Source organism: Ochotona princeps, chromosome 4 (assembly GCF_030435755.1).
Source record: "Ochotona princeps isolate mOchPri1 chromosome 4, mOchPri1.hap1, whole genome shotgun sequence".
In the NCBI taxonomy this organism is placed as follows: domain Eukaryota; kingdom Metazoa; phylum Chordata; class Mammalia; order Lagomorpha; family Ochotonidae; genus Ochotona; species Ochotona princeps.
Genome location: NC_080835.1, coordinates 79277535 through 79349623, shown reverse-complemented (window position 1 = coordinate 79349623; position 72089 = coordinate 79277535). Strand labels below are relative to the sequence as shown.

Here is a 72089-nt window from a genome sequence, read left to right as displayed (position 1 = left end):
GCAGACTGTGTGGCCTAGGAGCCACCCACTTAGCTGCCTGAGTGCCACTCTGACTCAGCATCAGTTCCTTCATTGGTCAGAGGAGCTGTTTGTATTAAGGTCTGAAAAGGAAGACTTCATGCAAAGGCTTTGTATTTCCTAGAAGTGCTCTCCTAGGATTCATCTAATGCAGTTATAGACTGTGTGTCCTTTGCAAATGGTAAGCCTGTTTTGACCAAGTGTGAAGAATAATTAAGATAATTCTAGGCCAAATGAAGTGTTGAAACACATTGAAAGGCGACCTCAAACACTGTAAATGTCTCATTACCTCTGACACTAGGTAATCGGAGTTTTAGCTCTGCTCAGTTCCACCAAAATGCTGATGTGTTTTATGTTCTGCACCACCTCCATATATCTGTATAGAGAACTCTCTCCTCCAGCCTGTGATCCAGGCATCAAAAACATATCCCAAGCTGATGAGAAACAGACTGATGCGATGCTGAAGTGATACTCGGCAACTCGCTAACAACCTTTTGCAACTTGCTAACCCAACAGTGGGATGCTGGCAGCTGTTGAGGGAAGACTCATCTACCATAGCAAGAGGACAAAAGCTACTGTGTTTTCTCCACTCAACTCCTCCTGCAAATGGTAACAGGTGGAATGTAAATGTGGATGAGTTTTCTTCCTGCGTCTCCCTGTTCGGGGTCCATGTTTTGGAGATGTACTCTCATTCTTTCCCATTGTGGACAATGACCTCCAAATAACCTTCAGCTACCGTTTAAGTAAATCATGTGCATTGGCTGGTATCTCTGTCTAAATTAATGTAAAGCTGCATTTCCTCTGTCAGTTCCCAGATCATCCTGATTTGGTCCTCCACAAATTGCATCCAGTTGGTACTCACTTGTTTCTAATCATGCATCACTCCCACATCCTTTTGAGTTCCCAGATGGCTAAATTCAAACTATTATTCTTTAGAAATGCTTTGAATAACTCTTCTTACTACTATGGAGCTTTAATTGGAGTTTTAGGATTACCTTCGGGTTCAGTGATTTGCTAAGGATTTTGCAGAACTCAGGAAAGGTGTTAGATTCAGGTTCACAGTGTGAGTATTATGGTTGAACCCAGCAAATGCAGGTGTGAATGTTGTGGCACAATGACTTAAGCGTACCATACAGGAGTGCCCACCTAGAGTTCAGTTATTCTGCTTCCAGTGTAGTTCTCTGCTAATGAACCTTAGAAGGCAGCAGGTGATGCTCAAATGCTTTGGCCCCTGGCAGGCATTAGTGACACCAGGATGGAGTTCCTGATTCTTGGATTAGACCTGACCTAGCCCCAGTTATTGAGGCATTTGAGGAGTAAGATGCCAGATAGAAGATCTCTCTCTTGTTCTGTCTCTTCCTCTCTCTTTCTGTCCCTCTGCCTTTCAAACACATGAAGTAAATACAAAAGTAACCAGGAAAGGCAAAAGCATGAAGTTTGGGACCTAGAAGAAACTAGGAAAGAGTTTGCAGGTACCTTCTGGAAGCCTCATTATATAGCACTTAATTCTCCCAGAAATGTGGGACAACACAGGAAATACTGCCAATCAGGAAACTTAATCTAAGAATTGACGTTCAGGTTAAGGTTTTTACTTGGTATCTCAGTCACATGGTGTGAAGGTCCCACATGTCTGACCCCAATTACTCAGTCTTCAGAGCCTCAAAGTTTAACTGATTATCTATAGCTCAGAAACCTAGGCAAACAAAAGCAGTCACTCATTATAAATCATATTGTCAGTATACACTATCTTGTGGCCCAAAGTCTCAAGTATATAAAGACAATTTTTTTTTCAGGAAAAATAGACTTAAAGATTATGTTCCAGGAGCGAATCTATTCTTTGCAACGCATAGGGATTGAGAACTCTAAGCACTAAGTTTTGGTCAAATACAAACCTACTTAGGTAACCAATGCTTTAAATATCTCTAGTTGGATTTATGCAGATTATATTAGCTAACTCAAGAATTCAGTGTGCCTAAAGCAGTCCTAAACTTTGTGAACACAACGATTTAAAAAGCAATGTTTCATCTATAATTAAAAAAATACATCCTGAACAGCACTTCTTAATGGGGTGAGGGAGTGGAGTCAGCCAAGAATTATTGTAGAATAGCTACCAACTTATAAGACACATTCGCTATAGATACATGTCATTGTTTTACAACCAAGAATGGATTGGTATGTTTCATGTACACTTTAGAGAACAATGAGGCCCTTTGTATAAGCGATGTGTTCCATGCCATTATGTTTGATTTGATGGGACTCATGTGAAGCAGACAGCAGGATATGGCAGAAAGAACACAGCTTGAGGAGTTCTGAATCTGCCACTTAATAGCTGTGACTTGTTTGATGAAACTCACTTATCTAGATTCGAGTATGCAAATGTGTAAAACAATTATCTTAGCTGTGTGATTCTTACACTCCTGGGCAGCTATGAACACGGTTCACCCAATGATCCTGGCTTCCTGGCTTCCAGGAGCTGGTGGGCTTGCATGTTTAAACTCCTTTTTCTGCCAGTAAGATATGAATAGGCAGACACTTTGAAAATGAGCACATTGTTTGCTGTCTATCGCACCCTCAACTGTGGTCACTACTAAAAGTATCTTTGAAAATGGAGGTGGCATTATTCTGATGTTCCTTGTGTTAGATTTTTGTTAGGGTTTAGGATTTTAGAGTTTAAAAAAGGAGGTGACTCAGAGAAAATTTTATTTTAGGGAGAACAAAATTGGGATGTAAAAACAATGAAAGAGTGAAGGTAGAGCCTGCCTGAGTAGAGGGCCGAGGAATTGACAAGGCCAGATTTCGTCTAAGCAGCAGGCAGAGTTCCTCCTCCAGGGGCTTGTTGGGGTAAGTGCAGAGCAAGTATGGGTATGCGGAAGGCTCCTTGGGGAAATCTACACTTCCATTATCTTAGTAGTTTCAAATGTCCGCAGGTGCAAGGCTTTCCAGAGCAATTAACTTTCCACTAGCCTTTATATTAACTATGTATACCCAGTTTCATCAGACAGACCTAAGGGTCCAGGCCCAGTGTTCCAACAATGACAGTTTATGAGACCACACACAGTAGGTGAAGTTTTGTTTAAATAAGAAAAAGAAGAGCTGATTGGAAGACAAACCAACCCAGGAGCAAAGGGCGGGAGGGTCTCAGTTTAGGGATATTTGTATGTCTTCAGAATGTTCTCTCAAGCGTGGTGGTTGTACACTGGCTACTGTGAAGGGAGGAATAGTCTTCATGGAGCCCTGACTTGCTTTTTTACATGTACCTAGCCTAAATCTTGTTCATTGACCAGTATTTGTTATCAGGGGCATCCATTTTGTTTTGTTTACTTCCCACACGATGGTAAGGGGCCATATGTGTATGTTGCAAGGAGCTGCAGGTTGCAGGCAGTCCAGCCTGCTTCTAGTTGCTGGCTCCATTTGATTTGATCATTTAATTAACTATCATTTAATCAGCATTGTAGAACTGCTGTGACACAGTACCTCAAGCTAGGGGACCTCAAAAATAGCATTTTTTTTTTACCAGAAAGTTCTGGAAATTGCAAATCCAGGCTCAGATGTCAACAGGGTGATTTCCTGCTGAAGACTGGGATATATAATGTTCCAGGTCTCAGTCCTTTCCCTTCAGTAGTTTGCTGGCAATCTTCAGCATTCTTTGACTTGTAGACATATCCTTGTCACCTAAGCCTCTGCCTTCTATTTACATGGTATTCTGCTTGTGTGTGTCCTTGTACCTCAATTTTGATTTATTATAGGATATCAATTATACGTATTTGGATGTCTGTCTATGCCAGGATAACTTTATCTTAATTATACCTGCAATGATTCTAATTCCCAATAAGGTCAAACACCAAGGTACTAGAAGTTAAAGGCTTCAAGATAGGATGTTTGCAAGAGACACAATTCATCTTTAATACCTACTCTTCCCCCAACTTGACTGGGAACACAGTTTTCTGAATGACTCAACTCTGTGTCTGATTATCCTGTCATTTCAGCCCTCTGCTTCTGAAATCATACCCCCAGCCTGCTCCCAGATTTATTGCCTCTTTAGATTTGTATTCTGCTTAAATTAGATTGCTTTATAATGTATTATAAAGTATGACACGCTTATTTATCAAAAAGCATTTATTTTAAGATTTTATCTACTAGAATTTGGATGTACTTCCTGTTCCTTAAGAGCTCACAGCTTGACGGGGAGCAAATCTATCCAAGTAAGGAAAGAAATTCCCCACAGTTCCTATCATGCAGCCCTCCTGTAAGTCTATGAAAGGAACATTGCCAATATTTTACCAATGAGGAAAGGTAGGTTCAGCAAAAACACCCCAATACCATTGTAAACTATTACAGAGAATAGCCACTATGGTTCCTGTCTCATACAAAAGAATTTTCATGCAGACAATTTTAGTGAGCAAAGTAAGATTTATTAGGTCAGAACTCTCCTGACACAGCAACAAGAAGGGACTCCAGGAAAGGAAAGACCCTAAAAGATGGTAGAAGGTGGTGTGTTTTAAAACAAAAGTTTGGAAAAAGAAAAAGTAAATCCATTTAAAGATGGAGACAAAAATACAACAAAAGGCCAGAATCAATAATCCTGTCTAGCTTCTTAAAACAAAAAGTATCAGAAGGGTATGATTGGTACCTTCTTCTTCCATTCTCACGACAAGCTGGAATCTAAAGCAATGTCTCCTTGTTTCCTCCTGATCAAACTGGAAACTCAAAGAAATGGAGCTTGACCCTGGATGTGGTCAAAGATAGTTTGTGGGAAGAAAAACACTTTGCATTCTCTCAGAGACATCCTTGCTTCCCCAATAATTTATGATAAAACTGGAAAACGAGGGAAACGATACTTCCCAATAGGGGCACCATCTAATTGTCTAGTTGCTTTCTTATTGAAAAACACCAGAAGCCAAGAAAGAACATGGTATGTTGCCTTTCCAAAGAGCAAAATAGAAAAGAAGCAATGTTCTAAGCATTTTCAAAGGGACCCCACCTCCTTGAGTCTAGCTAACTAGCCCTTCTTACTCCTTACAACACAAAGATCAGAAAGCACAAAAGAAGAGCTTGGAAAGACAAAGAAGACTAAGAAAAGATGAAATTCAGGTCAACTTTATGTCATATGGAGGAAAAACTCAGCACCAAAAGAACATAACAGGTACAATCCATTTCAGTGCTGTCTTGGTCTGGGGTCGACCCATCTGAAAATAATCTAGTGACATTTTGGTTTCCAGAAGTACAACATAGTCTGTACTGGGAATCATTTCTTCTATCTCTTCTGACAATGAAATGAAAGAGAAATGTCTCCAGAAGAATTATACTTTTATGAGAGGAATAAATCAACTGATGGATAATCTTTATTTTGTGTGCTGCTTGGAGCTGAATTATATTCCCTCAAAAGATGAGTAGATTGGGCTTGGCAGCGTGGCCTAGTGGCTAAGGTCCTCGCCTTGATCCCATATGGCTGCTGGTTCTAATCCCGGCAGCTCCACTTCCTCTCTATCTCTCCTCCTCTCAGTATATCTGACTTTGTAATAAAAAAAAAAATAAATCTTTAAAAAAAAAAAAAAAAAAAAAAAAAAAGATGAGTAGATTGAAATTCTAACACTAAGTATTTCAGAATCTGACCATTTTGGAAACTGGCTCTTTACAGAGAAGCTGTCATTAAAAAGAGGTCATTCTGGTGTAGCTTTGAATATAGACACAGGGAGAAAATGAAGGGAAAACAGTGGAGAAAAGAGAGCCATCTGCAAGCCAACGTGAAGGGCCTGCAACAGAATCTTCCTTCCCAGCCCCTCAAAGAAAGCAATCCTGCTGACATTGTGATCCTGGACTTGTAACCTCCAGGACTGTTGATTAAGCCACTCAGTCTATAGTACTTTTTTTATGCAGCCCTAGTAAAAAAGCACAAGTGACTACTTACTTTGTGTAGGAAAAAAAGTTAAGATGATATCAGGATCAAAAGGCAATGCAAACACGCACTCCCACACTTTTTCAATGTAAGACATTTTCTGCTAGTAGGTTGCCTAGTGCACAAAGTTAACACTTATGGTCATATATTGCTAATTCATGTGCTACCTGCCCTTAAATGTAAAAGAAGGATTCAAAGTGAGAGGCAAAATATGACGCTACTTTTCAGGGGAAGTGATTATTCTGTGTTGGATTACAATAAGAAGGCAAGTTATCTAGGAAAATAGAGAAACAGATGAGAAAATAAAGAACAAAATTTGAGGATCCATGAGGCATGAGAGTACTTATAATTAAAAAAAAATTCTCAAGAACATTAAAATGACATCAATCAGTGTAATAAAAGGCCTTAGTTGTTTAATGACATTCACAAAGGTGATTTTAGAGATTACATTATTCAATATCTACATAACCTGGCATTTTGTCTTCATATTGCCTGTAATTTTAATAAAATATCATGGAGTTGATCATTAATCTTAGACAGTAAACTAGCATGCCAAAACATAAAACAAAAAATACAAATGGACATTTTCATCTCTGTGACATGTTTAAAAACACACAGTTGCCAATTTCCCTGGCTTTGAAGCCAACCTCTGTATCCTTCCATCTGTGTGGCCTTGGATGAATCATGCAGCCACCCTTTGCCTCCGTTGTCTCATCTGTGAATTAGAGAAGTAAAATCTGTATTGTCCTGAAAGTTGTTAGGAGCTCATGGCTTGCTCAACAGCATGCTAGAATAACATGAGAATCATATAAATGTTTGTCACCATCACTGACATGCATTACAAAGGAGTAGTAAGCAGAAGCCTGTTGTCCTGTGTATCATTTTTTGGGGGATGTTACCCTGTGTCTTTTTAATATCCAGATGACTTGAGGAAATAGATTTGGGGGAGGTTAATTTTCTAAGATGAAATTGAAGAAGAAGAAAATCGAAGGAAAGTTCTCTTCCTAACAATTTGAAAAGTTAACAAATGATCCAATGAATTCCCTGGTCGTATATCCCTGACCCATGCTCCAACATTACTCCTTTTCTTAGAAATTACCCTGATTTTTTTCATTTTCCAATTCTTCTTCCATATTTTCAAGTAACTCTCCATCTTTAAAAACTGGGATTTCAGAAAGGAAAAAAATGTGTTCTCTTTATACATACATAAAGCATTTATATATGTATATAATGCATCTATTTATATGCTTTATATATATGCATATATATACATATATATATATATACACACACACGCTTACATTTCTCCATCTAAATGCTTTTCCCTGTCCTTTAGAAGTACATTATAAGCATCCTCATCAAGATTGGGATCATTTCAAGCAACAGGGTATGTGTTTAGCCTTTGTTCATGGAAAGAACTGATTGCTACTCAGATCGCGTTCTCAGCAGGAAATAGGCACTGATGCAATGATGGCCGTTTCTGGGCTGAATTTGTATTCAAGCTCAGGCATCTATCTGCCATGGGCCTGCCAACACACTGAGTAATGTAAAACACAAAAACGAACAAATGTAAAGTGGGGACCCTGCTTCAGAGACCGCAGTGAGAGAGATGCAGAAATGATGGGGAGTTACCAGGGCCTTATTTCTAGCCCCTACAAGTTCCAGAGACCTTTATGTAGGAACTCTATAGGACAAGTCTTCTCTGATGTTTATGAGATGACGGAAGGCTGAAATCTGAGAGTGCCAATACTGGTAGAAGAAAACCTCCCATGGTTGTCCAAGATTGCAATAATATTAAAAATCTCTGCTATATGAGATATTAAAAAAACTCCTTAACACAAGCATTACTGTGTTTACTCCTCACAGTAGTCGAATGAAGTTAAATCTCATCACCATACTCACTTTAAAAAGTAGGTGTAAGAGATTTTGAATACTTTCACAAGTTTATAAAGATAGTAAGGGACAGAGCCAAGCACTGAGGCTGGGTATGACTCCAGACCAATAAGCTCTGAACCCTGCCCTTATTCCCCACCTGCTGTGCCCCATTACTCCCCACGCCTGACCTTCCTGACACTGAAGTTTTCTGTCCAAGGCTCCAATGATGTCATTCGTCTGCAAAACTTGTTTTGACGGCTACCTGTAGCATACCAAACTCCAAAACCTTCAATACGTTTCAATTTGCCTTAAAGATATTCTGTGCTTCAAATCCCATCTGGTACTCTCAGTCATAACACACAATATCCTGACTGTTTTTCCTCTCTGTGTGTTCTCACTTTCCTGTTTACCTAGAATCCCTGCTGTAACTGTACTTAAACAGTCAGCAGTGCCACCAATGGCTACAGCAACCGTGGCTACCATTTGTTCAAGCCTTTATCCATACCAACTCTGAAGCCAGACTTCTAACCTATGAGGTAGATACCACTATCCTTTCGGTTTTATAAGTGGGGGAATTGAGGCTCAGCGCAGTTGGATCCAAAGCCCCACAGGAAGTAAATGGACTGGGTAGGATTTGAAACCAATTGATAAACCAAAGTCTCAATTTCCAGCTACTGTGTTACCCAAGTGAATAGTGTCATGCCCAGCTTTTGAAGTCTCACGCACTGCATTCAGCCTTCCTGATTCCCCAGAAAATATCAGCCATCAACCTCTGCTTCCCACAGGGTCCCACACTTTGTGCCTCTGTTGCAGAAATTACTCTACTCTGTTTCATTTTAGCTGTGTCCCTTGCCCACAAGATCCACTCTGCTTGAGGCCATGCCATTCATCTTTGTGTTCTTCATGGACATAATTCCAAATCTGAAGCTCAGCAGGAGCTTCCTTGATGTGAGCTGAATTCTTTCAATGACTGTTTATTGAACTCCTACAGAAATGATCTCACCCCTGCCTGCAAGCTCACTGGCGAAATTGTTCTTATCCTTTTCTGGTCCACACCCCCCTTTGAGAATCTGATGAGAGCCTTGCACTTTTACAACATAAAAACAATGCAACAACTAATAAAATTTAACATCTTTAGGTGATTCATGGACTCTGACTTCAGAGTCTAATTGATTAGAATTCAATTATTAGTGAATTGAATACTTCTTTTCCTGTTTGGAAAATGTTATGCATTTGAGACAGATACAGAGAAACAAAGCTCCCCTCTGCTAATTTGAGACCCACAGAGGTGTCGAGGCAAAGGACAGGGCCAGGAACAAGGAATGTAATCCAAATCTCTAACATGGGTGGAAAGGACTCAGATTTTTGAAATACCATAGCTGGCTACAAGGGTGTACAGGAATCTGGAGTCAGGATCCAGAACCAGGAGAAAGGCTCAGATAACTCTGACATAGAATGCAAGTGTCCTAACTTGTGGGTTACATGACAGGCTAACCACACATCCTAATCTATTCTCTTTCAAATTGTGGAAAGTCAGCTCTAGCTGTTGTGGATGCAAGTTTGGAGATAAGTTTGATAACAGTTGCTATCCTTCCTATCTTACCATTCTGACCCCCTTCTTCACAGTGCTTTCAAAAATCCTAAGAAGCAATTCTGAGTGGCCAACTTGTGTCAAATCCTGGACAGTTGATTTTTAGATGAAAGCTCCACAGAAAGGTGAAGTACATTTGGAAGTGAGGAACGAAAGGTCACAGATGCTCACCAGCATCTCTGGGACCCGTGCTTCTCACTCAACAGCCTCCTGTCATCTTGTCCAGCCTCACTAGGCAAACTCTTTAAGCTCTTACACTCCTGTGCTCTCTCCATCTTTATTCCAATACCATCCCAACTTCTTTGCCTTGTGTCGCAGCCTTTGGTTTAAAAAAGAATAGCTTAGGTGAGCATGTTTAGGAGGGGTGTGCAGAGAAATCTTCCATACCATAGTGAGGAGTAACTAATCTTTGTGTCCCACCCAATGAGTTATAAGTGCATCCCTGCTGACCGTTTCCTGTCTGTTTCTAAGCTTTCCTTGTTGTTCTCTGTCTATCTATTCTAGTTTTGTTTGTTTGTTTGTTTGTTTGTTTGTTTGTTTTGAGGGGTTTCTGGAATGCTCCTGATGGTTATTATGAGAGGGGGGTGGGGACCCAAAGTTGGAAGCAGGCAAGGACCAGAGAAAGCTCCTCTCCCTAGTCCCGAAGGAAGTTTACTGTTCTTCTGTTTCTGCGTCCGCTCAGGGATCCTGGTTGTTGTTCCAATGACCTTGGATCCTGCAAGGCAGGATTTGGGCTTCTTCCATCCCATGTGGTAGATCCAATTGGGGGTGGGTGACCTCAGAGTTCTTGGTCTCCGAAGGAACTCCATTTCCCCGTGGTCTCCTTGGCAGTAGGGATGTAGTCCTCAGTGCTCATACTGATAGTCCTTGGTGAGGATCTAGGAGTCTTCAGGTTTGGGATAAAAGCCTCCTCCTGTCCGCCTGCTCCACTCTGGGATCCCCTCCCTGCTCTATGCACATGACCTCCTGTTATGACCTCCTGGCCCTGTCCTTTGCCTCGACACCTCTGTGGGTCTGAAATTAGCATTGTGCTGAGTGCTGAATATATACTATGTAACATGTGCACTTGCATAGCCCCCCCCACACTCATTCAGTTAATCCTCTCAACTTGGAGAGGAGTGTTTTACTCCTATTTTATGGTTAGCTGCACATTTTACAATTAAAGAAACTGAAGTCAGGAGAAGAGAAGCAGTTTTCCAAGCTTATGCTACTGCTGTGTGTGGCCAAGATTCGAAGACAAATATTTCTGATTTCAAATCTAGCCCTGTTAGTGTATCTGTTTATGTTCTTCTCACTATGGTTCCTAAGCAAGAATATGGTGATTCACTTTTAATTTTCAACCACAAACAATAAAAATTGCTCCTTGATTGTTATAAAATATTTAAAATAAATATTTTATTTATGTAAGCTGAACAATTTTTTCCTATTTCGCAGTATAGATGTAGGAGTATAGTGTTACTTGCCCCCTACCCTCACATCTGCCCATGGTCTCCACCCACCCTCCTCAACTGTAACAAATTGGACAACTCGATAGAAAGTCTACCGATTCACTTACTGTGAGTCTTTTAGTATTTTTGACGTTCCTTCCACTGCTGTCAGCAAGGATGGTCAATAATTAGTTGAAACTACATAAGCATAGGGATTCTGTTTCATTGTTTTCTGTTTGCTCCACAGAAACAAAAACAATAACTTAGTACTGATACAGAATAAGTGTTATTGAACAAAAAAATAGATGCATATCAACCTTTCCAGCATGAATCTGGGTTTGAAAAAAGAAAAAGGCTGCAAAATAAGTGTTACCTCTGGCTCTTACCAGCTCCATGATCTTGTTAGGCAAGCTGCGATAACTCCTTGCCCTTTGATTTTCTCATTTGGAAACTGAAAGATAGGGTATGACTTGATATACATGGTTGGCAGAATGAAATATGTCTAAAAATTTTATAACAAAAATTCTTACATAGTAGCCATTCAAAAATCCATTTCATTTTTCCTCATTCCTTATTTTTGTCATAAGTCCACTGTTACCTTATGCTTACACTTTCAATCAATAGAATTTCCTTTGCAAAATCCTTTGCCATTTACAAAACATATCCCATTATCATTTTGAGCATCTTGAAAACCCTGAAAGATAAAAAGAACAGAATAAGCTCATTTGATCTCAAGTTACATATGACAAAACCTATTCTGTTCTAGTTTATACAGTGAGTAAATCATAGTGTGAAGATTCAAATCTAGGTTCTCTGAAATAATTTTTAGCTTCTTCAGTACTTCAAATTGCTTTGGAGAGAATGAGAAAACCAAATTTCACCATCTTTCTGACCGACCAGTATATTATATTCTCTATGCAGAATTACAAGGTGTCTAACAGTCAGAAACCATACATACTATTTAGGTTTGACTTATAGTGGTATTTCTCCTTGTACAAGTACATTCAATTGGTTCAGGCAATCATTTGAAGCAATTTTACTTGATTTTTCTGCCTTGCTTTTCTTTGCTATTCTGGCTAAAAGTTTGTTTTGCTTGTCTCTTAAAAAATGGCTCTTTCTTGTTCTAATTTATCGTTTTTTAGTTTCAATTCCACATATTTTTGCTGTGATTTTTCACACTTCTTCCTTTTCATTTTTTAATGTTTTTGAGGTACATTATTTGATTACTTATTTGAGATATTTCTGTAAGCACTTGATGTTATAAATGTCCCTCTCAATACTGTTTTTGCCACATCCCAGGGGTTTTGATATTTTTGTTTTTATTTTAGTTTCTTCAAAATAGTTTTATTTTCTTGTCAATTTCTTCAGTGACACATAGGCCATACAGTAGCTTCATTTTCTTCAAGAAAGTTCTTGATTATTTCTTTCATTTTTTCAGTGACACATTGGTCATTCAGTAGAACATTATTTAACTTCATGTTGTAAAATTTTTATTTTTATTCCTGATGTTGATTTTGTTTGATGACTTTCCATTTCAGGGCATATACAGCAATTGTGTAATAGAGACTATCATATCTGGATATGAAGGTACAATTAAATATTCATCTCTACTTCCAAAGCAGAGATGAGCACCCCATGAAACTGCTCAGTATATCTCGACAATAGGATGATGGACTCTCTGCCATTGTCCATACCTACAGTGTCAGGATACAATTATATACCAGAATATTGGACTTATGGTTGTTTATGAAGAACTATGATATTACAATAATATAGGGGAAATAATAAAATCATAGTGGTAATCACCATAATAAACACATTATAAAAAAAGAAAGAAAAAGAACCTCCAGGTTTGGTTCTGTGACATACACTGAGATATGAATATCTCACACAACTAATTAGGACTATTTCTAATAAAACTCTAGTGAAATACACTGATCAGGACAATTTCACTTCCCTTTCTGACCTTTGAAAGAATAATAAGAAATGGGGAAATCAACATGTAAGATAAATGTATTTTAAATTGAAAGGTTATTCCATTTTCTGTTCTGTTTGAAGTACGAAGTGCTTTTTGTGCAATTATTAAATTGTCCACCACTCCACATCTTTCTAGGGTGCCATTGTGTACTCAAGCAGATGTCTGCACTGAAAGAAACACAAGTCAATTCTGAGTCATTTCAGGGAACACACCTGTTTCAATAACAGCATATATCATTTTTGACATCTATTAAATATCAAGAGGTCTTGAAAATGTCTATTTAGTAAGATTTTCAAAGAACACTGACTATGCAAATACTAGTTCAAAGAATACTCTGGATCTAATCCTAACTGTTGAGGACAGAAACTGGCAAAGCTGAAAGAACACACATGGGCAGAGTGAGGGAAGATGGCAGACAACTTCTTGGCGCCATTGACTAATGTGTTGCTCTCATACAGAATTTCACCTTTGTACTTTCTCTTGAAAGAATAAATCAGGATGAGAAAATTGAGGCACAGGTGACTAAGAATTTGATTTTATTTTGTATGGACTGGGGAAGACCAGTTCAGCAGGAAAATTATCCCTGAAGACAATTTTAACTCTCCTATGTTCAGCTTGCCCTCCAAAAAAGTCATTCATCTAGAAAAAGTCTCATAATCTACATATTCTAAATCATATTTTCTTATTCCCTGGAAAAGCACAATTTATCCTCATGCCTCCTCTACTGTTGTCAACTCAAAACAATTGTAATGTGACTCCAAATATTCAAATACATGGAAAAAGACATGAAGGCTGTTAGATAACTTGTCAGTTTTTACAGAAGTACACAGATTTTATGTATCAGTAAAGTTGTTTTCAAATAAAATGAGTCAGACTTTCCTGACAAGCCTGTGAGCCAGGGAATCCCGCAGCTGGTCAGCTGAGGCTTAGCTCATGTGTTTCAGTGCTGACAGCTTACCTAAAGTGATTAAAATACATTGCAAGATCATCTGCCCATGCTGATGGCCAGGAAAATGAAAACTTAAAGCGGAAGTTCATCAAGTCATAGTTCTAGACCATTCGCTGTGGATCTCAATCATCAGGCTTGAATACCCAGTGTGTATCTTACAGTTAATCATTCACAAATATTCATGACAGCAGCCTCACCAAGCCTCAAACCCAGCTCATCAAAAGAATGGAGTTCCCTGGAAAGTTAGTATGTGTGTAAAGAGCAAGGATGCTAAACTATATGCAGTGTAAGCAGTTACCCAAATAACTACTACAAGCATCTGCCCTTGAGTTTCTCACTAAAAGATAAATAAATAAATAATATTCTTATGCTGGAAATTCCATGAATTTCTAATCCATTCCTGTAGATTAGTCATTGTTTCTACAAACAGCATTCTCCTTTGAAATGAAAGCACTCCTCAAAGTGGAAAGTATAGTGCCAGAAAGATGATGCTGTGAAGAAACACAAGACATTGTTTTCTTTGCTGATAGAGGAATCCCAGCAGCCCTGTGACACTCTTTGCACCCCAGAAATGAGAAAGCACAAAAGAAGTGATTGAGAGGAAAACAGAAGTGCAATGATTTTCACATAAACAGTTCAGACCACATCTGAAGGTACCAGTTATACTAACACATTGGCAGAATTCAACAATAAAATAATGTAGATGCTCATATGTCAGCAAGATGCTAATTTTTGGAAAATGTCAAGAAATATGATTATATTTAAAACCTGTTTCAAACCATTCAAAATATTTTTGCCATAGACATTTGTGATACAAGAAATAAACTACTTTTTTATATAGATGAAGTCAACTGTGTGGCATTTCTTTTCTTTGTAAACAGTTAGAAGCATTGTTGCAAAAATTCTCGCTTGTCCTTTTTTCCCCTTCTGTAAAACAATTGCAATCTCCCTTGTACACAAACCCACTTCAATGCAATGGAGGAAATTCTCTGACAATGCCTCATTTGTCTCTCTGAAATCATCATTTCTGCTTGTTGTGGTTTTGTGGGCTTTGTCAGTGCTTCAGAACGTGCCATCTTTTAGCTGAGTAGAAATCTTGTCGACTCCAGCCTTATCACTCAGGCTAGCCTGCCTCAGCTGCTGAGCTCCATGTCAGCCTCAGAGATAGCTGTGTGAGAGTTCCAAGGCTAAGCCATCGTCAGGGTATCTGTGTCTGCCAGTCAGCTGAGTTTACTACATGGAAAAGATCAAATTGTACATCTGCTTTTTTTGGTATTGAATGCTGAGCATCTGGTGTTTGATTGTGTATTTCCATGTCAGAACACAATAATCCTCAAACATTTTGATCACAAGTAGATCTGTGTGTGTGTGTGTGTGTGTGTGAGAGAGAGAGAGAGAGAGAGAGAGAGAGAGAGAGAGAGAGAGAGAAAATATCTTCCTGTTGGTAAATGTCTCCTTAGCTTTGATCAAAGGTGTGGAAGACATCACACGACACTTCACGTTGCCAAGGAACACGGGGGTTCATAGACGTTGGAGATTTCTGAAGCCTGTGAAATAATCTAATTCCATTTCCAATCTAATTTACTTCTTTCAATTTCCAAGTGGAAAAAGCTGATGGCTGAGAAGAAGAGAGTGCCCCTGCTCACCTCTTTAGTTAGTGGTCGGCCTTTTCAGGACAAGCATCAAAATTCTAGATCTAATTGATGACTGTGAAATCGAGCTGGGTTGTCCTCTGGTGCTCCATTATATAACAGAGTCTCAAACTCACCCGCAGGCCAATATGAAGGTGAGGTACAAGGCAGATTCAAGAGGGGTGAGAGTTGATTTTGTCTGAAGATGCCATCATTTTGTTTGTCATCAGCATTCTGGTGATGCACACAGATGAGCGAGCCCGCATTCCAAGTAGGTAGTGTTATTCTTTGTTGTTTAAATCAACACAGCCAGTCTGCAGTAATAAGGAAAAAAATGATATCGGAAAACTATTCAAGTAGAAGTGACACTAATTAAAACTTTAAAATGAGAAGGCTTATAAAGAATGATTTAGTCATTGTATTGTTATGTGGTTTTCCCCTAACAACTTAGCACCTGTTTCCATTGAGACAGCATCTCATGCTACAGCCTAAAAACAAGAGCTGAAGCGTCTCCTGTTGGAGAATCTAGTCACCACATGCCACCAAGAAAACTCTCATCTCTGGGCACTCAACATTCCTCATCCTGAAAGAACTGTCACAAACGGGTTGTGCCTGAAATGAATGAGTCCCCAGCTTTCACCAGCTGCATTTCTGTGGAATTGAATGGAGGAAAATTAAGATAGGGTAATGACAGTATGGAAGGAGATGAAAGAAAATGAAAATTAAGACATCAGCTGCATATAGTGTGAATCACCGCATGAAGGAATTCACCTATGTTAGCTTACTTGATCCTCACACTAACCCCATGAAATAAGTACTAGACCCACAGAGGTTAAATTGCACAAGGCCACAGGACTAATATACATCAGAGTGATATTATCAAAACCTGTGTTCCTGCAATGTATATAAAGAAGTGTACCTACTACAGAAAACACAATGGTAGTATCTATTAGGAATAATTAGAGGCAGAATTACAATACAGCCCAGAAACTCTTATCCTTGGTATTTATTCCAGAAGGAAGTGAATTGGGGGCCCGGCGGCGTGGCCTAGCAGCTAAAGTCCTCGCCTTGAATGCCCTGGGATCCCATATGGGCGCCGGTTCTAATCCCAGTGGCCCTACTTCCCATCCAGCTCCATGCTTGTGGCCTGGGAAAGCAGTCGAGGACAGCCCAAGGCTTTGGGATCCTGCACCCATGTGGGAGACCTGGAGGAGGTTGCTGACTCCTGGCTCCAGATTGGCACAGCACCGGCCGTTGCGCTCACTTGGGGAATGAATCATCAGACGGAAGATCTTCCTCTCTGTTTCTCCTCCTCTCTGTATATCTGACTTTGTAATAAAAATAAATTTTTAACAAAAAAAGAAAGTGAATTGGAGCAGATATTTCTACAGTCATATTCATAGTAGCCAAAAGGTTGAAGCAAACAAATGTCTATTAAGAAAGGAACAGATAAACTGATTGGATATGTACATTGATTAGAATGCTGTTAAACCTTAACAACAAATGAAATTCTGAAACACATGTCATGAATAAAATCTGAAGATATGCTCAGAAAAAAAAATTAGCCCAATAAACAACAAATATTGCTTTTCATATGCATAGTACTTAGATTAATCAAATCCTGTAGATAGAAATAGAGTGGTACCTTGGGGATCAAGAAGGAGGAAAGCATGTGAGCAGACAAAAAGTTCTAAAAACATTTGGATCTGATAGTTGTACAACATAAATATATTTAATGACACTGAACTATAATCTCACAAGTGGTAGGTTTTGTGTAATGCATATTTTACTGTAGTAGAAAAAGTATGCTCCCTTTCCATAATATAGAGTGATTACTGAGTGTCTTAGACCCTTCAGGGTTCCATAACAAAATATCTTAGATTGGATAACCCATAAACAGAAATGTGTTGGTTCAGCTATGGAGACTGGAAAATTGAAGATCAAGGCAGTGTCAAACTTGGTATCTGGGGAAAGCTCCATCTCTGCCCTACAGATGGTAGGACCTTGATGCTAGGACCATCCAGCAGTGGGGAAGAGTGAATGCTGCCTCTTCTTAGGTCAGAAAGGCGGAAAGCCAGCCCCTTTCAACCTCTTACTGGCATATCTATACAATTCTTAAGGACAGATCCCTCATGGCTTAATCACTTCCCTGAAGCCCCACTCGTAGTACTATGACATTAGATTATATGTCCCATATAGGATTGTTGAGGAAGCATGAGTGCTGACACCACAGCTCTGGGAGTGATTCCCAGACAGTAATGATGTTTCTCAGATGCTCTGTATCTTTGTGGGTCCTGAAAATGGTTTTCACCAATGGATTGTGTGCAAAGTGAGATAGATAGATAGATAGATAGATAGATAGATAGATAGATAGATAGATAGATAGATACTCAGTCTGGACAAAAAGCAACTAAGCCAATGTGCATTCTCCATTGTCTTTTGCATTCTTCTGGGCATAGACAAGGAATTCTGAGACCATAGAATGGCAGAGAGCTGTCGATAGAAGAGCCTGGGTTCCTGAATTACCACATGGCAGAGAATTACTTAGGAAAGAAAGTAAGAAACATAGTTTTATTGTAAGGCACTATCATTTTGGAGTTTATTGCCATAGTATATTTTATCTCCTTAAACAATACAAGTAGAGACTAGCTTCCTGTCTTTTCAACCAAAGAAAACGAAAGGTAGATCCCTCCAAGACTAAGACATGACAAGCAATGCTTGTATAAGAGACCTAGAGTTAGTGTGAACACACTGAAAGTCAACAAACAGCAGAAACGACATGTAGGTTGGAATTTACCCCACTGTGGAATAACCAATCTTGTACAATAAAGACGAGACAAAAATGAAATTAATTTGCAGAATTGTTAGGTCTAGGGAAAAATCTAAAAAGATTTCCTCTAAAAGGAGGTAAATACTGAATTTCACCAAGAAAGAAGTTGATGAACCCACCAATGATATCACCCTCCAAAAATTACTGATAACCAATCATGAGGACTGTACCTACATGATTGTATTTGTCACTTAATGATACAGAGTTAAACTTACTTACAGAAATGCCTGCTTTTTGATAAATTGCCTCAAATTAGGCTGCAGGGAGTTTAGGAACACAGAAGGATGGGTAAGTACTGAATTTTGCACAATTATAAGAAGCTAAAGTATATATTGCAATTCTTCTCACATAGCTTTGTGGCTAACCCTGCAGTTAGGGAGCAAGGGAACTTTATTAACCCTGAAGCTTCTGGCAATTGGAAGCCACATACACTTAAGTCATTTCTTCTGAATGTGCTTACATGATCAGTTTAAAACAATAAGTAGGACATTTAAGTAAGCAGAATCAGAAAGGAGTAGTTAAATTATAAGCAAAAAAGAAAGACTACATGTTATGGTTTCCCTCAGCTGATCTCAATGCCAATGTTTTCTACCATCCAGAGATGAAAATGTTGAAACAGGTGATTTCTTCCAGAACTGCATGCCGCAGAATGCAAGGCACACAGAGATGTGTGGTCGGAGGTGAGACAACCAGCATCAGAGCTGCGTTTCCTTCTGTTTTTCAGGTGTCTTGAAGATTAAGCCAACCTCCAATGTAAAGCTGGATTTTGACACTAGGTCACAGGCAGTGTTTCAGTCAGCTACTCTGCTCAATCATAAGATGGGAAGCTACTCCACAGGAGCCCAGGTGAGTCTCAGTTCTGAGGAGACTCATGCCTTTGTCGTGTTTTCTTGTTCTCTGACCTGTCTGGAATACAGGCAGCCCAATGGTAAAATCAGCTCAGGTTCTGCACAATTAAAGGATTGAGCATACTTAGAGTGGGCCTGGAAATTGTCCTAAGTGAGGGAACCAAGATGGTAGAACTGTACTCAGTAGCAGTAACTTGGAGGAAAAGAAACAGTGATTTTTTTTTATACAACATGAGGCTGTCCTTGAAACCCCTAAATCCTCTCTTCTAGAGAGTAAGAACAGATCCCAGGGTGGAGACACTGAAACCACCACCAAAGAAAGTCTATGTGGGTTGTATCTCTTGATGTTTATTCTCTTAGAAACTAAAACAAAACTGACCATGGAAGCACATTTACTCACTTAAACTGATAATTAAATGTATTTACATGTTGATACTTTGAGAAAAATAGCTATTTTACCACATACAAAAATGTATTGTTTTATAATTTCTGCCAATATCGTTGATAGCAGGTTTAACACGAGGCATTTGTATTCTGATATCTGCTTCTATACTCAATATTGTAGGATTATGGCTTTGGTTTAAGGACATGAAAAAAATAGTTTCTCATAAAGTGGAAAAATGGACAAATATTTTAATATTTTTTAACACAAATGGTGATAGTCTTCATTAATATCACACCCAAATTCAACAAGCAGTGATTTCTCACAGGTAAGTGTCAGGAAATTGAAAACAAATCATATTCTGTTACATTAAAGTCTGGGGTTTGTCTTACCTTGACTGTATATTTTTATTTATGCAAAGCATAATGTGCTGATCATTTAGAAAATATTGATTGATTTAGAGAGCTTCAAATGTTGATAAGATGGCATTATTGGTTTTTCTTTCATCATTTATTAGAAGGTAAGCATTTAGCCTAGTGGTTAAGGTGTCCACACCCCATATCAGAATGCCTGGATTTGAAGCCCGGTTTCAGCCCCGACACCAGCCTCCTTGGACACAGCAAGTCATGGGTTAAGTAGCTGGGATCCTGTTGTTCACATAAGAGACCTTAATGGAGTGCCTAGCCCCTAGCTTTAGTCCTGACTGAGGCCAAGCCATTGTGGACATCTGGGAAGTGAACCAACAGATGAAAATAACCTTATTAGTTTATGATAGACTTTACAGATAAAACAAAGTAGAAAGAAATATACTCATATAATGTTCCTTAACCAGAAAACTAATGTTCCCTTTCAAGATTTGATGAATAATTTTTCAAATGATCACTTCATACTCACACACAAATACCGCTACAACATTTTTATTTATCTAATTTTAAATAAATAGGTTCACTGTTTTAACCTTTTTATTTAATAATTATTTCTGAATATCTTTCCATATGCTAATCATAGGGTTAAACCATCATCCATCATGACCATAAAGCTTGCAGTTATGTGAATTTTCCCACAGATGGCCATTTGGTTCCACCTTCTGGTACAAACACTGCTAAGATAACTTCATACCTATAGTTCTTCATAGGTCTCTAATCATTTCCTTAGAAGTATATTCCTAGTAGAATTATTTGATGGAATTGTTACATTTTCTTCATATCTATTCCCTGTAATACTTGATACAAATGAGGCAAAAAGAAAATGCAAGCCAGAGAGCCTGGGTAAATTAATTCTGGCAGATAAAGTGGATTTCTAACATACAAATACTGAATACCAAGTAGAAATATAGATAAGTTTCTCTGAGAACAATCCACTAAGTCAAAATCCAAACACTCTGTCTTCCCAGAAAAAAAAAAGTCCTTGTTTTTCACATGAAGGAGAGCCTTTAATGTTAATGAGGAAATACAGCAAGCTAACGATTTGTCAGTAGAGGAAAAGAAACTGTCAACCGACTGCTGACAGAAACCTAGGCGGGAAGACAGTGCTTTGTACTCTGATTCAGTACCTGAGTGCAGTTTATTCTACAAGCCCCATGATTGCTTCAAATATCACCTCACAAAAACCTATTTAACCTAAAAGTGATAGTAGTAATATAAACATGAATTCATTGCACTGTTTCAATGGAAAACATCAATCACAACCACCTAAATTAAAAATCAACTGTACAACAATAAAGTCTGCTTTGCCTTCACTGTTCTTAGCACTTGCCACAGAACACCTTTGTGGTCAAATGGGTGGTCATGGGTATGGCTCCCCAGCAAGCAATTCTTCAACCCCCACTGTGTCACATAAATTGAACCAATTCTGACATTCTACCTGGAGTTAGAGTCATATTCTGTAAGCTAAGGGCATTGATACAGCAAGGACTCAAGCTCCAGCCATTCTGTTCCTCAGTCATTACTGGACACAGAGCCAGTCACCTCAGAAACTCTTGCCTAGCTTATTTTGCTCCCCAGCCCACATTCTCCTTTCTTTTCCAACCACCTAGCCCCAGATATTGTGAAAAGCCTGTGAAAAACTACCCCAATTCCAATCTCCATGAGCCTCCTGAGCTTTGAGAAACTTGGCCTACTAAGGGATTGGGCCACTGCCCTGGGTTTGTTCCATCTACATGCCAGCAGTTGGTCACCCTCTGCAAATTTATTTTCTTTAATAAACTTGGGTTTTTTGTGACTTCCTACCACATCTCCTCTGTCTTGTGCTTCTTTCCCCACAGGCACAGCTCCATAAGACTGTCCTCAATCTTCAAACTTCAATTACAAGTCCAAGCCCTTTGTACTTCTGATTGGCTAACTAAATGGGAGGTTACTACGATCCTCTTTCAGCTTCATTCATTCATTACAGTAGCCAACAGAGTTCAGGGAAGTACTTTACCTTGGCTGTCCATTATAAAAAAAATGCAACTCAAAAACAGTCAGCCGGAAGACCTGAATAGTGCAAGGAGTAGGGGAAGCAGTGTTACCTCCAAAAGCTTTCTAATGGACCTTGTAGTAATAAAGTCTTTTCATTCAGTAAGTGCTTAAGAAATGGAGTTCCTGGAAGGAGCTGCTTAGCGAATAATATTTACTCTGTGCTGGGTCCCAATTAGATTCAATGGAAATAGATCTTAAATAACTTAGGAGGAACCCTGTGTAACCTTTGTAGCTAAGAAAATTTATATGCTAATTTCAATTATTAGGAAGGAAAAATAACTTATCTATAATGAAATTGAATTTGAAAAGGCAATGTTTATAAATATTTTCCCAACCAAAATGAAAGTATTATTGATTAATACTGGACTTCTGTTCTTCAGGAGATACCATTATGAGAACAAAAAGGCAAACTAGAAGGAGAGCCATTGGTGATCCATTAATCCAAAAAGTACCCATACACAAATATGCAAGCAGTTTCTGTAAATATGTGAAAACTTGCATGACCAAGTGTTAAAAAATAAGCAGAATAGCTGTAAGAAGTGATCAAAATACACTTTGTAAAAAAGATATTCAAATCATTGACAGGCTAATGAAAAGACACATAAACCAAAATCACACAACATATCCCTACATCAGCAGGCCTTCAGTTAAATAATCTACATGGTGGAATTCTAAATTGGCACAAACGCTGCAATACAGGACCCATTGTCTACCAATACTGTGTATATCTCTATGATCCAGTGCTTCCTCCTCTTGGGATATACCTGGGGAAACGGGTTTACTATCGCCCACAAAAAAAAAAAAAATAGCTAAACAGGGCTATTCTTACCGGTGTTAACCAATATTCCAAACTAGGGACTAGGCAAATAATCTCTGTATTAGAATGACTATATTAAAATATAGTTTCACAATAGAATACTACAGTCAAACAGAAATTTTTAAAAATAACTTCAACATGGAAATGTGTCAAAAGCATTATTATGAGTGAAAACAGCTAGATAAGAGCTAGGTAAGAGTATGTATGATGGTATTCCGTTATATGTGAGTTTAAAAAGTTTCAAACTTATGATAATGGAGTTTAGGATTAGAATAGCAGGCGACATTATACATCCTAGAGCCACACTGAGTGCTAGAAATGTTCTATAGCTTCATCTCCCAGGTATAAATATATGTATAAATGTTATATATATAGTCATGTGCCATATAATAATGTCTTAATTGAAAATAGGCTCTGTAGATGAAGGTAGCCTGTTACAGCTATAACAAGGCTAAAAAATTCTACCAACTGTGTTATCATAATCATGATAATGTCATAGGGAAACCATCATTCATATGCTCTGGTGATGTTAGTATGAACAAATTGACTACATGTCCTGGAGTGCAAAATTATAGCACATACAATTGTGTGCAGGATGTGATAACTGATAATTATATTAAACTGATATATTTACTATATACAAACATATAGGTAAATAGTTTAGTATGAAAACTTTTATTCCTTTTATAAAATTATTTATATTTATTTGAAAAGGAGAATTACAGGAAGAGTGTGGGGAGAGAAGAGGAGATGTCTTCCATCTGCTCATTCACTCCCCAAATGGCTGCAATGACCAGAGGTGGGCCAATCCGAAGCCTGGAGCATGGAGCTAGGAGCCTCCTCTGGGTCTCCCAAGTGGGTGTATAGGTCCCAGCCTTTGCTGCTTTCCCAGGCCATTAGCAGGGGGCTGAATCAGAAGTGGAGTATCTGGGACTTGAAACCGTGCCCATATATGATATCAGTGCCAGAGGTAGCAGCTTTATTTAATAAGCCATTGCACAGATTTTTATACATACTTTTTTGTTTTATTTTTAATTTTTTATTACTTATTATTTTTAATTTCATTAATTACATTGTATTATGTGACACAGTTTCATAGATACTTGGGTTCTCCCACCCCTCCCCAAACCCTCCCACCATGGTGGATTCCTCCACCTTGTTGCATAACCACAGCTCAAGTTCAGTTGAGATTCCCCCATTGCAAGCGTATACCAAACATAGAGTCCAGCATCTTATTGTCCAGTCAAGTTCAACGGCTTCTTAGGTATATCCTCTCTGGTCTGAAGACAGAGCCAGCAGAGTATCATCCCAGTCAATTGAAAGCTCCAACATACCATCAGCAAAAATTTACATCATTATGGAATTAATTGACATAGTAATGAGTAACCAATATGTTAAAAGTAAATGCGAGTTCCTAGCCACCTTCTGTGACCACCTCACTTACATTTCAATTTTAGTTTATACACAACATATAACAATAGCACTCCTAGGAATATATCCAAAACAATTGTTTTATGAGAAACCAACATGCACTCCTATGTTCATAGCAGCACAATCAGTAATTGCAAAAACATGGAAGCAACCAAAATGCCCATCAACAGAGGATTGGATAAGAAAGCTATGGTTCATCTACTCCATGGAATACTACTCAGCTATTAAAAAAAACAAAATGCAGTTCTTTGTGGCCAGATGGGCCAAACTGGAAACCATAATGCTAAGGGAAATGAACCAATCCCAAAAGGTTAAATACCACATGTTTGCCTTAATTTAAGATGATATGATGTTATATATAACATGTTATGTTATGAATGTTATACATACTTTTCATTGCTATGTTAGACTCAATTCATACAGAAGTTTGCTGTAAAACAGTACAATATTTATGCTGACAGCTGCCTCATATAATTTACATACATATAAAATCCCATTAGGCTGCACCCTATTTACAAGTTATACCTCAGGTTTTAAAAGGCAGTATAGATGGCTGTTTGCAAAATTTTTTTGTCGTTACAAGTAACATAACATAGTCCCAGGCTAAGTGAGGGACAATAGATGTGACATTTCAAAAATATAGCTTCAAATTATTTGACACCATCCAAATGGTAATGTCCAATTTCTTTCCTTTGACTATAAGGCAAAATAATAATTTGCTTGTAAAAACACACAAACAAAAATAATGTAATATATGCCCGCATGGTCTATCTAAGTATGTATGTAAGAGAGAGGAAGGGGGCTGGGGGAGAGAGAGGGACAGAGGGTTGGAGAGGGAATGATAGATAAACCTACCAGCATTCCGATTGCAATAGAACTGGAACAGCCTCAGCGATGAGTTGGAAAGAACCCTTTTGCTTATAATATGAAGAATACTTAGAATATTAGTTTCAGTTTTATTGGGAGCAAGAAATGTTTTGTTTTTGCTTCACCACAAGTCACCCAATTAGTGACGTGAGCTGACTTGTGTATTGTCTTAGAGTAGACACAGACATAGCACAGCTGAGTTCTCTGCTCAGGGTCTAAAGGTCTCACATGTCAGAAGCTGTATTCCCATCTGGAGCTCAGGGTCTTCCTCCAGTATTAGGCATAATCTGGTTTCTTTAGAATGTAGGAACTGAGGTCCTCCTTTTCCTGATGATGGTTTAAGTTAGCCTGATTTGCTTTCACCATCTGGTGGCCACCCTCTGTGTCCTGGCCATGCAGGCACCTCATTAGCTGTTCCTAACATAGCTGTTTTCTCTCTTCTGAGGCCTGCAGTACTCTCTGGCTCTTCACTTGATAAAGGGCTTGCCTGATCAAGTCCTATTCTCCCAGGACATCATCCCGTTCCATTAACTCTAGGACAGCTGATAATTAACCCAGTCATGGAAATGACACTTGTTATTTCCAGAAATTCATATTCAAGGGAAGCAACTTATAGAGGTTTGAAATTTTAGGGACCATTTTAGAATTCTGGCTGCTAGGATTGCTGCCAGAATTGTTAGTATAAGTAGTGATGTGTATGGGTTGATAGATATTCTTCATGCCTAATCATCATGGATTCATTTACTTATTCAACATTTTATTCTCAGGGAACTTCAAAGGTAATGTGTATAGCTTATGACCAGATTGGTGTCACAGACTGAAAAAAATAAAAGGCAAATAACAAAACAGAGAAACTAGTATCCGGAAACTTCTATCTTTACACATAAAACTCAGCTCTATACTTCATAGCTTCTAAAACAGATGAAAATAACATGAGCTCTTCTTCATGAATGTATTACTTGCTAGAAAAGGAAACAGAATTTCACAGCGCAGACAACGCTTTTTTGGATTCGAAATCTGAAAGATTTTTTTCCCTTGTCATTCTTTAGAAAGGGGAAATTTGAGTAACAATGTCTGGAATGACAATCTCTATTTGACAAAAACCCAGATTTTTCAAATACATCTTTTAAAAATCTGTATGAAGCCCAGGACGGAGAATAAGTAGTTCCGCAAAAGTAATCGATGAGAGCATTCAAGCAATTTTTGTGGATCTGTGCATTTCTCCACAATAACCATACATGGAAAAAACTTTATCCTCATTTAAAAAAAAAAGATGAAACTGAGCCTTAGAGAGGGTAGGTTACTTGACTGCAGACAGAATGGGTAGAGATTAATTTGAGGAAATAGTGAAGAATCGATAATAGTTAATCACTCTCTTGGACATGATCAACTAGTGGTTGCCTTCACCAAGCTTTTGACAAATGTCAGGCAATTGCTAACTGAAATCAATGGCCGTTCAGTAAGGGCTGATTATCTCTGATGTTGACTGAATGAAAATCCATGTGCTTCATAATCTAGAGACAAAGATGCAAAGTGTGTAAACAAGTGAAGATGTTCTTGCAGTGAAACCTTGGAGAGCTGAACTTACACTCTCACCTCTGTCTGGAAGGGAACCCCATCTCCAAAGGGAGGTGAGTCAATGGAAAAAACTAGTGAAGGAAAGCAGATGAACAAGAAAAGCAAATGGATACAGCCCAAGAGTAAGTCAGGGCACTTTTCAGAGAATTCCTAGAAAAGGAAGAGAGAGGGAAGACTGCTGAAGGGAATGAAGGAAAAAGGTACAAAAATAATGTGGTAGTGCTGCTTACTTTCACTGGATTAGGAAATGAACTTGCAGAAACCAAGTGGTTATTCAAAATGGGTGTTCTATGTTAGCCCAACCTACCAGTGAGTCTCGATTTCCTCTTTGTTGAAATGGAGTTTCTAATAATTCTTGGCTATTACTTTACAGCATTTTATTAAGATCATTCTCTCATAAAGCCTTTTCTTGACACGTTTTATTTGTTTCAAGCCATTTTAAGTAGTAGGAATACACAGTTAAAGGACTCAATATTTGCCTTCATAGACTAAAATCCCTCATAGAAGGAAGCAGGGATGGATAGAAAGCAAAGGAAAATTGCATATATGATATATGTGGGTATATATGTGTGTATGTATATATATTCATAAACATATATGTGTGTATATATATAATTTTATGGTATCCATAGTATTAGAAAGTAGTAAGATTATATAATGAGTATCTGAAAGATGTGTGTACACTACATCAGGACATGTTGATTGTGTTACTAAAAACACTGTCTTGGAGAAGTTGACTGCTAATTCCAATTATTGAAGGTGCATCATAATTGATGATAGATAAGAAAAGAAATAGGAGGTAGATATGGGAGATTGCCCCTGGATCTCTGCTTGTTTAGCCTATGTGGGACTCATAGGCACATGGCACACCGTGTCCCCGGAGGAAATCCTGACGATGGTTTGGGCTAATCAAGACTTCAGCCTGGTCTGAGCACTGGCTATACAGGCAAGAGCTGTGGGCTGCACCCCGGTCTCTCTTCTATGTCCTCGGAATGAATTCTGCCACCAAGACCTCCACCAGAAGGGTGACCTTTTCTTCTGAGACCCACATTGGAACAGACATTGGAGGACAAAATTCAACACAAGAACATCACCTGGTATTGCATCATCCTGCAGGCAGAATGCCTATCCATGATGTGATGATAATTGTTCTTAATGTAAGTCCAGTTTCTGTTGGAGAGCTAGGATAGCGAGTCTATAAGTAAATTGGGCTAGTTTTGAATTCTAAGGACAGAGAAGAGAGGCCAGGGTTGCAACCCACCACTCTTGCATAACGCCAGTGGTAAGGCAGGTTGAGTTTTCCGTTAGCCCAAACCATCTTCATGGGGTTCCCCCAGAGACATGGTGTGCTGTGTGCCTATGATCTCCACATAGGCTAAGCAGGTAGAGATCCAGGGGTGATCTCCCACAGGCAGAGAGAATGAATGTGTGAGTGTAGAGACAGCAAGAAGAATGGTTAAAGGAACTTTGACTCAAAAAGCCCTGGGGCCCAGTACAGTAGCCTAGCAGTTAAAGTCCTCAACTTGCACAAGATGGATATGGGCACCGGTTTGTGTCACAGCAGCCCCACTTCTCATCTAGCTCTCTGCTTGTGACCTGGGAAAGCAGGTGAGGACCGTCCAAAGCCCTGTGACGCTGCACTTGCGTGAGAGACCCAGAAAAGCTCCTGGTTCCTGGCTTTGGATTGGCTCAGCTCCGGCCATTATGGCCATTGAGGAGTGAATCATAGGACGGAAGATTTTCCTCTCTGTCTTTTCTCCTCTCTGTCTATCTGACTTTGCAATAAAAAAAAGCCCTGGATCCTAATGTGAGCTATGTTATTTACAATGAGTGATAGAGGTAACTTGCAGGATTACAATGACAATTATAGATAATTTTTGAAAAATATGGAGTAAGTGGTAGCTGATATAATGATGCTTATTTTATTAAAAAAAAGATTCATTTTATTTATTTGAAAGAATCACAGAGACAGAAAGAGAGGCAGAGGGAGATCTTCCTCCATTGGTTCACTCCCCAAAGAACCACAACCCCCAGGACTAACCCAGGTAGAAGCCATGAGCTAGAAGCTTGCTTGAGGGGCCCAAGTACTTGGGCCATCTCCTGCTGCTTTCCTAGGTATATTATTAAGGAACTGTATAGGAAATGGAGCATCTGATATTTGAACTAGCATCCAGCTTTGATGCTGGCATTACAGGTGGTAGCTTAACCCACTGTGTACAATCTCAATGATGCTTATTTTAGTGAGGATATGTGCAAAGGCATTAGGTCATAAGAAAGTATAGTATGAATGGGAGTATTGGAACTAGACATGATATTACCAGTGTTTCATGAAAGGAATGATGAGGGATTACCTTTAGTACTGACACAATGAATGATGACATGAGAAAGGAAAAAAAGGATGAAGTCTCCAGGACTTGATGAGTGCATCATCTGTTTGGGTATGGCCTTGTAGTTATATGATGGTCTTTTCTCAGAGGGATGGAATAAAACAGAGAACTAGATATGCTCAGGAGATATGGAGTTGGGGCACAGAAGACGAAGAGGGAAATGGGGAGTTTGTGTTTGTACCTGTTCATCGGAAGCTATCTCTGGGGCATCCAAAGGAGGTGCATGTTCAGAATTGAGCACTGAATTTGAGATTCAGTTCTGAGGGTCATCAACCAGAACAAAGGGAGAACACAGGTGTGAAAGCGATCGCTTTGGATGAGCATTTGAGAGAGGAAAGGGAGGCGAAAGGAGAGAACTCTGAATAACACCAATCAGCAGGTGGGTTGAGGAAGAGAAGCTTCCCCAAAAAGAAAAGACAATGTTTGTACCGCCTACTTCCAAAGAACATGTCATTTCTCAGCCATCTCTCCTTGCTCCCTTCTCCTGCTCAACACTCCCATTTCCTCCAAGCACATATTTTAGCATATCTGATAAGTTAAGCTGTAAGCAAATTCAAAGGAACACTAACCAGTGGTGTAATAGAGTCACCCACAGCAAACAGGCTGGTGGCAATCTGTGCTTACCAGACTGTCCTCAGACCACCTAAAATCATATCGTTTAGCTTTCCCATGTGCAGCTCTAGGCTTTGATAAAGGCATATGCAAAAGCAGAGATGACAAGAACAGAAGGCAAAAAAACATGGGCTGTAAAATATGACTATAGCTCCCACTCCACCGCCTCTTCCAGAAGAAGGAATGAACCTGTAGGGGGGCTGAGGAGGTGGTAAGACACTTCAGGGCAGAAAATGACTCTCTAGATATAGGGAACCTGGTATTCCATTGTTCCCACCTGCTAGATTTTTAAGGCCAAGGAAATTTAAAAAAAAAAAAGTTATCACCAGCAGAACCTACCAAACCATCTGTATGTGTGGAACACACAAGATTCTCAAACAGAACACTGATACGCAAAAAGTCTGAATATCCAAAAAATCCAAGGATGTGAAAAGTAGAATCCATCTTGCACCAAGTATTCAAGCTATTGTATCAGAAAGTGTGTTCAGTGTCCTTTGTTGAAAATTCAGGCATAAAACCTCACTGCTAGAATGCCCAAGGGACAACTTGCTCTTTTACTCAAACCGGAGTACATAATCTTTCTTGTAACTCAGCATTTACATTGTAAGACTCTACTGTGTAAAAGAGAGAAGTCTGAATTAACACTAGCATCGTGCACACGTAACCCTCAGATTGTTGGATCAATGACTCTTTAATCTATAGTATCTTCTAACCCACTGGTCCTTCCTATGAATATGACTGAGATCCACTACCTAGGAGAGAAGAAATTCCACCCTTGATTTGCATGGGTTATTCTTCTTCTAGTTCTTTCCCTATGACTTTAATACACACTTTAAGCATCAAAGTGTATTCTAAGAAGCTGGTTCTGTGCCACATGGAGATATACGCTTGATATAAGGTGGATGATACCATGTGCATTATTTCATTTCCCCTTTCCTGTTTCAGGAGCCATATATACACTTTCCTTCCTTTTATATTTCCACCTTTCTCCATCCCTTTTCCATTCCTTCCTTCCAATCTTCTACTTTTCCATTCTTCTTTGCCTCTCTCCTTTTTTCCCCTCCCTCCCTTCCTTCCTACCTACCTACCTACCTGCCTACAGTATCCCTATTGCAGGTACTGGGGATATGAGTTCATTCCACAAGCTAGATCCCAGGTGTTTAAGAGTTTACTAGAGTAGATGAGAAAAATGAATATGGCAGTATTAAATTAATTTCAGATGGCATTATGTACTATAAAAACAGTAAAGTAACCTGATAGAGGGTGACTAGAATAGCTGGTAGGGTATGGAGAACGTTCTCATTGCACTGAGAACTGAATAACAAGCAATTCACTTAGATATTTGAGGAGATGAGCTGTAGGCAAAGCTTTGTATGGCAAAGGCCATAAGGTGAGTTCAGAGAGTAGAAATAGTGGATGATGTGTGTTGAAGGGCAGAGCAGTAGGAAATGAAGTTTATGTGATGTGGAAAAGCATTATTACTGTGTGGGACACAAAAGGCCGAGGCTGTGATACCAATTTTGGTTTCATTCTAACGGGGTGTCATTGAGGGGTCTTAAAGAAAAAAGTGACATAATCCAACATACATTTTTTAAGATAATTCAGAAGATGGATAGAAAATGGAGTGAAACAAACCAATCTCATCATATTATAATCATTCTCATTATTGGATTTAAAAATAACTCAGTAGAACCTCCAACTCAGCAATCTTCAATTTCAAAGCACAAATCTTGGTCCCCACAGAAACGCTTACTATGAAGCAGACTTTAAGAACACAATTCCCAGGAAGAAATATTGATTTGAATGTGCACATTCTGGCATACGGTTTTTTGTAAAGTTTTCCTATTTCACCTCCCCTACATTTTAACTCCCACCATACAGACGGTCTCAACCTTGTGCCTCCCTGTGAGGCTCAACCTTGGCTGTATATTAGAATCACTCCGGGAGATGTCAAAGATCGATGGCCAGGCTGTGCTGCTCGTACACTAAATTGGATTCTCAGGGGTGAGTCCCAGGCCTTGCTGTGTTGTAAGATTTCCCTCTGTGACCCCCCTGGGCTGCTAAGGCAGCCACTGACTCACAAAATCGGGCATTTCAGAGCTTCCAGTGGTGATGATGACAGGCAGGCTGCAACTGCAGGAAATGAGCACTCCTGCAGCTCTGTCCCTGGAGGGCCAGGGAAACTGGCAATGGCAAGCTCCTGAAAGACTGAAAGAGGGGTGCATTGGGAAGTTCCTACGGGAGACCGCTCTACAGTCAGCAGGCAGCAGCACAGAGCTTTGCAATGGGGGGGGGGGGGGCCCAATTTGCAAATGAAACTGGAGGACATATTGCCTCTTTAGGAGGAACTTTGGAGACCTTGGCAAACGCTATTTTAGAAAAATGAAACAAAGGATGATTTCATCCAAATAGGATGCCTGTGCATCTAGCACCATAAAGATAGATGCCACCCCTGCTCTCAAGTGCCTGACATCCTACAGAGCTCAAAATGTAAAAGCTAACACATCATGTCAAGCTCTAAAATAAGGGAGGCAGCTTTCCTACTTTCCTATTTAGTTTTTCTACATTTTTTTATGCTTAGCTTCTAAGTTATTTCAAAAAAAAGAAGAAAAGGAAAAGAGAGGCGATAATAAGCTCTAGCATGGTGAGGGATGGCATTTTAGTAAAATGACATAAGCCAATCAAGGACATTTGCATTGTTTTCTGGGGGTGGTATTTGGTTTTGAATTCCTTTCTGATGACAGAACGTGGTCACTGAGAAAGTAATGCTATAAAACCCTGAAACGCTTCTTTAAAAATCTTTTACACACACTTTTGCACTTAATTACATTCCACTTTGTGTGATTTGATGCTATTTTAGATGTGTTAATCTTGTCTAAGCTGGTAAATTTCTTAACCACACACTTTCCTAATTCTATCATCACATGTTCATAGATACCAGTTGCCTGCTAATTGTAGATTTCATACTGAGTTTCCCAGGTAACACTTGCATTCTATCTTTATGTTACCTGTTTCTTCCTTGATCCTGACACTCCCTTCATCTGTCTGTGTGTGTGTGAGTATGTGTGTGTGTGTGTGTGTCCATCTTTCCAAAAGAAGTAACGCGGTCCTCTACATTCATGCTAATAGTGTCCAACAGGGCAGGTTGCCAGGAACTTTAGTAAAAAAAAGGCACTGGGTCTTGAGAATGTGACTACAAGACACACTAAATTAGCTTAGATTCAGGTTCCTGGAGCTAAATCCCAAGCACCTGCAAGAAGAGGAATTGCACCTTTATTCAGGGAAGCTTAGTGCATCTATACCCTAACCCAAGTGAACCACAAAATTGCTGAACAAAAAGTTACAAGAGTCAAGGATAAATTCTACCCAGCTGGATCTAGACCCATGGAAAAAAAAAATGCAACTTTCAGGTGAACAAGACAACCTTTAGAAGGCAAAACAAGTTGCAATGTTTAGTAACCTTGGGGTGAGAAGTTGAGAGCAGCAAGCATTATTAACTACACTGCTAAAAAGATTCTTCAAAGCTCTCCTGAGACTGGACTTGGGTTGATAGTGGCAGTGTTGTTGCTAGGAATGGCCTGATATAGAACCCCCCCACACCCAAACACATACCAACATCGCCTAAGAAGGAATGAGACTGTAGAGCTCTGCCATTCCTGATTACACACAAATTTATGGTAGGCAGAAATCAAAATGCCTTGTTGACTTTGAGACTCACTGGACCTAAAGCCTTGAATCCTGCTGGGGCTTGGAGCTTGTGCTCCTATAAACTCCATTTTCTGCTACCACTATGGTCTAAGAAATACGAATCATAGTTACTATTCTGACTAGAAATGAAAGAGAATTGAAGAAGTAAAAAGCCCATGCCTGAGAGTTTTAAGAAGTGAGAATTTTATGTCTGAAGAGTGACAGTGTTCCCAAGAAATATTCTCAAAAGTGGTTATTTCTGGGACCAGTGCCATGGTGCAGTGAGCTAAGCAGCCACCTGTGGCACCAACATCTCATATGGGTGCCAGTTGGTGTCCTAGCTGCTCTACTTCTGATGCAGCTCCCTGATTATGGCTTGGGAAGGCAGCAGAGGATGGCCCAAGCTCTTGGGACTCTGTACCCACATTGGAGACCTAAAAACTCCTGACTCCTGATTTCAGACTGGCTCAGTTCTGGTCTTGTGGCCTTTTGGAGAATGAACCAAAAGATGGAGGATCTCTTTTTCTTTGTCCTTCTCTTTGTAATTCTGCCTTTCAAATAAGAACAAATTTTTTTGAGTTGTTATTCTCTGTGGTGTAAACATCTAAATTTCTGTCTTCTAATTTGTTTATATATATATATATATAGGAATATATATATATATATATATAGGAATATATAGTACATAAATACTGCCTATAATAACCCCTTAATAGAATCCCAGAATTTCTTACTTCCTTCTTGTTACAACTCAAGATCATAAAGAAATGCTTAATGTTTGAAGAAATCAATATATTGAACCTGGTTGGATGTTATGCGATGTACACATTCACCAAAACACATGGTATCCAAAAACATGTACAATTTTTAATACATCTTTCAAAGTTTTAAGATTGTCAATATTCTATGATTAAGCTTATCATCAAAATTATTACAAGGGTTTCACAACAGCACAGTTTTTCTGTATCTATTCTGTGACCAATGAGACCCTCCAAACTTGTGGGGAATGAGACTTTAATGATCTTCATTTGTTAAAAAAAAAAAAAAAAGGAAAAAAATCCTCCAGGTGATCTTGTTTTCATGTAACAGGTTTAGAAACCACTATTCTACATTTATTACAAAAGAATTTCACCCAACCAGTTAGTAGACACTAGCTCCTGACAGATGCAAAACTAGTAGTAGTCATTACTTGTTTTCCTCCCTTGGAAGGCTTTGTATCATTGCCAGGAGAAAGAGAGGCCAATATGAGTCATCTGTAATTAGGCTGAAGGGAAGCATTCCTTGGTGAAGGAGGGGAGCTGATGGGTGGCTTTCATCTCGGCTGAATTTGGCATCAAGAAACTTATAACTCACCACACCTGAGATCCTAATTGACACAAAGCAAATGTACTCTCGTCTTGGTCAGGTAAAAAGCAGCTCTTTAACCTACTTAGATAGGACTTTTCTTTCAAATCATCTCTGTATGGGGTAAAATGTCATTGAACTTCTCCAGAAGATCTGCAGACACTGGAGAGGGCCTCTCCAAATCAAGCTTGTGACTGGAGTTCCAGGAAAGGCTTGGCAAAAAGATACACAGGCTATTCAAAACAAAAAACAAACTTCAAAAGGTATGGTCTGTAAGGTGTCATGTGATTTGGTAGTGTGGAATACAGGACACTGGGCGGAGGCCTAGGCTGGCTTCATTCCTCGCGCCATAGGTAGTGCCTGGCCCAATCCATTGAACCGAAAGTGGGTGTTGTGTATCTCTTCCTGTACTAGGCTGTGAACATGTTGAACGCAGGGAATGTGTATGATGGTCTTTAGCTTCCTAGACTTCAACAGCTATTCCTGGAACACAGTCAGCCAATCTACGTGGAATGAGCAAATAAAGCAGTTAAGGTCTCGAGAGCATTCCTTGTTGGATGATTCTGCAGATATTCTACAAGTTAATCAAATGTGGAAATTACCAAACGTGGCTCCCCCAAAATATCTTGAGCAGTCCCTAGGATGAAAATGTTTGAAATCTATCTGTAAGACCACATTGCTGTGAGTGACTCTCATGATGCTTTGTTTCAGTTTTTTACACAAGTTGCAGTTTTGATGGAGCGTTTATGACATTGTGCCACAGGTTTTCCCATGCAGTCATGTTTCCTATGTTTATATTCTGCTGATGATCTCTCTGAGCTGCATGTACAAGGTTAAGGAGAAAGGATGTACCCTAGGATTGTCTGTGACTGTTCTGTTAATAATTGCTTTTCTTTTCTCATTATACTTTGACATTTTAGAAGTCAAATGCTGTCCCACACTCTATTAGCCTCTTACACTGGACTGAGACCAAGGTCTAGAACTGAGAGAATGTAAAAATGAAAAAAACATGTAAGACTGAAATGGCACAACTAAAATCGTAACTTCAACTCTTTCATCTGCTGATACCTGGAAATTGAAAGGTGTTCAGCTACCCAGTGAGATGCAAAAAAAAAAAAAATGGTGCCAAGATCCAAAATAGGGCATCCTGCCCCAGGCATATCCACAACTGGTCAGTTTCCTTTTCTCACAGCTTCTGTCACTTTACAGTGTATCAGCCAGATATTGTTGAATAATAAGCACCCACTGAGTTTCAGTGGCATGCTGCTTCAAGGTGCTGATCTCACTCACAGCTGACAAAGGCTTGGGTTGGCTGGGCATCTCCAAGCGGCCAATTAGACCTATTTCTGTCCCACCAATCTCATCCTTCTTGAACTTGCGTCACTACAAGGGGACATTTTATTGATGGCAGTGTCAGAGGAACAAGAGAACCCACACATCCAGGCAAGTCTTGGCCACCTGACCAAATCCTAATTGAAAGTATGGTCAAGTTTATTTTTCTCTTAGAAGTGGCAGAGGAGGAAATAAACGTTTTTTGAATGATAAATGCCCACAGGCAGAGCCCCAGCCAGATGTCTTTTAAGAATAACAGAAACAATTTTTAATAAAACCACCCATCTAACTTTAAGCTAGTGAAATACTAAAAGGAACTGTAGGAAATTGACCAAATAACTGAGCATCCAGATGATGAAATAATTTGTCACATTGCCATGTGATTGTGGCAAGATGTTTAGTAACATGTAACAGTTTTATCAGTATAATTAGTTATAGTAAGAATGTGTGTTATAAAATGGGAGATAAACCTGATTTTTTGACTCATGTGGACATATGTGGTGCCATTAAAATAATGTAAGGAAATGAAGGTTAAATGATATAAAAGCTATTTGTGGATGGAGATTATGTGCCTCTAAAATGCATTCAACTTGCTGTGGTCTAGATGACAGTATCCCTGCACAATTCATGTGTTGAAACCAAATACCCAATATGATAGGATGAAGAGTTAAGGCCTTTTGGTAAGTGGTTGACATCCAGGCCCTTGGAAAAGAGGTTAGAGGAAGCCTCCTTGAATTCCACCGTATGAGGATATAGCAAGGTGGTGCCACCTTGAGGATGGTGGGCATGCTTCCAGCGAACACTGGACCTGCTGACACAAAATTTCTCATTTCCCAAACTTCAAAACTTTAATTTTTTGTGTACATATAATGCTGTTATTTATAAATTACCCACTGTGAGGCATTTTGTTATAGCAGACCCAGTAGATGAAGACACTATACATTCTCCTTAGCACTAGAAAAAAAGAGGTATCCTTGGTTTTGTTTTTCAATTTCATTTTATCTGTGATTGTTTTCTGTGTTTAGGTTGAGCCACCTGATTTAGTTCCTGAAAAAAGAAATAAAAAAGAGATTTTCCCATAATCCACTATACAAGATTTCTCTCCTCTGTCCTTGCTTACTAGAATGGCAAGTCACATGGAAAATGACAAATACCTGCCTCCTTAAAATGTTGACAGAACTCAGTTCAAGGGAAATATTTTATAATCTTTAATTCACTCAACTTGGGAATGATTTTTTATATTAACTGGTATATACTCTAAGACAATGGGCTTACTAACAATCTTTTTATTCCATGTTTCTGAATATTTTGCAAAGTTTCTATTTAGGCTAACTAGCATTGTATTATCAACATGAGAAATAAAAAAAAAAAGTAGTTTGCCATACCTGAACCGCTTACTCCAAGGTTTAATCAAAGCAGTGAATTGCTTTAAGCAGATACCTTTATGGTTGCATCTTTTTAGCTTGCATCCTGATTGAATGTCTGGGGAGGAAAAAGCAATAATGATTTATAAGCCCTCCCAATTCTGATGCTTTTTGTTTGAGATCAGAAGTAAAAAGTTCAGAAGTAGAAAGCAAATTTGAGGCTCAGGCCAGAGTTTCTACTTCCTTGTAAGGCTTAAACTCTTCAAACTGAGTTTCAGGTTTTCTCACCTGAAAACCTGGCAAAATTATTGTGAGGCTTAAGTGAATGTGTGGGAAATCAAAAACTATCTCGGAGGGTGGCATGTCATTATGAACGTTCTCATGAGATGCATGTTTCCTTGATTTCCTTTCCTGCAACAATCTGATTACTGAGACCCAACACTTGATACCGAGAAATGTGTAAAACATACAATCATTTTTAATCTTGAATTTTGATCACTCATCCAAATATTTCACACTTTTTTGCACAGAGAATCGCAGTGGTATAGGACCAAAATAAGCAAATATGTCACTCAATTCCTTTTCCCAGCTCTTTTTCCCATTTGGCACCTGGCCAGCTGGATTAGGGAGGGTTGAGCTAGCAGGCCTTTGTGATGACAGGTCCCTCTACCCCCTCACTAGGTTATATTTTGCAAAACATAGCTGAGCCTGAGAATTGTGTTGCTCTAGGCAGAAATTAGAGCCTACTTCATGTAAATACAGCTATAAAGTAGGAAGGAAGGGACAGTCAAAAATAATAAAAGTCAGTCTACAACAACATTGTATGGGAATTTCATTGCATATGTTTTCTGGAAAGGCTAGAGAGAACAGCACACATGCATAATCATGAGGCTCATTTCAAAACTCAGTAACTCCTACAGCCACCCAGAACCTTGCCTTTATTCTGTACCTTTTCTTGTCATTAAATTGGAATATTCAGTCTACTTATACTTAACATTCTTGGGCCCACACACAATGCTTTCCCATGGTGAATAATTAATGAAGTTTTTAGACCTCAGTTACACTCGCTTCCACCCACCCCTCCTATAATCCATCCTTTCTACAGACCTCGTTCCCCTCCCAACTGCTTAAGATCTACAGTAATGTCTTCTAAATATTTTCACATCCTGTATACCCCACATTTCTAAGTGTTATTTAGATACACATCATGAGTTTAGCAGAAAGATATATTCATTTACTGTTTTCTTAAACTGCCACTTTTTTTTTAAGAGTTATTCATTTTATTACAGCCAGATATACACAGAGGAGGAGAGACAGAGAGGAAGATCTTCCATCCGATGATTCACTCCCCAAGTGAGCCGCAACGGGCCGATGCGCGCCGATCTGATGCTGGGACCAGGAACCTCTTCCAGGTCTCCCACGCGGGTGCAGTGTCCCAATGCATTGGGCCGTCCTCGACTGCTTTCCCAGACCACAAGCAGGGAGCTGGATGGGAAGTGGAGCTGCCGGGATTAGAACCGGTGCCCATATGGGATCCCGGGGCTTTCAAGGCGAGGACTTTAGCCACTAGGCCACGCCGCCGGGCCCTGTTTTTTTGTTTGTTTGTTTTTTTTTTTTTTTTGGTAAGAGCTGCTTATATGAACATGGGGTTTTAAGTAAACTCTGCAGGAATAACTCAGTGAAGAAAAAAAATAAGCATTTAAAAAACAGACAGTCATTATGCCTATGCATTCGCTCATAGCTGGTTGAGACCAGTAATTATAATTGTTCATGAGATGTTTGCTCTCAGGGAGTATTTGTATGCTTGTATAAGATATGACTGAAATCACCATAATGAATTTCTACAGCCATGCCCTCTGTTTCATTGTTTAGGGCCCCATCTGACTCCTGGCATTATTTTCAAAGCTGTATTTCCTCAGAACGTTCAGCTCTGGAAACTGGATGCCAGGTCAGATATTTCCGTAGGATCAAAGTAAGGAACAGCAAAGGCATCACACAAAACACGTTCTAGCCAGTCATGGGAGAGATGAGCAGGCAGCAGTGGAAGAGAGGCAGCTCACATGAATGTCGAGTCCTCCTGACCCCCAGGGCCATCTGACTGGGTTACAAGGTGCAGTAAGGGAAACAGTGAGAGAATTTAAAAAAGCTGTGTGAACATTGTCATTTGTACAGGCAAAGCATGGGAAAAACACTTTTCTTTAAAGACATGAAATGTTGCAAAGTTCATGGAAGTGATTATTAATAATGTATCTACCATTTACTGATAACTTAGGTTAAGCTATGCATTAACCTCAATGTGCATTATCTCATTTAAAAACAGAAAAGATGACCTCTTCATTAGAGCAAAGCAAGAATAATCAAAAAGTAACATTCTGGAGAATCCTGGGGGAAAATTAGCACCAAGGAACTTAGCCATAAATTAGGGCATTTTTTGCAACAAAAAGTACACCACTAGATAAATGGATGCTTATTTTGGGACCAATTCTTCTTTCATAAATATGCATGCATATGCAAGCTACGAAATGTGAAATACTTCCTGTATCACTGGGCTAATTGGTATAAATGAATTATCTTCTTTTCCAATCACAAGAAGTCCATACTAAAGCATCATACCAGGAAACTGAGGTTTTGAGAATTTTAGTAACTTCACTAATTTTTCCCTACTCTTAAACCTTTGAAGCTAACCAAAAAGACTGCCTTCTTTTCCTTTCCCGTCTTGTCCTTTCTTTCCCCACCAGGATCCTCACTGTTGAAGATTATTTTCCTTTCATCAATAAGTTTGATTTCATGTCTAGCGGCAGCCATTAACAGAAACTATGAAATTATTGTTCAGTTCTATTCATCAAGATAGAACTCACTGAACACTTCTCTGAAGGCACACTTTAACACCATCCTAAGCTCAGAATAAGCACACAACACTCTTTGATCAAACTCTTCCACACTTCAGATCAGACCACACTCTCTTCACACCAACTGCTTATGCAAAATCATATAGCTCAGCTTTTTGTCATAGTATCAGTTTACATTTCTTTAGCACCTGTCATCCCCATGGATACCAAAGCAAATTACAAGCATGGACCTATGTGCATCTATATATAAGTATCTCTTCATCCCTTTAAGGAGATAATTTCTCAGGAATTATCTTACAGTTCTCAAGAATAAAGAGAAAAATTCCATCTAAAATGGAATACATTTGAAGTTAGAGAATATTATAACTATACAAAATTTCTTAATGCCATAGAGGCTAAATGTACTACTTGTCATTATAGTCTGGAGACAAGAAAAGATTTTTCTGTGAAAAGTAGCGCTAGGGTAACAGCCTCTCTACTACCATTTTCAGTGTTTTTTTAAGATTTATTTATTTTTATTGGAAAGGCAGATGTACAGAGAAGAGGAGAGACAGAGAGGAAGATCTGCTGTCTGATGATTCACTCCCCAAGTGAGCGCAACGGCCGGTGCTGCGCCAATCCAAAGCCAGGAAAAAGGAGCCTCTTCCAGGTCTCCCATGTGAGTACAGTGCCCCAAAGCTTTGGGCTGTCCTCGACTGCTTTCCCAGGCCACAAGCAGGGAGCTGGATGGGAAATGGAGCTGCCGGGATTAGAACCGGCGCCCACGTGAGATCCCAGCACATTCAAGGTGAGGACCTTAACCACTGCGCTATCGTGCCAGGCCCCTTTTTTTTAGTATTTTTTAAAAATCAAATTTTATATGCTTATTCAGTGTCACATCACTTGCTGTCCTGTATGTTCCTTTCAAACAATGACGTTCACCACAATCTCATGAGACAAAAGCCTTTTCAGCCACAGAGATCTCCAATTTTTCAGTTACGCATGAGACAACACATATCAAGCACAAAGTGTTTTAGACACTTGTGAAGGTAGTGTAATGTTAGGGGAAGGGGCAAGAGTGCAAAAGCTGAAGTTACAGTGCCTGATCGCAAGAATCTCACAGCAAGAGAAAGAGAGACCTAAGCCAGCGTTACTATGACCTAAACCAGACATACTAGATGTGTAATACACACTAACTCTTGTGAGACTCAGAGGAGGAATAATAAAACCTGCCTTGCAGAGCCCCAAATGCTCCCCCATTGTAGAGGAGACAGCCTTGATTCAGGTACTAGTATTACCAGTATCTCTATATTAGGAGTGAGAAAGCTGGGGCACTTGGAGATTATGCAATCAGTGAAGATACAGTAATGTGCCGGTCAGGTCCAGCATCTGCATGCCTCACTTTGTTACTTGCATGGCTTAGAGTTAAATACACTCCTGTATCAGGACCTGCGCTGTTACTCCCATAGAAACATATTATGGATATCGTAAGGAACTTGAAAAGACTGTGTGGATACAAGTAGAAACTGGCACATAAACTGTTTACATAGCTCTGCAAATAGGAAAGGATTCTGTATGGGGAGTGTTCAGATGGGAGGAAAAGCTGATGAGGCCAACAAGATATAGCCTATAAAAATGGGGAGATCAGAAGAGTGTGGTTCTGGAGAAGCCAAACAGAAAAAATGTTTTTCAAGGTGCAGTTGTTCACTGGCCTCGCAGTTCTGTGCATTTGGCAACATGAAGGTTGCTGTAAAGTTTATGATGATAGTTATGGTGGAATCCAAATACAGCAACTTCAAGGAAAGAGGGAAGAAGAAAGTCGTTACCTGAACAATTTTTTTCTACAAGTTGGGTTTGCAAGAATGTTAACTAACAGGATATGAGGACATGGTGTGGTTTTATTTTAGCTGTTTCAATTAAGATAGGAAATTCCAGAATGTATAGAAATGACCCCCATGGAGAAGACCTATTAATTTTAAGAGAAAATTAAGGCAAAGGAAAAATTCTTGAAAAAGTAAAAAAAAAAAAAGGATTTGATGAAAAGGTAGTGGTATAAAGAGAAAGAAATTAGCAAATATAATCAGCTAATTTTTAGCGTAAAAGGATTAGGACTCAGCCCAATACTCATTTACCCAATCATAGCCTTTTGGGCATGCTGTTTGATAAGAGCTTTCTGATCTCAACATTCCCCAACACTGGGACAAAGCGAAAGAACCAGTAGTGGTTTCTTAACTGTATTTCTCAAATTAGATCTCATTAGTAAAACAAGCACCTTTTCAAAGTATATGCTTTGAAACTGTAAGTCTAATTAAGGGAAGGGACGAAATAATGAATTTAGCAGTGGTGTTTTTATTCCTGTATCTGCAAGATTGAATGATGAAGATGAGGTTGGTCAAGTTTTACAATACAAGAATACTTAGGCCCCTTCCTTGCTGTAATTTCCCAACACCTCAATCCTCCAGGAATCTGGAAGCCTAAACTGTTTTGAGTTGTTTTTCCTAGTCAAGTCTTTGCATTTATCGCACTTTCATTAGTTTTGTGAGTTCTTTACCCAGCTTCTCCAACTTCTGCTTGTAAGTAGAGACCTCTGCCAGGAAATGGAATACGTGGATGGCAGTAATTCTTCTCGTTGAGAGCATAGATGAAGCATCAAGCACATGGGAGTTTTTGTTTTCTTATATCAAGTATGTTTTCATTTATCACTTATGTAGTATAAATTGTGGCCACAAACTCAGCTAAGGAGGATTCACTCTTGAATTTTAAGGAAGTGCATAAAACAAAGAAAACAATTTTAAAGGCTCTCCCATGAGGAGAACTGAGTTTTATTTGTTTATTCTAGCAAGTATCATGGGGTTTTCATTTCAAAAATGCCTAACAGTACACACATAAAGTTACTGTTGGATGTCAAATAAAACTAATGAAATAATCCTAATGAATGCTCAGGATGTGACAGCTGGCAGCTCAGTCCTTGTCAGTTTTACAAGAAGGAAGGTATTTGTCTAAGCTGTTAAGATACCACTTGGAATGCCAGCATCCTATATTCATTCGCCTGAATTCAAGTTCTAGCTCCACTCCAATCCCAGCCTCCTGCTAATGCCACAAGGGGAGGCGACATGGGGTGGCTTGTGTGATTGTTCCATGCTACGTGCAAAGGATGGCTGGATTGCTTTCCCAGCTCCCAGCTTCAGCCTGGCCCACTCTGGCTGGTGCAGTTACTTGAAGAGTAAGCTAGTGAATGAGAGTGCTCTGTTTCTCAGTCCTACACTCACTTGCTGCCTTTCAAATAATATCCAAAAATTAAGGAAAACAGATCTCATTGCGTGTGTGTGTGTGCACATGTGCTTAATAAAGTCTATCAAGTACTACATAACGGTTTTGTGAGTTTAAAAAAATATTACTAATTTTCTTAATTAGGTATATATACATATTTGAATTTTCAGTTTTTATTGTGGATGCTTGATGTTGCTGGTAGCAAAATTTTATTCACATTGTGTCCTACAGCAGTAATAGCTGGATGGCAAGAAACCTGGCTTTATGCCTGCTGTCCACTTCCCGTAACCATCTCTTGGAGAGTGTTCTCATACACATTCACTGTGGCTCGGCAACAGCTGCTGCTGAGGGCGTTGAAGCCAAGGTCTGGGATACGGAAACAGCAGAGATAACAAAAGGCAGTGCAATCAATGTTGCATGTTGCCAAGGAGCATTAACATGTGGAGCGTTTTGCCTAGGTAATAAGAAAGGACTAAGGGAGCTCAGACATGATGTCATAAGGACAGAAAGATCAAAGGATTAAAGGATTATGGCCTAGCATTTACACACCGTCCAAGAAAAAAAAGAAAGAAATCCCACCCTAAACATGACTTTTTAGCATTTTCTGCTATCAGTGTGTATTGAACTATTTGAAAGGAACAATAAACTGAAATACAGTTTTAACTAGTTATTGAATTAAATGTGCTCTTTAAGGTCGTTAACATTTACTCTCTGCAGCTTCTCCCAGAGAAAAAACAAATTGGGATTATTAGGTCACAAGAACCGGCCTAACCTTGCCCAGTTACATTTCTCCCAGAAAGGAAGCAAAATCTCACCCTAACTCATTTCAGTGCTTAGGTTTGTCCAGAGTTAAATGAAAATCTGTTAAGGCTGTGTTGATCCTAGGATTTGTCTCCAGATCTAAATTACTGTGCTCATTGTGAATGTGCCTAATCTGGACTCAGAGTTAAGGGCTTCAATTCTTTCCTGTCTACAGTTCTAGGGTAGCATCTGCTCAGACTCAGATGCAAAAATAATGCATTGCTGTAGTCATAATTCAGAGTAAAATCCCACATGTTCAATGATCAAATGTTCAAAATGAAGGGAAAACGAAATGTGATAATATTAAATCATGCTGTTTTAATGGAATCGGCTGTGATTACATTATTTGACAAGAAAATCTGCATCTCATGGAAGATGATAACACTGTCTGCGTCTGGTTCACACATACTACTGTGTCCAGTGATTATTTTTATTAGTTCATTGATTCTAGTGAGAAACAATTATCAAACATCAATCACTTGAGTGTAAAAATTAATACTGCCCTATTCTCTGCAGGTTATTTCTCTGAGCAGCAATGAGTCTACCTGGTGTTGGCCACTGATTTTACAAGTATATTATGTTAAAGTTTATGCAAAAATAAATCAGATGTAATTAAACATAGCTTCCTGACAACACATTGCTTTCTAGGTCACCTCAGAGAAAGTCGTCCATAATCCTAGATGTCCTGGAATGATTTTGATGCAATAGTCATGTCTAGTCTTCAAAAAGGGAAAGAAAAGCACCTCGAACTAATCACTTTAATTTTTTTTACGCTTAAGTCAATGCTTAAAAGTTACTAAACTGTCAACAAACTAATGTCAGTTCACAAATCTCTTTGACTTGCTCTAATTGATTTGAATGCCTTCCCCTTCTCCCTTACCACAACAAATAAACACTGCATTGAAATTCTGCAAGAAGGTCATTCATAAAATTAAAAAAAATAGAAGTGTCTAGGAATTGATCATAATGCATCCGACGAGGTGCAATTTGCAAGATCGTACTTCCTCTTGCACTGCATAAGTGGATAACGTGTAGGCTGCCATCTGCTCACAATTATATCATAAATAAATATTCAAGGAACTTGAGCTTATATAAAAATGCAAGAACATGCTGTGCTTTGCCAGAGAGGACAAGTCAGTTTCTCCTAGGAATAAACGCCAATCAATTGGCAGTGACAGATTGATTCGTTGTGCCTGAGGTCATATCTGGGATCTATAGAAAAAAGAATCCTTTGATTGAATAGTACTATTCACAATGAACAGGAAAAGTCTGGTATCTAGAATGTGCTATCCAGGGGGTTAAAACCCAGGACAGTGATGTGTGTTAAACAACCAGAACTGAATCAGACACTATTCGTAGTTATCCTAATATTCCATCAGGTATAGATTTATTATTAATACGAACTGTTAAACTAAATTGAAATATAACCACAAATATACAAACCTCCAATTTGCTGAGTAACATGATAGAAAAAACCCATCAAGTTTGTAATCATTTGTCCTTGAAATTTATGTGACTTTTTTTTAGTCTATTTGTTGTATTTGGCCTAAAAAGTAAATAAATCTTGCCTTCAAAACTTTGCTCTAAGATCTACAAAGCAGGATTATAGTGCTGTGAATATGTATTTGTACAAAAAAAGGAAAAAAAAAGAGTTGTGAAGAAAGAAATCACATCATCCTTGTGTGATCCAAGTAAGATGCCAAAGAAATTCTCCCCAAAGTTATGAAATCAGTATCATCTCCCTCTGGTTGTTTTGTTTTCAGAAAAACCCAGAGTAAGACAGATGTTAGTGGACAGCCTCAAATTGTGTAATACTATGACCCACAAGTGAAATACAGTTCTTTTTAAAAATGTAATATTGGTTTTCACTGAAGCGTATTCAGTTCTTTCTCATGACTCAGGAAAAATATATCATAATTTTTTAGTTTCTACCATTTTCCCAGACAGTATTATAGTTTCTACCACAACAGGCCTGTTGAGAGATTCCAGGCAGAATTATCTTACCACTCTTGTTGGGCTTAGACTTTTGTTATGTAATTTTGTTGCTTCACAAGCATGATTTCTCATCTGTGGGTGAAGATGTCTATATAAACTTATTTGGTTGCTAGAGAGCATGCACTTTTGATGGAGCACTTCAAAAGTACATAGAGCACTTCAAAAGTGCATGCTGTCTTTGTCTAAATGAATTAGGAGTTTCTGATCTCTTCATATTGTATCCTTTATCTAGCACCTGCAATATTGCCCTACTTTTTCATTACACTTACCAAATGACTAAGGATAACAAGGATTTGGGGACATTAACAATCTGTTGTCATAATTTAGTTCTAGGAACTCTGCCAGAATCAAAGGATGTAGTCAGGAGCTCTTAATTTATCACATACCAATTCCAGTTCTTAGCAATCAGAGCCGTGACTTAAGTCTACGCTTCTTAGTTTCATTGTAATGTATGAAATCATGGCATGGGGCACAGATGATGATGAAAATAATGTCAGTCATTTCTTGCTGAAGAGCCTATGAGATACTATTTTCAACAGAGTTTTGTGAAGGTGAATTTTGTTGGCATAACATATCTGTCAACCAGCCATATCTCTGTGTGTATGTATCATTTTGAGATGTTTCTTTAATTAAGCTAAAATGTAATTTATGAAGTTATGACTTACCAAATAATAGCCACAGACTCTCCACCTGTGCAGAAGATTTCTCCTTTGGATTGTGATATATTTTAATTATCAAAAAATTTCGTATTAATATATTTCAAGTATCTAACTATGTGTTTCTTGGATACACTAAATGCATACTATTTTGCCTCAGCAAAGAAGAGGAAAAACATCCTTCTAGAACATATGTTTCATCCTCCCAAAGCTACTCCTATTAAAATGAAAATAACCAACAAGATGAGTATTTTCTTTCAGGCAGCCAAATGGAATCCCAGGGTACCTGCCCCTGCCAGACACTTTTACCTTGAGTTGACTGCTATCCAGCTACTGTCAAAAGGCTTGACTGACAGATATTATGCCCTAGAACTTGTTTGTGCTGAAGTACTCTGTGCTCCTTCACTGAGCAGCCTGTTGCCCCATAGAAAAAAAATTCCATTGGCTCTAATGAGGAACCCAAGACTATTGGTTCAGCTAAGAAATTAAATTAAAGAAAAAAATGATCAGACCTGGGAATTTATGACAATAGACAAGAGAAGGAAATTTTGAGTCCATTTCTAATCCACACAATGCTTTCCCTACTGGGTCCATGTGAATCTTAGAGGTGTAAGTGGGATTGCCAAAAATAAATGAATAATAAATATACATATGGTCCAGTTCCATATTTTCAGTATCCACTTGGAAATAAGTGTGTGGCCCAGAGATGTGTGATTTGTCTAATATACAAAAAGATGAAAGAAAAAGAACTGAAAGTAGTTGACCACAGTTCATGCCTTGAGTGTCTCTTTAAAGCCGGGCAATTGTGCCACAGATTCACAAATACCCAAGTGATTATTCAAACAAGTGCTTGGGGTCAGAGTCCATGAGAAGCATCTCAAGGGATCATACAAAGTATAAAACACCTAATATTTCTGCATGGAACTCACTGAGTGTTAATCAAGGGATTTTTAGATTTAAAAAAAATCATCAAATGAAACTCCCTCCAGGATCCATAGTTTCACTGAGGCACCAGGTGCTTGCCCCATGTGTACCCAGATTTCAGCTGAGGAAACAATGTCTCCAACACTCTCTCTCCTCCTTTCCTGGGGTGTCCTTGAAGTACTGCTTGATTTCCGTTCTTTGTGGATTAAATGTCAACTGTTTATTTTAGAGCCAGTAACCTATTTGAACCTCACAAGGAACCTATGTAATAGGCAATACTCTATTGTTCCCATGTGAAAATGGAAGTCTTTGGTTATAAAGTTTAATTAAATTGCCATGGTCACACAGCTGGTAAATAGCAAAGCCGAGATTCAATTTCACATCTTTCTGACTCTAAAGCTGCTTGTACCATGCACACTGTTCCACACCAGGCTCTCACTTGATCCTCCCAAACACACTGCTTGCCCTGGAAGGAAGAGCAAGCATTCCTAACAACATGATAGAAAATAAACTTCCACCAAATCCAGCTTTTTGTTCTTTTCCATATGCTGTTGACATAATGATACCAGCACAGTCCACTTAGATTGTTCAAGGGTTTTTACATGCTTAGGTCGTTCATGCAAAGCCCCAGTGGTGAAATGCTTTGTCATTAGCGTCAGCACCTGAGAAGCTAGCTGCTATAGTTTTCTTACATCCTGAGTGTGAAAGTAGTTGACTTCAGCAGCATGGCCCTGCAGAATTCTGAGACCTGATTAGGGCCTAATGTTTTTTGTGCAGTCAAAATGAAGATTACTGTGAAATGCATGAAGGCAGCCTTGCTCGTGCTTGCGAATATGGTCGGGGGTGGGGTGGTTGCATGTGTGTATGTGTGTGTGTATTACGCAAATGGCACTCAGAGGCTTTGGCATTATCATGGTCTAATGGAAAGTTAGCATTTAATATCTTTGTAATCTTGGACAAAATCACTTAACCTTTCTTAGCCTCAGATACCCTGTGGCAGATTGAGAGTAAATATAGCTCTTTGGATTATGAGAATCAAGTGAGCCAATTTACATAAACATCTCTCAAAATGTTTCTTTCAATATGCATTCACTAAGCATATGTTTCTTCATATTCTAGAAATATTAAGAACCTATGCCTACAGGATTTGAGACTCAGGGATTTAAAGATACGAACAAAGCAAACAAATGAGTTGAGTGAATGGCCAGTGACTTAGGATTGGCATTTGATTGTGAAAGAAGTTCATGCTTAGGAGGCCTTTTTAAAGACTCATAAGCACAGAATGTTTTCAACCATGATTTTACTCTCTATTGTAGATAATATACCATTGCACATTTACATTTGTTTGGAAATTTTGATTTCCAATTTATTCTGTGTATTTCCCTTTTTAGGAACTTGCCTTTCAGAAGCCTTAATTCTTATTTTATGTTGTAACTTGTATTTGTATATGTATATGGTTTTTATTTTACTTTAATCTTTTTCCTATGCTTTCAAATTCTGGTAGAAATTAACTTTTAAATAGTTTCCTTATTTCTAGAATATTGGTCTTTCTAGATTTTATATCTTTGGTTAATTTTTAGATTTATGTGGCAGGAGTCAGACATAAAGCCAGAAAGAGCTCACATCAGAGGTTCACTCCAAAAATGTCTATGACATCCAGGGCTGGGCTATGCCACAACCTGGGGATTCTGTACAGGTCTTCCACATGGGAACAAAAACCCAATTGCATAGATTATCTCTGCTGCCATGTTGGGGCTACATTTGCAGGAGTCTAGAGAAAGAAATCAGAATTGGAACCAAACTTAAATCTTCTGGTGTGGGATATATGTGTCTTAACTTAAGAAAGCTGCCCATTTAAACCCTATTTAGTTTGTTTTTAATGTGTTTCTTATAGTCTCACTTCTTGTTCTTCTTATATTTTTATTTTTCCCATTCGATGTTTTTATCTTAAAATGAGAAGTACATTGTCCTTGCTTTGCTTTCCTAATGGTAAGAGTCATAGCAGTAATGAGGGAAATCTAGGATATGAGTAAGACTGATTAAACAATATGTCTACCAAGAAAAAAGTCTCTATTAAAAAAATTAAAACCTTCTAGCTCCCCTTGAACAGAAGTCTTGGAAGGCTGTTAAACTTGCCTGAAACAGCAGGATAGAGCAATTTTCTAACACCACACAGAGCTGATGGGGAAAAAGTGTTGTGATTCATTCAGGTCTCTCTGATCCCCAAATTGTCCCCACTGTATGTTTGACTCACCCACTGCTGCATACTCATCAGCTTCCTGGGTACCTAGTCCCCTTCACTACCTGATCATTAGACATATTCTATCATAAGTCTGTCATTTTTATCCAAAAGCAAACTTTACAGTTGCTGTTACCTGAAATGTTTCTGTGGAGGAATGCCTGCCTTGTGATATTTCTCAGCTTTCATTGTTATGATGTGAAACTACAGCCATCATAATGTGCTTGTCCATACTTTGAGGCAGCCCACTACATTGTTTATTAAAACACCCTTCATGGGTTTGGCATTAGTGGCAGCATTCTGTATCAGAGTGCAGGTTCAAGCCTGGCTGCTCCACTTCCAGCCCAGCTCCCTGATAGTTTATGCAGAAATCGATGGATGATAACCTAACTACTCCCACCCAGGCCACTCACATTGGACACTCAGATGGGGAGTTCCAGTCTCCTCATTTTGGCTTGGCCCAGCATGAGCCATTGCAGTAATTTTGGAGAGTGAATCAGCAGATAGAATCCTCTCCTCTCCTCTCCTCTCCTCTCCTCTCCTCTCCTCTCCTCTCCTCTCCTCTCCTCCCCTCCCCTCCCCTCCCCTCCCCCCCTCCCTCCTTCCCCTCCCCTGCCTTCCCCTCCCCTTCCCTTCCCCCTTCCCCTCCCCTTCCCTTCCCCCTTCCCCTCCCCTCCCCTCCCCTCCCCCCCTCCCCTCCCCTTCCTGCTGGATCATTGCAGTGGCTGGCAATAGAAGGAAGAGACAGGAACAAGGTTATGTCATGGGAAATGATTATTCCTGAAGAATTACGTGATAGAAGAGAAAGAGGGAAGTTCCCAAGAAGGCACAGGCTGAGTGAGCCCAACACTTTCTAAAGATAGAAGCATAAAAGTGTCAAAATCTTCACTGAGCATGAATTGTCAAACTTCTAACAAGGGCTTTCTCTTAAGAAAACCTATTCATAGAAAATTGTGTGAAGTTTGTAAAGACAGCTTATCTCTGCACATCAGGTGAAAGGGGGAAATTTGTGCACCTCACCCCAAACTTAGGATTTCAGACCTTACTGGGTCACAGAGCTACATTAGAAAGTAAATGTGTCTATTTTCATACAATTTGACTTTAGAAAAAAAGTGTGGTTTTAAGCAGAAAAAACCAGATCATTATTTTCTCTTTCCCAAGTTTTTCTTGAATACCTTACACAATCAAATCTTGCAATAACTGTGTGATCACAGTATCTTAAGAATAATACTCTCCTACTCACTCTGGGTAACAACTAATGCCCTGAGTGCAGAAAAGAAGGAAGGATTCATTTAGTTTTGCTTTCCTTTTCAAGGAGATCCTGGAAATCTAGCTTTTAGAACATAACAAATTTTATTGTGGTTCTTACTTGCACAAATAAATTACTGCTTGTGGGGGGTTTTCAGAGGATATCACTGCTACTGTAGCAGTTACTTAATAACATATAACCTGTCTTTGAAAATCTGCTCTTACTACCTTATTGGTATATTTCTTTTTTATTGTTGTTTCTAACAGTGGCCCAAGGGTCCCAAAAATGGCAAATGTCTGTCCCTCCCCTTTCCCTGATGTGGTCCCCACCCCAGGCACGCCAAAAGTACAGAAATCCACTAAAGATTACTTTGGTGGTTACCCACTTGCCTTGGACCCACAAACATACCTCCTTCAGATAAAAAAAATCATATTCATACTATTTTGCACACTCCAGCCAGTCCTGAGTCTCCTCCTATCTCCTTCTGCTTCCTGCTTTTGTCTGCTTTGCTGTTTCTCAGACCTTCCAACAGAATCCTAGCTTGGGACTTTTGCACCTGCTTTTTCTGCTGTTGGGACATATTCCCCAGAGAATTCCAAGACTGACTGTGCCCATTCAGATTTTAACTAGAAAGACGCCTCATCGAAGGGGTATACACTCTCCTCTAGCCCTCCTGTTACCTTCTTTCTTGCTCTCTTCATTGTACTTCACAATCCCCCCTCTATCCCAGCACCTGGCACATGGAAGGGATTCATTAACTCGTTCTTGAGTGAATGATGAATGAATGAATGAGTTAATGAAGCAACAGCTGTTTTGCATTGTTATACAAAATTCAGATTTTTTTTTTTAAGTTTTCTGAAGCATCTAGTATGCTTTAGGGAAGGCAAAGCAGTCTCCCTCCAGATCAGAGGTTGATGTTACTGAGTTCTGTTTTGAAGATTCTTAAAATTTGGGGCAAATGTAACATGTGAGGGTTTTTTTTTAATAATATTTCTACAAATCAAATGTTAAACCTTTATTTTACTATAAAGTATGGTGTGCTTCCTCAAGAAAGAACTGAATTACAGATTTTGGGCTTTGAACTTGTAATCACTGCATATCTGAAATATAATAAAGACATTCACCTTTGAAATGGAAAGATTCAGGTGAATTATGTACCACAGCTCTTCCAAGACTGTGTCACTCACATGTGGGATTCTGTCTGGCCATTAAGTCAGACTTTACCTTTCTAAGATTTCCAACATGCTCATAGTCTGTGTTAATAATGCATCTGCCGTTAGTGCCTGTGATGGTTGCAGTGGAAGACTGCAGATCTTCCTAAAAGAATCTGGAATTTTTAATCTCAGGAAAGTATGTTTAACTTAATAGTTACTGCCAAAAATTAGTTACTGGCTTTTCAAGGGCAGAGTAGGTCCACTTCGTTATACCTGGTCCCAGTGGATGCCGAAACAGGGTCTTTCCATCTGCATTCCTTGAGTGTTTTCTGTTACGGTAGAAATTAAATTAGGCAATAACAAAGACAGGTGGTATTAATAATAACTTGTACAGCAAACATTGTTCAAAGGCTATCCCTAATTAAAGCCAAAGATTTTTACAAATGAGCACCAATGTGGGTGATCAGTCACAGAATTGCTATGTGGGAAAACAAAGACTAAAATACAGAGTGTGTAGTATAATTTTTATTTTTGGAAATTCCAAGTGCACACTAATATGATGTGGCCAAAAGTCTATCTGACTTAGCTGACGAGTGGGGCCAGGAGGAGGGATGTGGGAGATAATCTTATGTGCTAACTTAACTGGGCCATAAGGTGCCCAGACATTTGTCTAAACCTTATTCTGTGTTTTCATGTGAGATTATTTCAGTATGTGATGTCCATTTGAGTTAGTGTACTCAATAAAGCATATTGCCCTTCCTACTTCATGGATAGAACAAAAAGGGAAAGAAGGAAGGAACAGCTCTTCCTTAACTTCTTAATGTGAAATGCTGTATTTTTCCAACTTGGACTCAAACTGGAAAACTGGTTCTTCCTAGGTCTGCAGCCTGCCAGCCTTCAGACTGAGATGTGTTCCATGGATTCCTCTGCTTCTCAGACACCATCAAATTCCTCGTGTCCAACTGACTACCTGCAGGATCACGTGAGATGTTTTCTATTTTGTATACATAGACATAGATGCGTAGATATGAATATGTATCTGCATTGGTTTTATTTTTTGAAAGAACTGTTTAAGGGGATATAAAAGGATTATGTTCGCTGTCTTGATTGTAGTTATGATTCCAGAGGTATTCATACATGTCAACTGTACATTTTAAACATGGGAAATTCATTTGACATACATTATACTTCATCATGCTTCTACTTTTTATAATCTTTTTATACTTTTTGTTAATATAAAGAGAACAGATTTTATGTATTCCATATGTACAGTTCCAGAAGTTACTCCCATTGCCCTCCTGCTTCCCCCACAATACCCTTCTCACTTCCAACTCTTCAACAGTGTTTACAGAGTCATAATTGTAACTCACTCTGTAGTCACAGGTTTAACTTGCCACTGATCATAATATTCAACAAGCAAAATGTGAAAGACCACTAGGCCACATTTCCACTGGTGTATAAACACAAAAATAGCAAAGTGACCATTTTATTCTTTTACTTTAAATGTTTTGCACTGGCTGCCATATATCAGAGAAAGGATATCATGTTTCTGGTTTTGAGGCTGGTTTATTTTACTAATTATAATGGTTTCTAGTTGCATCTATTTTGTTGCAAAAGAAGACAGGATTTCTTTTTTTAATGGCTGAGTGGTATTCCATAGTGACTACATACCACATTTTATGTATCAGTCATCCATTGTTGGGCATCTGGCTTGATGCCATAATTTAGCTATTGTGAACTGAACTGTAATAAGCATGGATATATAAAATAACTCTCTCGTATGCTGCATCATTTCATTTGGGTAAATTCTCAGGAATGGAATGGCTAGATTATATAGTAGATCTGTTTTCCAATTTCTGATTGCCTTTGCTCCTGTTGTTTTTTCTAAAACGCTGTTGCCAACCTACGTCTTGCAGAGATTCTCCAATGTTTTCATCTAGTATTTGATATCAGGTCATAGATTTAGACTCTTGATCTATTTGAGTTGGCTTTTGTGTAAAGTTTAATGTAGGAGTCTTGTTTCAACTTCTACGATGTAGATCCAGTGTTCTCAACACCATTTGTCAGAGACTGTCCTTTCTTCCTGGATTGATTTCTGTTCAATTGTCAAATATTAGTCTGCTAGAGAAGTGTGGGTTAATTTCTCAGATTTATATTCAGTTTCATTCAGCTACAAGTCTGTTGTGTCAATTTGAGGCTATTTTGATTACCATTGTACTGTAGTGCACCTCGAAGTTTTAGATGATGTTTCCTGCTGCTTTTGTTGTTTAAGATTGCTGAAGTTATTTGGGTTCTCTTTTGTTTTAGTATAAATTTTAGCAACCTTTTTCTAGATCTGAGAAAAATGTCACAGTATTTTCATTGAGATTACTTTCTTTTCTTATTATTATTAATTACATTGCATTATGTGACACAGTTTTATAGGCACTGGGATTCCCCCACCCCTCCCCAAACCCTCCCCCCATGGTGGATTCCTCCACCTTGTTGCATTACCACAGTTCAAGTTCAGTTGAGATTCTTTCATTACAAGCATATACCAAGCACAGAGTCCAGCATCTTATTGTCCAGATAAGTTCAATGGCTTCTTGGGGGGGCCATCTCTGGTCTGAAGGTAGAGCCGGCAGAGTATCATCCCGATCAATTAAAAGCTCCAACATAACATTAGCAACAATTTATAACGTTATAGAGTTAATTGGCATAGTATTGAGTAACCAATATATTAAAAAAATGCAAGTTCTTAACCACATCCTGTGACTTCTTCATTGACATTTCAATTTTAGTTTATATATAACGGGTTCTTTACACCTTTAAATGGCTATAGATTACTATTCAGCTATCTCGTGTCTATTTTCATTATAATATTTAGCTTTTTATAGTGTTGAAGCATAATTTTGCTGAACCTGGCTTTTTTTTTTTCAGGAAGTCTAGACTGGCTTATAACTCTAACAAGACATATGTCAACAGCTTAGGTGCATAACAATTTTAGGAGGGGTTTGCAGAGAAATCTTCAATGCCCTAGTGAAGAGTAACTAATCTTTGTGTCCCACCTAGTAAGCAATAAGTGAATCCATGCTGACCGTTTCCTGTCTGATTCTGGGCTTTCCTTGTTGTTCTCTGTCTATCTATTCTAGATTTTTTGTTTATTTGTTTGGTTATTTGTTTGTTTTGAGGGTTTTCTGGAGCGATCCTGATGGTCATTGCCAGAGAGGGTGTGGACCCAAAGTTGGAACCAAGCGAGGACCAGAGAGAGCTCCCCTCCATAGTCCTGAAGAAAGTTTACTGTTCTTCTGTTTCTGCGAACTGCTCAGGGCTCTTAGCTGTTGTTCTGTTGCTCTTGGATCCTGCAAGGGAGAATTTGGGCTTCTTCTATCCCTTGTGGTAGATTTAAGCGGGAGTGGATGACCTGAGTTCTTGGCCTCTGAGGGCTCTCCAATTCCCTGTGGTCTCCTTGGCAGTTGGAATGTAGTCCTTGGTGCTGATACTGATAGTCCTTGGTGAGGATCCGGGAGTCTTCAGGGTTAGGATACAAGCCCCTTCCTGTCCCGCTGCTCCACTCTGGGGTCCCCCCCTGCTGTTTGCATATGACCTCCTATTAAGAGGTTGTCAGGTTCGCTCTTGATTCCCCCATATGTCTTTGTAGTTTAATTATTATCTAATGCTGACGTGAGTCCGTTGTCTGTGAGTTACCAGTTATGATCCTGGTAGGTTGTATTTCACATCTACCTCACACATTCTAGGGAGATGGAAGATTTCTCTGCTCTCCCACTCCATTATGGAATAACATAGGGTATTAAAAGTATATTAGGTTTTACAATTCTTTGATGTAGATCATAAGTAGTCTGACTCACATTGATCGTTGGTTCATTGGTTATTTCACAATATCTTATTGCATGTAGGATAGGCTGAGGTTGAGATAATATTACGTTTTACTGGTACTGTTTTTCATATTGACATCATTTCATCTTAAATTAAGGCAAACATGTGGCATCTAACCTTTTGGGATTGGCTCATTTCCCTTAGCGTTATGGTTTCCAGTTGGGCCCATTTGTCCACAAAGAACTGCATTTGAGATTACTTTCAATCTGTAAATTTCTTTTGGTAGTATAGACATTTTGATTATATTAATTCTACCAATCCATAGAAGATGGAATATTTTTCCATTTTTTTGGTGTCTTCCTGTATTTCTTTAACGTTCTCTGATTTTTATCATAGAGACTCCTCAAATTCTTGGTTAAATTTATTCCAAGACATTTAGATGTTTTCATAGCTATTGTGAAAGGAACTGATCTTACATGTTCTTTTTCAGCAATGCCATTATTTGTGTACACAAAGAAGTGCTTATTTTTGTGTGCTGATTTTATAGCCTGCAACTTTACCAAGATCTCTTACGTGTTCCAATAGTTTTTTTATTTGTTTGTTTCCCCAGAAGAATCATGTCACTTCTAAACAGGAATAACTTGACATCTTCCTTTCCAAATTGTATTTTTTGATTCTTTTTTCTTGCAACATGTCCCTGGCTAAAACTTCCCGGACTGCACTGAATGACAGTGGTTCAAGTGAGCATCCTTATCTGATTTCAGATCATAATGGAAATGCTTGCGACTCTTCTCCACTCATTATGATGCTCACTGTGGGCTTTTCATATATGTTTCTTCTATAGCTAGTTTGCTGAAGTTTTAATCATGAAAGATTACTGCATTTTTCAAATGTTTCCTCTGTGTCTATTTTTATAATTATTTTTTATACTTCGATTTGTTAATGTGATTTGCATATGTTGAACCATCTCTGCATACTGGGGATAAATCCTACCTAGTCTAAGAGAATGATCATCCTAACATGTTGTTGGATTCTATTCGTTAGTATTTTGTTGAGAGTTTTTACATCTGTGTCTATCAAAGATAATGATCTGTTGTTCTCTTTGTTGTACCCTGGTCTGGGTTGGGGATTAAAGTGACTCTGGCTTCATAGAAGGCATTTGGGAGGATGTTCTCCATTTCAACTGCTTGAATAGTTTGAGAAGCATTGAAATTAGTTTTTCTATAAAAGTTTGGTCAAAATTCAACAGTAGAACCATGCAGTCTTGGGCTTTTCTTTGTTGGGGAGGTCTTTGTTACTGTTTCAATCTCCATCTCAGTTAATTGTCTATTTAGGTTTTCTATGTCATCATCATTCAATTGAGGTAGATTGTATGTTTCCAGGAATCTATCCATTTGTTCTAAATTTTACAATCTGCTGGTTTCTAGCTGTTGCAATAATTCTTTATAATTCCTTTTATATCTTTATGGTCTTTTATATCTTTGGTTATATCTCCTTTTGCATCTCTAATTTTGATTTGTGTCTTTACTCCATTTTTTTCTGATTACTTGCCAGAGGAGTATTGATTTTGTATATGTTTTCAAAAAAACCTAATTCTGTAATTCGTTGATCTTTTGTGTAGTTTTTGATGTGTATTTTGATTCTCAATTATTTCTTTCCACCTTCGTTCAACTTTGGGCTTGATTTATTGTTATTTTCCTAGGTCTTTGAGATGTACTGGCAAATCATTTATTTGATACATTTCCAATTTCTTAAGGTAATAATTCTATTTTGCATATTAAATCCTTCAATTATAATACTTCATTTTGAATTGTCTTCAAAATATCAATGTTTGCAGATTTTTTTTTAATCCGTATCATGTATGGATTTCTTTATCTCAAAAAATTGTGCTTTGGAGTAATCTTGTGTTCATTTTTTTTCCATTCAATTCCAGGCACTTAAATCTATCTCTTCATCTTCACACTGTAATATTGGGTGAGAGTCCAGGGTGCCACCCATTTTGGGTGAGCTGAACCTCCTCTTTTGTCAGCACTGGGGAAGCAATGCTTATAACTATTAGCAAATCACATCCTCCCCACAGCTCTTTCCAGGTCGTCAACACCCCAGGATTCATCCACAATTACTATGACCTCCACCCATGATAACAGTTGTATCACAAAAAGGTTGGTGCAGTCCTCTGCCTGACTGCAGAGGACTGCAGAATCCTGTAGAGATCCCTGGTGAGAAAACAGGGATCTCTAAGCCCTGCTGTCAGTCACACTGCCCAGAGCCTCAGCTGCACGCCACCTACTGACACGCAGCCACAGAGTTCCCACAGTCTTTGTACACAAGGCCTCCACAGTCACAGTGTCCCACCATGCAACCCCAGGAGACTGTATCACCACCATGGGGAGAGCAGAGAAGTACCCAGTGCCAGGGACCTAGGAGTTTGTCACCCAGGCAGCTTGTACCCTGCAGTTTGTGGTTACATGGATTGCGTGTATGTGCCTCAGAGTCCTAGAGAAGCACACAGAACCCCACTAGGTCACCAGCCACGACTCAAAGTCAGTGGGAAATGCAGATTTATTCTTTTTAAAGAAAGTTTCATTAATTCTTATGAGAAAAGCAGCTTTAACACAGAAGGAGAGGCAGGAGATAGGTCTTCCATCTACTGGTTCACTTCCCCAAAGGACTGCAGTGGTAGGTGCCGAGCTGATCCAAAGCCAGCAGCCAGGAGCTTCTTCTGAATCACCACACAGGTGCAGGATCCCAAGGCATTCAGCCATCCTCCAGTGCTTTCCCAGGTCATAAGCAGGGAGCTAAATGGGAAGCAGAGCTTCCAGGATATGAACCGGTGCCCACTGTGGGATGCTGGCCCTTGAAGTTGGAGGAATAGCCAGTTGAGTCATCACACCAGCCCCTATCCTTTTTAAATAGAATCAGTTAGTCACATGTCTGCACAGAACCAGGTATACACCGCAGCTGCCACAACCCCCACTGATCTCACTATGGCAGTCTATCCTGGCTGCCCTAGGCACCCACCCCCAAAGTAGTGCTATCCCCTTGGGGTGATCCTCCTGCCTGAAGATCTGAGAAAGTCCTGTTCCAGTCCCGGCCCCAGCCAGAACCTGGAGTCTGTGTGGTCTGTGAGAATCTATATTAGAAAATATTTCCAGTAGCTCTGGCTGCTTATGATCCTGAAATGCTTAGTTGGAAAAAAAAAGTACATCTTCAAAAAGTTTATGAGGAAAAAAAACATGTAGATGGATTTTAAAAGTGTTTGCACCAAAAAATTCTATTTTCCAGAAACCTTTACAAGTATTTTTATATGATGAAGACCAGAGCAGCCTGTGTGAGTGATCTAAGAGGGTAAGAGAGGGCTCTGGAGCCCCGGGGTAGATGAGGCTGATTCTCACAGTAGGTGTTGAGATGGTTCAGTGAGATGATCGGATGCAAAGGGCTGCACACAATCCTGGAGCTTGGCATGAGCTCCATCATGGTCCTTCATTGCTTCCAGCTCCAGCTTCTCTCTAGTCAGCTGCCCAGACCAGCACTTTTGGTTTAAAAAGATGGCTCTTTCATTCAGGATTTATTTTCTTCATTTAGGTTTTACTCTTTTTTTCCCCCTTCAGCGATCTCCAATGCCTTCACCTGTAAATCCTATGCCTTTCCCTCAACACTTTTAGTAAAACTGGTGCAAACCACCCAAATTATTCAGTATTTGACAAACAGAATGTGGAATCCTAATTTGGCATTAAGATAAAAATTGCCTGTGAATAATTTAGTGTTAAACCCAACACTAGCCAGAACTTAGATAGATAAATGCAAAATTACTCCTGGTGATTCTTAGAAAGACATATGTAAATAGATGGCTGGACCTAGCACAACTATTGAATATTTAAGGCTATTTTGCCCATTCCTAATGAATGACTGGCCAGAATCAATTCCATACTGAAAATCAACACGTTAAGAATATTTCACTCTGAATTCTGAATTAGATAAGGGATTTATTTGTTCACATTTTATGGTATGCCATCAGGAAATCATGAAAGGTTTTTGCAGCATTGAAGCTGAAAGCTGACTTACCAATAGGAAGAGAGCAGTGCTTTGTGGGAAGCTTGCCCTCGGGCCCCCACTTCTCTGCGGAGATCAGAACTCATCAGAACTGAAGGGTCCCAAGCCTTTTTGTGATACATTCTCCTGTGTCTGCATTCCTCTTAGAGTCCTTTGCTTGACAGTCTCAGGAAAATACCTGGTAGATATTAGCCACTTAATCGCTCCTGAGTGAATTTGCATTTTAACAAGAGCAAAGTTTAATGTGAAATTTCAGAAGAAGGCTCCATGACAGGAGGCTCTCTGGGGAACAGAGCAGGGACTGTTTCTTTCTCCACATCTTATTATTCATTCTGTCACGGATGCCTGTAAGAGTGTCACTGTTTCTGAGTTTTAAGCTGATTTCTAAAATTGCCTGTTTCTTCAGGTTTGTTTTCCTGGAAAATCATAGTTTCTTCTCATGTGATGGGAGAATGGGTAAAAATGTCTCATGAAGTTTCTTGGAAAACAGTGTAGATAAATGGTAGGGAAAACATGAAGCACTAATGTTAAATAAGTGAACTTTGGTTTTCCTAATTTGAACATCAGAAGTTCACTGCCAAATGGAGTTGAAAATCAAATAAAATGTGCAACAGAGATTAACTGCAAATATTTAGTGCCACAAAGCCCCAGTGAATTTTACATTGTCCAGGTGGGATGGGTTGACCTCAGCCATTTTAAATAGAGTAGAATTCCATTTAGATTGTAAAATATGCCATGACTTTTCTTTTTTTAAAGATTTATTTATTTTTATTGGAAAGTCAGATATACAGAGAGGAGGAGAGACAGAGAAGACCGATGGTTCACTCCCCAAGTGACGACAACAGCTGGAGCTGAGCCAATCCGAAGCCAGGAGCCAGGAACTCTTCCGGATCTTCCACGCAGGTGCAGGGTCCCAAGGTTTTGGGCCATCCTCGACTGCTTTCCCAGGCCACAAGCTGGGAGCTGGATGGGAAGCAGGGCCACCAGGATTAGAACCGGTGACCATGTGGGATCCCAGCACATGCAAGGCGAGGACTTTAACCATTATGCTACCACGCCGGGCCCTGCCGTGACTTTTCATAAGTAAAAATACAGCCACATGAAATCAGACTTAATCATGTAATTAGGAAAACAATATATTAAAATATATTTCAGCATGACCCATCCAAATGATAGAAAGTTAAAAATATGAATCAGAAACCACTTTAAAAATTCTTATCCACTTACCTCAAGGGCCTAGCATGTGTCAGGTATGTATTAGGTACCTCAATCTAGGATGAAACTATCAACTGGAGACTTTATCCTGGCCTGGAGGTGATAATAACCATGTTAACAACAAGATATCATTGTAAGTTCTAGAAGAAAGAAAGGCTCAAAGTTCTACAGGGACGCAGGGTAAAAGATCCAGATTCCAATCAGAGGAGCAAGAACAGGCAGAGGTTACTATAAAATAAAAGCTTAAAGGAAGTTGTCTTAAAAGAGAACCGAAGCCAGAAATTTCATTCATACAACCAAGCAAAAGAGAGTTTAAAAATGCTTGTGGGGGCCTGGCCGGGTTTGGTTGCGATAAAAAAAAAAAAAAAAAACAGTATAAAACACAAAATGCCAAGGTGAAGTGGCCTGTGCTAGCAGGGAATGCAACACCCGACCAGCACTCCTCCCACTGGTTTAGGTGAGGGACGAGAGTGTGATGGGCAGAGCCGGGGAGAGATGCGATACTCATTGGTTCCAATAGAGGTCGGGGCTCAGAAGAGAACCAACCCAGGGGTTAAAACCATCAGCTGATCGGAGTGATGGATGGTGGCGGGCACTGTGCTTACTAGTAGTACATGTAGGAGCCTGGACTGGGAATGCCTCAAAGTTTTTTTTAGGGGGATTCCCCTGAACAAAACGGAGGAATCAAAGCATTAATCAAAAAAAGATGGAAAATGGAGTAGATGAATCAACCACCTCAGCTTTATGCTTGTAGCGGAAAACTGGACAAGGGGAAACCCTAAGACGGACTATGTCAATCAGTGGACTCTGCACCAGCCTCATCATACCTGGACTGTTGCTGATGATATGTTGGAGCTTCTAATTGATCGAGGTGACGCTCTGCTGGCTCTGCCTACAAACCTGAGAGGGCCTCCCTAAGAGGCCGTTGAACTTGAACTGGACAAGTGGGATGCTGGACTCTGTATGGTGTAAACTTTTAATTAGGGAATCTCAACGGAACTTGAGCTGTGGTTATGCATCAAGGTGAAGGAATTCATGATGGGGGAAGGGTTTGGGGTGAAGGTGGGGGAATCCCAGTCATGTAATGCAATGTAATTAATGAATAAATGAATATTAAAGGAAAAAAAATGCTTGTTAATAAAATACCAAATCAAGTATAACATTTAAGACACCCATAGAAAATGAGGTAGGGCAGACACCTTGTTGAAGGCCATGTGGAAAATAGATGTAAGGGGATCATGCCATAGTGATGAGAGATTATTTGTCTATGAAAGGGAAATTGGCATATGGGAGGCTGAAACTTCCTAGTAGTTGCTTTGCCTAGAGACTTCCTCCCTGAGAATTCAGGAATACTGACTGCTCCCTGTTGGACAAATACAGAGCAGCACACTGCATGTCAGGTGCAACACACCTTACTTCAATTCTTGGCAGAAATTTTTGATCAGTCACTGAAATCATCTCACTGATTTACTGATAGTTTATTTTCTGATTCTCCTTCCACTGGATTTTGAGTGTTGAAAGACCAGTTTCATGCAAGGCGGCTAACAAGGCAGCTGCAGAATGGCTGATGAAAGCTAGAACCAAGGGTCAGGGCAGTGAACCGGGTGCCAGTGAACCGGGTGACTCGGCAGTTTGGTTGTGGGACAGAGCTGACTCAAGGGTGTTGAAAATTGAATCCTGGGCTCCAAAGGCCATTTTTAAGATACAGATCTTTCTTGTTAAAAAATTTTATTTATTGGGCCCCACGGCGTGGCCTAGTGGCTAAAGTCCTCACCTTGAACACACCGGGATCCCATATGGGCGCCGGTTCTAATCCCGGCAGCTCCACTTCCCATCCAGCTCCCTGCTTGTGACCTGGGAAGGCAGTCGAGGATGGCCCAAAGCTTTGGGACCCTGTACCCGTGTGGGAGACCTGGAAGAGGTTCCTGGTTCCCGGTTTCGGATTGGCTCAGCTCCAGCCGTTGTGGTCACTTGGGGAGTGAATCATCGGATGGAAGATCTTCTTCTCTGTCTCTCCTCCTCTCTGTACATCTGACTTTGTAATTTTAAAAAAAGAATTTATTCATGACTTCAGAAGTTAAATTAAAAAAAAATCTTTATCTTAGTTGGCCTTTAATCTTTGACCTGGCTGATTTCACTAACGATGAACCAATTCTCAAATACCGTCTCATTAATACAAACTCAGTGAGAAACAAGAGTCATCCTTACTATAGGTCGGTGTATCAGTCTGTTACTGCTCTGTGCATCGCTTCCAATGAGTCTATCTCTCCAGCGTGGATGTTTTACAAGACTGGAGCTGCTCTTTGATTCCATCAGCATCTCAGCAAAGCACAAAAGCCTTGTGGCGTTGGCTGTCCTATCTGATAATATCAAGAAATAGCTGTGTTCTCATGATGTCTGCCCTAATTTCTCAGTCTACGGAGTGACAGACTAGATTGAATTAGCTTCGGTTCTTTCATCACTAATTAGGTGGCAAAGCAGACCTGCCTCGGGACCAACAGACAGGGACTCTGTTCCCACTAATTAGACCTTGAAGCAATTGCAGCCCTGGCAGGAGATGTCCCTGTGTGATCCAGAAGTCCTATGGGACAGAGGGCTGCTGGAGAACAGGAAGGTGGACCCATTGTCTCTATATTCCAGTGGCATTACATGGGTACTTTCCAACTCAAGGCTGATTCCCAGTAAGCATTTGTACTTCTGTAAAGAAAAAGTCTTGAACGATCCAACTACATCCTGCCTTTTGCCTTGCAGTGATTTCTGATTTTACCCATCGAAAACAGAGCCACACACATCCAATTATGCAAGGACAGAAGCTAAGAGAGATAATTAATGCCTTAGCTGACAATTGATGAGATAAAGCTTATAAATTACCCCAGTTGGTGGATTAACATTTGATAATGATATGTGTATATTCCCATATTTAGGTGTAAAATACCAATTGTGCAAATGTGAGAAAAATCTAGCCGAGGAACAACAGTTCATATGAAAAAGACGTGTGCATAGACTTCGCAGGTGTTAACCAGGTAAAACACCTGCTGAAAAAAATACAGAAAGAAAAATGAAGCAATGAGAAGAGACTGTAACACAAATAAAATTATAAAAGATACAGAGCTGGGTTAATATTGTTAACTGTAATAGTTAATAGTTAACTGTAGTCTTGTGGTCCTAGGACCACATTCAAAGGATTATGTAAGCCTCATTCCTATATTACAATCATCTAGACCGGCACTTCTCCAACTTTACTGTTTATTTAACCGTCTTGTTAGTGAGCCTGGCCTGGGGCCTAAGAATATTCATTCATCACAAGTTCCAGGGTGGTGCTGGTACTGCTGGAGCACAGAGTACTGTTTGAAACACTCAGGGGCCTGTGTTTTATCCTTTGGAATGTTCTCATCTGAAGTCTCAGGGCCTGAAAATGAAACAGAAGCATTCACATTGTTTAAAGTACTGGATTGTTAGCATGGCGAGGAGTTGCGTGGAGGGGACTGTGTCTGCTCCTCCCTTGCTAGCTAACCGTCACACAAATGAAGAATGCACTTGTGCACTGGGAGAACAGAAGGGAGGCGTACAGGAGGCCAGCCTGAGCTAAATGCAGCAATGTGTGCTCCAGCAGATGGTGCCACTAGGGGCTGACACACTGTCTTGACCTTGGGACACATCTTTGCGTTAGACACAGTTAAGCAGAGACTAGGTAATTACTGATGAGGCGTGCAAAGAGGATTCCACGAGGGAGAGGGGATGGACTTGGTAGCATTTAAAGTATCTTTCTTCTCTGAGATGCTGTGAGCCTGTACCTTGCCTCTCTTTAATGCCTCTTCTTTTTACGCTTTTCCCTCCACCTTCTGTTCCAGGCCCATGAACTTCACTGCAGAGTCCCTTTTCTGAGAAATTGAATATGAAAATGCATGGCCAAATATATAGCACTCTATAAAATGCAAGTTTATATTGAGAATTTTATGGTACGCCATCAATTTTCTTTCATTCTACGTATCTGATTGCCAACTTAATATGGAAGCTTCATGGATCAAGGCAATATTCAGCAAATGGATGATATTCAATTATGAAGAAGTCATATTTCATAGTAATGAGGGCAGTGAAAACTGCTAGATAGTTGGATGTGTGACAAAACAATTGTGGTACTTCCAGAATTTAGAATTTACGAATAGACTCTGACTCTTGGGATAGTTCCATCACAAGCCACTGTAGAATCTGAGAACAAATTATTTGATATATCAAGGTCACTTTCAAATCCAGGACTTGAGACAACCTAAGTACATCCTTGAAAATCATATTTTTTTTCTTGTATTCCATTGTGTCTGTGAATTGATCGTGTAGGTTCTGATACTTCTTAGTTTTACATCTCAGGGCCATCTAGGGGAATTGGCATCCTGAAGCATGGTGAAGACACTTCATTAGGCTTGTTACAGGCACTGAATCGATGCCTTGGGCCTTGAGGCAGGCCTGCTGCGCCATCTAATTAGTTATGGAAGAACCAAAGCTGATTCAATCTGGGGTGTCACTCCTGGGACTGAAAGTTTGCTCTGGACATTCTGGGAGCTCATGGCCTCTCAGAATCCTAACATCAATACCAGCCTACGCAGGGCACTGACGATAACCCAGGAAAGCTGGCCCAGTGCTTCTCTAAAAGTAGTTTCAAACACACTGGATTGAATAGGAACAGTTGTCACATGCAGTGGATTCCAGAAGAGAAAAGTGGTAGTGATGTATTCAAAATAACCTGTTATGACAGTTACCTGCAGATGAAGGATCAGCCAGGCATTCACACCTGAGATTCAAAAAGTGATCCAGGAGACCCCGTGCCACCTCTAGGCACCAAGGGAGGTGTGCTGTGTATGGTAGGATGGATATAATAAAGCAGTGCAGAAGGAAGGCAAAAACTTTCACATTCATAAACCAATTTGTATTCATAGCCACCTAGATGCAATGTATCACGGATAGATGATCCCATTTCAAAGATAGTATTGGATTTCTAGGAACGTAGGCGACTTCTACGCTGACACAAGGATGTTAGATAATAAGGCTAGAACTCCTATTGATTCGTAAATTAATTTTCTTTTCATTAAGGAAGGAACAATGAAATGCCAAGTTTTCTTTGAGAACTAAAATGTGCCATTGGATTCAACATATATATTGCTACAATACAGATGTGTTTAAATAGCTCTGCCATTCACATTTCTAAGGATCTTCCCATTTTAACACAAAATTTTCTCAGACAATTCAGAAAATATTTTATAAATATATTTTTGCTGAATTCCAACTTCATAAAGTCCTTCACATACATAATATTTAACCCTCACTAAATCCTCAAGAGATAGACATCACTAGGTCCATTTTTTTTTTAAATAAACAACGATTAGGGAAGATTAACCTCCCAACAGTCTTGGAGCTAGCAAGTGGAAAATATGCCTGCCACTCCCCATTACAGCATGCCTGCTGTTCTGTAGATTCATTAACTCAGTTACCTGACCAAGAAATATATTGAAGAAAGTATTTTAGAATTAGAATGGGGATTCAGAAACAGAGTTGATGACCATTTTGAAATGATAACTTACAGCACCTTGAAACTTATTTTCACACTTTGCTTGGAATTTATGTCACCAATTTTGTCGTTACAAAGTTCCTACTGAAACTATAGAAAATATTGAGTTAATACAAAATATATTTTTCTTTTTTAAAGATTTATTTATTTTTATTGGAAAGGCAGATCAGATTTATGGAGAGGAGAGACACAACTTCCATGCACTGGTTCACTCCCTAAGTGGCTGCAATGGCTGGAACTGAGCCAGGAGCCAAAAGTTTCTTCTGGGTTTCCCCTTAACATGCAGGGCCCAAGGCATTGGGCCGTCCTCCACTGCTTTCTCATGCCACAAGCAGGGAGCTGGATAGGAAGTGGAGCTGATGGGACATGAAATGGCACACATATGGGATCCAGGCACTTGCACTGAGCCATCGTGCTGGGCCCACAAACTTTGTCTTTGTAATGAACATCTTCCAGGTTCTGGGTTCTGGAATGAGCAAGACCCCAGGGGTAAAAATTTACTTTTAATTCACTTTGTATTCGTCTGTACTTTATGTCCACCACAGCAACACCATAATCAGGAGTGGAGGAGAATTAGAAAGGACAGTAATGTGACAAATACCTCACATTTGGGACCTGAAAAAGTCACACACCCAAAGAAATTCAACAGTCTTAGGCAAGAAACAGTCATTCTCAACTCACTCTCCTGAACTGTGAAAAGAGAATCACTACAAACTCATAACTTGGATTCACTTTGCAGAACGAGCAACGAAAATAAGGTGTACAGAGCATGTGTCAGCTGGTGAATATTGCAAATGGAAGAGACTGTATAGCAAAGTATAGCATACACTTCTTCAGTTTTGTTAAGCATTAGTACTGACTTAACTGTGCTTTCTTGCTTTACTGCCCTTGTTAGTGTGGATGCTAGTCCCATGGGTCATTTCCACTAAAGACGAAGTGTGGACGAAGTGTGTGTGTGTGTGTGTGTGTGTGTGTGTGTGATGGTTCATTTTACTGATGAACCTACTAGCCCATATTGCTTTGAAAACATTTCGTCTGGGTGTATCTGTGAGTCTATTTCTGGATGAGATCAACATTTGAATTGGCAATTGAGTGGAGAAGGTTTTCCTCACTGATACTGGTGGGTGACATCTGTTCTCTCGAGGGCTCCGGTAGCATGAAAGGCAAAGGAGAGGAGGATTTTCTCCATTCCTCTTCCTCTGCCCCTGAACTTCGGAGTTCTTGGTTGCAGGCCTTAGGACTCAGAGATGGACCCAGGGGCTCAGCTGGTTCTCAGGCCTTCAGGCTCTGATGGAACTAGATAGCGGCTTTCCTGCTGTTTGAGGAGGAGAAAGCCTGAAACTCCCCGTGAAACTAGTTGGTTTAACCAAATATCTACAGGGAAGAAAGAAATCTCTTCTTGCATCAAGTTATCCTGTTGGTTTTGCTTATTTAGAGACCCCAGCTTACCCAATGTGTGAGGATTTGAGATGTTCCTACCAGGATCACATCTTAAAAAAAATACACCTTTATTTTATTGGAAAGGCAGACTTATAGAAAGAAAGATCTTTCATATGCTGGCTCACTCCCCAAATGTCCTCAACAGCCAGATCTGAGTTCATCTGAAGCCAGAAGCCAAGATCTTCTTTTTGGTTTCCCATGTGGGTGCAGGATCTCAAAACTTTGGGCCATCCTCCACTACTTTCCCAGGCCATAAGTAGGAAACCGGATGGAAAGTGGTGCAGCTGAGACATGAGCCAGCACCCATAGGGGACCACAGTGCTTCTAGGTAGGAACTAGCCAGCTGAGCAATCGTGCTGGGCCCAGTATCACATCGTAATAACAGTGCAATGCTAGGCTAATTATTTGAAGACCTCCTCTCCCCTGAGCTTTCTAAATTCAGAAATTAGCACATGCTTCGTCAGAAGCAGGTTGTGTATGTGAAGCATCTTATCCAATTTAGGGCTCGTAGGATATTTACCAGTTGTTAGTTTTCTTACCACAGCTGTCCAGTGGATCAAGGAATGCTGTAAATGCTCACGACTTGATTTCTGGTTCTCTTCTGCAGACCAGGGTGAGGTCCCCTTTAGAGATAGGTCTAAATCGGGTTGCAGTATTAGAAGCAACTCACATGGTGAGGACAGTGCATGGTATTTTCAACTCCAGCTTCATGCCTAAAGATGCCATGGGTGATTCTGAGACAAACTCTTATGGTTTTTTTTCTAAACAGAGAGGCTGATATGTTTTCTTTTTTTTCATTTCTTCATTAATTACATTGTATTATGTGACACAGTTTCATAGCTACTTGGATTCTCCCCACCCCTCCCCAAACCTTCACCCCATGGTGGATTCTTCCACCTTATTGCATAACCGCAGTTCAAGTTCAGTTGAGATTCCCTCATTGCAAGCGTATACCAAACATAGAGTCCAGTATCTTATAGTCCAGTCAAGTTCAATGGCTTCTTAGGAAGACCCTCTCTGGTTTGAAGGCAGAGCCCACAGAGTATCATCCCGATCAATTAAAAGCTCCAACATACCAGAGGCTGATATGTTTTCACTAGGAATTAGAAGGAAAAGCATGAAAGCTACAATGACATATAAATGCTAATTGCAATGAAAACGAGTGAGGTGCAATAAATATTAGTGTATTTTATACAATTTGCATGTGAATGAGCTATACCCATGGAAAAGTTCCCAAATTACCCTTTCATTCTTGCAACCACAGCCCCAACTCCTTGAATTAACATCAGTAACATTTCAGCAAAAGTTGAGCTTTTCTCTAACTACATACTGTCAAGCACAGCACTACTTCTTGGGCGTTCTAACTGTCTTCAATGGAATACTATTGATGCCATTCAATCAATGTTCTTAATAGTACATGCAGGAAAGCAGTATAGCTCTCTACAGGGACGATATCAATAGATATTAAGTTATGTATTTCAAGGGAGGAAAGATAGCTTAGGAAAATTACATGCTTTATTGTTGCCCTTAGGTTTTTTTTTTCACCCTAGTTTCTCTTGTATTTAGTTAAATGATCTTATAACTAATATAATCATTTTTCTACCCGAGAGATGCTTGTAAATATGCTGCAATTCCTAGAGCTCCCACCAGGCGGAGACATCACTCTAGGAATCAGCAAGGTGTGCAGAAAGATTTCTGAGCATTTTTCTGCGTGAATAATTCATCTACTCTGTTACAATGTGTAAGTCTCCTCAAGTAGAATGAAAGAGACCGACCACCTAAAGAGGGGGCCATGACTACACTGAGTGTCCCAAGCCTCCTGCGTGACTTAGGACCTAACATTCTGTACCTAAGTGACTCGGGCATCACCCTCATCTTTAAAGATTTCCAATGCTGATTATAAATTGAATGTTTCTCCTCAGTATACAGAGAAATTCTCGGCCTTTGTCCCATTTTATTTCTAAATCCTCCTTTTATTTAGGTTCATAATATTTTGCTTCCACAAAATCATCCCTGCTCTCCTCATTTTCCTGCCTTACCAATCATATTGTTTATGTAGAAAAGGACAGCAAAGATTGGTTAGAAATTTGCCTTTGGAGTGAGACATGCCCAGAGCTGAACTTTGACAGTTATAATTTGTGACTTTGGACAAATTTTTAACTTTGAGTCTCAAATTCCTCATCTGTAAAGGGACAATAATGATATCTAGTTAAACTATTGCAAGCATTTGAAAATTAAATTCAAGGACAATGTGCATACTATGTAAATGAGCTAACAGCAGAAGCATTGATTATATGATATAGATTTTGTAGATTTCATATTTTCTTCGTGTATGGTGGCTCTGCTAAAGAGAAAAGACAAAATGGGGTGACATTGAGGTATAATAGATAAAGTAATGGCCTGCAATACTTGCAACTCGTATGCTTTATGGCCAGCTGCTGTGCCTCTAATCCCTGTTAGGAAAAGCATTGCAAGATGGGCCTAGTGTTTGGGTTCTTGTCACTCACATGGGAGACCTAGTTAAAGCTCCTGACTCTATTACACCTACCCCAAACCAGACCATTTGGGGAATGAACCAGTGGAGTGAAGACCACCCTAGGTCCTTCCTGTAACTGTGACTAAAATGAAATAACCAAATGTAGACAACTAATGCATTAGATAAGAGATTTCAAGATATACAATAAGCCCCAATTAGCATGATATAAGTATGAACTGTTCTTAACTTTTCAAAACACAATAGAATGATCAAGATGCTGGACTCTATGCTTGGTATACGCTTGCAATGAAAGAATCTCAACTGAACTTGAACTGTGGCAATGCAGTAAGGTGGAGGAATCCACCATGGGGGGAGGGTTGGGGGAGGGGTGGGGGAAATCCCAGTACCTATGAAACTGTGTCACATAATGCAGTGTAATTAATGAAATAAATAAATAAATAAGAAAGAAAGAAAAATCTAATGAGGAAAATGCTTAGTGAATACATAAGGTAAAAACAAAACATATTGCACAGTTCCTTTTCAGATACTGGCAGAATGACCTTTCGTTACATCTTTGATTCCTTAAGGAAAGTAATGTAATAGTGACTGGATGAATATGACTGGAGTTTGACAACGGAAATGTTATAATTTAGACACATAAAATCTTTTTAGAAATTAAAAAAAATGAATAAAATTTTAAAAACACAATAGAATTATTATAGAATGAAGGGGAAATCAGACTTACTACTTACTATGAAAATACTAAAAACAATTAGTGAACTATGATTTCCACATGAGTCAAGTGTGTGGCATTGCCACCAAAACCAGTAAGAGTTATTACATTTTCTCCTACCCCAGACTTGGGTTGACAGTATCTTTCTTGTGTGCTCACCGGCAGGTGGTATTTACAACATGAGCAGAATTAGCCGTATCATCTCACATCCTGGTCTTGCTGCTCCCAACGTGCTTTTCTCTTCTGCACGGGTATTCCCAGGCTGCTTTGCAGTCAGCATGGCCATGTGGTCTCACGTGCTGTGGTGCACAGTGTTGTAGGTTAGGCTTATTTTTGAAGTACCCATCTGCTCCATGCTCTGTTTTTACCCCAGCTTG

The 72089-nt window shown here is 39.4% G+C and overlaps 1 long non-coding RNA gene across 1 annotated transcript; it reads left to right on the top strand.

Moving 5' to 3' along the window:
- Window positions 1-18915: 18915 nt before the first annotated feature.
- LOC131480095 (uncharacterized) lies at window positions 18916-65410 on the top strand. The gene is made up of 3 exons (XR_009245249.1): window positions 18916-19041; window positions 53298-53401; window positions 65355-65410. It is a non-coding gene; the product is annotated as an uncharacterized LOC131480095 (long non-coding RNA).
- Window positions 65411-72089: the final 6679 nt, after the last annotated feature.